The sequence below is a fragment of the Dipteris shenzhenensis genome, unplaced genomic scaffold, assembly GCF_047967505.1.
Source record: "Dipteris shenzhenensis isolate YYH24624 ecotype China unplaced genomic scaffold, Dip_SZ_1.0 scaf0543, whole genome shotgun sequence".
Lineage (NCBI taxonomy): Eukaryota > Viridiplantae > Streptophyta > Polypodiopsida > Gleicheniales > Dipteridaceae > Dipteris > Dipteris shenzhenensis.
The window spans coordinates 1-64,413 of record NW_028239849.1 but is presented as its reverse complement, the minus strand read 5'-3'; the positions used below and the strand labels follow the sequence as shown (position 1 = coordinate 64,413).

The window sequence follows — 64,413 nt, the reverse complement described above, 5'->3', positions numbered from 1 at the left end:
TTGTTGGTCGGATGGTTTCCCATCCTTAAGCGAAGTCGCCGCGTCACGGCCAGAACCCTCGACTCCGTACCCTGTAGCCTTGGATGGCTGCCGGTCCCCGCAGCCATCCACGAGAGCCAGGGAGGCCAGGCATTCTGCTGCCACGAATCCTACCGCTTCACTGGCGTGAAAGCTTTGGCTCTTCGGATCGATCGCCCCATCGTCCAGGCGAAAATCAATGCAATGCATTGATTATTATTATACGATAATATTTTCATCATTGATGCTGATTCTGAAATCCGGGAAAGCCCTTCCCTTCCCTTCCCTTCCCGTGAAGTGAAGTGCTAGTCCTTAAGCATTCACTCAAGTGGGAAGCTAAAGGTGCCTAGTTCAACAGAACAGAACAGACGGGTCGAAACAAAAACTACCGGAACTGCAAGTGCCTTCTTGGTGGCTCTCTAGCCTTTCCACTCTTCATTCTTTTCGGTTCCTCCGGTCGGGCAAGCTTGTTGTCTCTTCGAACAGGTAGCTTCGGGAGCCGTAGACCTTGAATTGTGAGAGATGGCGGAAATGTGGGTCTTCCCGGCTGTAGCCTGCTGCTCGACTCACCAAATAATTCAGCTTCCATCTTCTCTCTCCATTCACTTCGGTCCTGGGCCTCCTTCTTCCGCCTTTCCATTTTGTATCGCTCAACACTATCCTTCATCATCTGGACTTTGGCTCTATTCCTGATAGCTTCGATTTTCCACGCATCAGAATCAGCAGATGAAGCGGGTTCAACGGTTCCCGGAGCCGACAACGCAGTATCTTCTGGAAGGTCCCCCCCGATCTCTTCAACACTTGCTGAGCCTGCACTTGTTGGTTTGCTTTCCCGAGAACATCGTTGAGCACTCTCTGCCGGTTCTTGTGAAGCCAATCAGAATCATCCGAATCAGGTGTGGAAGGAGCTTGCCCATCGTCCTTCGTTTGAAGCCCATCGTCCGAATCATTTGAAGGTGCGCTGGGGAACCGAGCCGGAAGCGTTTTATCCGGTTCCCAGTTCACGTTATAACCTCGAAGCCAATCGTCCGAATCATCCGTCCCATTGTCCTTCATGTGCACCGAGGCTGGTTCCCTTCCCGGGGCATTTGATCCGGTTCATGCCGGTTCATGATGGTTCTGGCCGATCCAGCTCTTTTCTGTTCGCGTCATAGTACGAGCCGCTGGTTCCCGCGAGCGTTTGATCTGTAGACCTCTCGTTATCGGGTTCCCTTTTCTCCTTCTTCCTCTTCGAAGACGGGTTCCCAGGCGTAGGCTGGGGGTTCGCCACTGGTTTGGATGGTGCTTCGCTTGAATGCGTCTGAGCAGTAGACCGGAGCTTCACTTCACTGTCGACTATCTTCTTGGGCACCGTATCCACCCACAACCCATTCCCGTCGAATATGGCATCCCGCTTCCTTAAACTGCCATAAATATCGAGAACAGACCTCGTGTTAGCAAAGCCAACACGAGTACCTTGCTAAAGCATTTTTGCCCTCGAAATTCGAAGCATTTCTCATCTATGTTTTATATAGGGCCTAGGAACACTTTCTGTCTTTTATTCATTTCCATTGCCGCTGGACCCTTTTTTCCTCTTTCCTGGCATTTCCGTCATGCGTGGCCTTCAGCCACAGAACCCTGCTGCTTCTATTTCTGCTACAGGGGTTGCCTAGGGGCCTCCGCGGGCAAACCTAGAGGCCCCCTCGAAAACCACCCAAACCCCCTACTTGCGGAAACGGAACAGATATCCACGTGGCAGCGGCAGAGGTCGGAAACCCGGGAACGGCCAAGATCTATGTCCGGAATGTAGAATTTATCCCGTGGTCAAAGGGAAGAGTGGAGATTACCTTTGTGGGGATTGTATCCCGTTCAAATTCACAGAATTTGGTCAGGCTGCCCACCTTTCCGTGCATGATTCTGAAGCCTTTTCCGCTTCTCCAGAATTTCTTCGTGACATCGACTACCTCCACGCGACGTTTCCTGTGGAAGCGGAGGAGTTGGTTTCTGCAGCAGGGGAGTTGGTTGAGGCCATACCTGATTGGAATAAAGAGCCCCCCATCGAATAGTCAACTTTCTCTAGTGGACTGCGCTGCCTTTCTTTCTAGGAATTTCTTGCTTGAAAGTTGGTCGTAAAAGAGTTTGCTTCTACACGAAAAACCTCGAGAACAACGAAATCAAGTCAAGTCTACGGAAGCCTAATCCGTTTGTTCTTCGGAAACAATTGGATACAAAGTCAGTACTAACCCACAAGGCTCTATTTTGGATTCAAAATCAGGGTTCAGCCATGAGATTTGACTTTGAGTTACGCCTCCGGTTTGTGTTTTTCGCTCGAAGCATAATATCACTTGTCGTACCGGAATGGATCCCTGAAAAGTTATTTAATTTGCTGTTAGCGTCAGAAGTTGTAAACCCCCTGAAGTTTATAAAGGAAGAGGTACAAAATATTGAAACGAAATTCTACGTAGAAAGCAGGGAAAGAAAAAGCAAATCATGTCATATATTCCAGGAACCAGATTAGTTTCCAATAAATAAGTCAGACTTGCCTCAACCCGAATCTTTGGAATTGGACCTAAAAAAGCCATTTGGGTTTGTGATTAGTCGGGTCTCGGTGATAACATTAAGGTTAATAATTCGACTTGGTATTAGATTGACCGGATTAGCACAATAGTACGTTGAAAGAAATTCCTAGTTGATTCGGAATTGAAGAGAGAAATTTAGCGGTATATCAAATGATTAATCAGTATTAGCCGTTATCGCGGATTCCGCCATAAAGCAGGATTGCCATTACGCGGTTAACGAACTCACACTAATGCTAAAACTTGTCGCAAATTGGGAAAAGTTTCAATCGGGAATAATAATTCGCAACGACGCTTTTTCATTCGCAAGAATGAGAGAAAGCGAGGCGCCGGAAGAGAAACGAAACCGAAGAGATAAGGATGAAGAATACAATTATGCAAAAGCAGCCTTCTAAGCACTAGCAACAGTAACCGCGCCGCCAACGAAAATGGGAGAAACACCACTAAAAGCCAAGGAAGCACCACGGTATTGCCCATACTTAACCAACTTTTAGTAATACCTCCACTACCGTAACGAATTGTAAGGGAGATGAAAAAACAGGGTCCTCCTCAGGTTGTTTAAAAGGGTTTAAGGGTTCTCGTCGCTCGAACAAGTATGCGGCTCAAGCAACTGCAGAACATGTCGCGTAAGCTGCCACTTAACCCGAAATTAAGTCGGTTGAAGTGAGAATAAAAGGAATTGGTCTTGTAAGAAAGGGATTTCCGCCGAAAGGTTCAAAAGAGGGAGGTCCTATTACTACCAAAACTCGCGATGTAACCCCAATGCCACATAATGGATGCCGACCCCCCAAAAGACGTCGTGTTTGAATACCATCGTGGAGTTATTCATTTTCAATTACTAGACAACACGTAGCGAAATTCCAGAATCTTGATTGTCTTCACTCATCAACGTCGGAAAGTTTGGATTGGTCCTACAGCCCAGCAGGTCATGGAGGGCTTAGCTCGAACGAAGCGGAGGAATAAACATCGCCGAATGGAGCAGCATCCAATTCCTCATCCATACAACAGATACCCATCCTTGCCAATCGAATTGAATAACAGAGTCCCATGAGGCGGGGCGAGAAGTAGTTGCACTGCGGGGACGATGGGCTCACTCTGTAATTTGATCCTATAATTCAGAGCTACGTGGATGCTTTTCCTCCGCGTAGCCCCTCACCTTTCCGTTGTATATATATATTTCTATCTATTTCTGTATATACATCGATCACTACAGATATACATTCGGCTTCAGCGCTTTATTCACCCAGTTCATTCCGTAAAAACTTTTCAGTACGAACCAACACTGGGGGAAGGTCCGACCCCTTCCCCCCCATGCAACCTTGTAGAGAATAAAACTTCCCTTCATAGTAAGGGGCACGAATTAGTGGCCACTTCAGGCTCTGACTTTACATGCTTAATATGTGGTTTCTCACTTCCATCCAAAACCGCAAGCTCGAAAAACAATAGCAGACTTGTGACATCTTCTCTGCCTGCTAATGTACCAGATAAAGGCCCTAATGTACCAGATAAAGGTCCTAATGAAGATATGCAAGGATCTGGATCGTCAGAACCGGAGAGAAGGCCAGATGTGCAAAGATCTAAGGCTAACGAACCAGAGAGAAGGCCAGATGTGCAAAGATCTAAGGCTAACGAGAATTTACCAGAGAGAAGGCCAGAAGGGGAGAGAAGGCAAGAAGAGGAGAGAGGGCCTAACGTACCACCCTCAAACACTTTATCAAAATCAAAAGGAGTTTCCATTAACTTTGAGAGAAGGCCTTTTCCTTGTTTGAAAGGTAAGTAGATCTCCGGTGAAGGTGCAAATTAAAAACGATAAAAGAGTAAGGAGACCATGCTTGGTTGGATTAGTGTTGACTGATGTTTCTGCCAAGAAGAGCGAAATTCATCACCGACTGAGAAGCGAAAACAACTGACTATGTTGTCTTGCAAACGTAGGCGGGAATGCTCTTGAAAAGCGTTCAGCGCTTTTAACTGTAGCTTTATCTGTTGGCATAACACAGCCTGCACTGTTTGTTCGCACAGGGGTGCACAGCGCTCCAACATGTCATCGTATTAAAAGCTACCTCCTCCCGGGGCCTAAACCTAAAGGCTCAGGAGGCAGAAGCCTACATTACCCCCTTATCCAGGGGTTGTTTTGCAGATAACGGGACTCGAACCCGAACTGCTTGGAAGGCAGATGCCAATATTCGCCTAAGATGGATGGCCGGAAACCCCCGGTCGACCAACCAACTTCTATCAGAAAAATGTCGAATGAGCTGCCGTGTGGAAACGCTTGGCTTTGATTTCGAATGAAAAAGTAACTTCTTTGTGAGCCTCCCAAGCATGAGCATCAGCCTCCTATCTGCAGACAGCAAGATGCTCGAGAAGCTCCAAATGCACCCCCGGGGAACCCCAACAGCTGCTGCATCGGATTGAGGAGCTCGATCAGAAGAAGCTGCTGAATCATATCCTGCACATTACTCTTCCTCCTGGCACTAACTCTACACCTGTCTGGAGTCCGAGCCATGCTCAGATTCTGATTGATACTTCTGCCAGAGCGTTTCCGTGCAGTTCGTTCTAAACGCGAATTCCAAATAAAGGGTGTCGAGGTCAGCGTTGAGTGGGATTTTAGAAAAGTGGATCACACTCATAAGCGAAGGGTTTATAAAAAGGCTACCACCTAACGTTTACCTAGTAGTAGTACAAGCTAACATTCTAACATTTCCCTAGTCGCAGTACAAGCTAACATTTCCCTAGTCGCAGTACATGCTAACATTTCCCTAGTAGCAGTACGTACGCTGGGCCTTTTGAGCGAAGTCAGAGGCAAGCTACTCTGGGCCGCAAGCCTAAAGGTAAGTGCCAGTAGCAATGCCAGCAGTGCCAGCTATAGGTAAGGCGGCCGGAAGGAGGCCTCGGAATGCTTTTTCTCGGTGGTTGCCGGGACGTTACCTTCGGTCCCTTTCGCTTATGAGTGCGATCCTTGCCTTGGGGATCTCACTCAACGCTATTATATTTGACCTTCGGTCTGCCATTGATACCATACTGCAACACTGCATATTGGTATTCGCATTGATACCATGCCGCAACTGGGGGTATTGCTACTCGCACTGGGAAGCCAGCCGGGGTGAGGGAAGGGAAGGAATAGGAATACTACTCTCAACTTCCAGGGGAATACACTCCACGTAATAAATACACGGTCAAGGAAGGCCGGTAGTATTCCCGGGACGGTAGTATTTTGCTGGGAGTATAGGGAGTATGTATTCCTTCCAGCCGTATTCCCGCCAGCGTTCCGGGTAGTATTCCCGGAACGGTAGTGTTTCCCAGGCGGAGTATTCCTTCCGTTCCGGACTTCATTGTATTGTCGGGAGAAAGCGAGAGGGAGAGTACCCGGGTTCCCTCCCTTCCTTGCATTCACCTTCCCAACAGGGCTACTGGACACCGCTTCGTGCTTCTCGCTCGCTCGAAGCACTTCGCTCACTTTAGCCAACAAATAATTGCAGGGTTTCATTTCCGGGAAGGCCGAAGGCTCCCCCACAGCCGGGGCGAAGCCGGGAAAACGCTTCGCGTTCTCGCCCTTAACTCCCACGCATATGGAAAAGAGGGAGAGAAGGAAAAAACCGAACAAGCTTTTGGAGTCGGTGAATGGAAATTCCCTTATAAAGAAATATGAAGGGCGAGATAAGTATTTTCTAGAGGACCTCGGTTTTATCCAGGAAATCTTCCACAAATGCCCCAACCTGGCGGAAGCGGATCATGATAAGCATGAGCTGCTTCTCGAGACATTACTTTATTTGCAACAAGGGACTCTCTATGATTTAGGAACACTAGCTGAAATTGAGAGGGAGCAGAAGAGTAAGGCATATGCCTGTTACTATAACATTTTGGAAGATGTTCGATTTAAGGCATGGGGACACATAGAGAGTGTTACGGGGAACACCACTTCTTCCCCAGGGAAGAAGACAGTAACACCTTTTATATTATACTAAAGCGCATTATTGACTCTCTAAACGAGGTCCGCGAGCCGCTGTGAATGAGGCTATACATCCGAGGGGGGAGGAACGTAGCCAACTCTTTGCAATAATCTCATCTTTGGACCGGAAACGAGCTGGAGGTGGTATACCACGGAGAGAGAGAGTACCTGAAGGAGAAGTGATTCCAGTAATTGGCATATATTTCCGCCCGTGGGAGACATATTTTGACTTCTATTGGGGGAATATCCGACAACCCTTTCCATCGAATGAATCACCGAACCGGATCCGGGAAATAGCAAAGCTTTGGGATGAGCATGTGTAATGAGGTGAAACGACGAGGGTTGATAAGCACCAATACCTAGGGCCAGCATCATGTATCCCAACTGAGACACAGTAGAATAAGCTAGACCTTTATTGAGATCCTTCTGGGCAAGAGCTATCGTCGCTCCCAGTAGAGCCGTTATTCCGCCTATCCAGGAGATAACATTCATGCTTAGAGGTAAGGTTTCAGAGAATTCAAGCATTCGAGCTACGGAAGAAGTTCCTTTTCCCAAAAGTACCCTTCGGGTTTCCTTGGGGTGGTATTTCACCCTTTAGATGATTTCGCCGATTCCTGGATCGGCGGTGAACTCGGCAATGAGGAACTCCTTTCCTTAAATTCTCCTTCGTAGTAGAGACATTCAGTGCAGTATGTCACTGGTTTATCTAATTCCAATAGGGAACTCCCTCTTTCGCCAGCTGAGGTGTAACCTATGGCATAGGGTACGTGCATTTCGTTTATTAGAATTGTCTCCATATCTGACACTAAAAATTTCGTTGTTCTCTTATCGGGCTTGCTAGTAGTTATATAATTCCTCGCCAGAACCCGCTAGCTTCTGAAGACACTTCCTTTTTCTAGAGAAAGCTAGGACCGGCGTAGCATTTGCGGTGGCTTACGGCAAAAGCCAAGCACTTCCGGGAGGAATCACCCCCAGCCTTTGTTCGTCCAAGCCAATCTGTCCATATTATTCCGGGATAGATGGGAGGAGATCTACGCAACCCGTGCCGGCACCTCCCGGCCTAAAAAAGCATCCTTCGCGTTCTCACCGAGATGGCAGACCTCATGGTCCGTCCTGGGCGCCCACTTTCTCCGCTTCGCGAAGTGTTCCTGCGGGCGGTTCTTCTCCTTACGTTGCAACTACGACCACTGAACAGACTTGGTTGACACACGTGGTCTATGCGCTGCTAATGTCGCAGCTTCTCAAGCATTTGACAAACCCACACCATCCATTTCGAATGGGATTTATCCCGTCACCACACGAGCCATCCAACCTGTAGGATTTCCTTTTCCCTTTCCCGTTCTCACTTCCGTAGGTTTACGGGTAATAGGAATATCCGCGAAAATTCTTACCCATATTCAACCATTTCTCTAGAAATGTCTGCTTGTAGCACGACGCGCTGCTTCAATGGTTTGATATAAAACACGACCCGCTGAACAACTTTTGGTGCCATATCTTCCGAAACTAAGTCATGTACCGTCCGTTCTGCAACCTTTACATCTGCCCTTTCGATATTTCCGAAACTTTGTACGTTTTGGATATAGCATCCGAATTGAGTCCCCTTTTTTTCTTCGAAATATGTTTGGAATATGGAATCCACACTTTGACACCCGGGATTCCATAACGAGTGGATGTTTCTGCTCTCGCATAATCAATGTAATCAGAAAATACATGTAAGGATGTTGAACCATATTTCACATATTCAGTTTAAGCTATTTCTGCACCATTCGATCAACCCGGACGACAAATACAGATTCCTTTCACGTATTCGCAATTTTCAATCTGTTAGAATATGGATGTACGAATTTGTACAAATGATTTTCTTCTTCCCAGTCCCCAAGGTATTTCCTAAGCTATTGAAGAAGCACTTTAATGGGAAAAATCAGCTCTTACTGGCTTAATCGGGATATTAGTGCTTGTTTCACTAGACGAAAAAGATTGCATTTCAGGCCACCAAGGTTTAATCTTTCTCCGGCAACAATGACTGCGTACTTTCCTGGTTCCCCTAAATCAGGCATTCGCTATGTACAAGCGTCAGCAGGCATCTCCTCTTGAGGGGGAGTAACCACTGCACAGATCCTTCTTTTTGGGTTTTGTACATTCGCATTAGGCATCCTTGTTATAGTAGTACCGACAGCACAGATTTCTAGCTTTCTCACGTAAGGCATTCCCTATATACAGACACAGTTTCTTTTCCGTGAATCTACCCCGGGCATTCCTCATTCTATCAGAACGTCAGGCGACATCCCTACCATAGGAAAAGGAAAACAGGGGGGAAGAGAGAAACAAAAGATTGTCATCAGTTATGTTAACCGTAGTAGGGTCAGAATGAATTTGGTTCTTCATATGAGGGAAGTACTACACGACCAGAGGCGTAATAGGTGCGGTTGTCAAAGGGCGGCGGGAGTTTTCGGAGGCCTTCTCGCTGTTTTTTCCTAGTAATCTCCTCTCTCCCTTCATTTTTTGTATCGCCCCGCGGCCTGTGAGATAGAGTCAAGAGTCCACCTGCGCCTAGTGAGGGGAGGGCGGGCGGAGCCCCGCTCTATTGGCTTGACGAGGGCGAAGCACAAGAAAGGCCTTCGGCGGCGCGGCGGATTTTGTGCAAACGGCCCGTATTTCCTGTGTTCCATCCCCCTCCTGTAACTGGTGCAGGCTACACAAGTGCTCTCCGAACCGGGCTGGATAGTCACCCATCACACGGCTCTCTAACTTGACGAATGAAAGGCCGGGTTCCCGGAAATTGCCCTCCCCCCCGCCCCCCCAGGGCCAGCCCCTCTCTGTAGGGGGGAGGCCAGGGGGCCCTGTGGGACGATTTCTTCCAAGCCCCCCCTTGGCACAAGAGTTTGGACCCGAGAAGGGGTTACGGGCGGAGCGGGTTAGTAGGTCCCAGAGGGGGGCTTGACTCCCCCCACCACTCACTCGGCGAAGGAGGGAGTGGACAATTTCTCCTGGTCCCGGGGCTGGAGGCCCCGGCCGGGGAATTGCCCGATAGGGCTCAGCGGGGCGGGGGAAGCGCTTCAGCGCTCCTTCGGAGCGCGCTTTCCCGCCGGGCTTTCCCGCTCGCTGTAGGCGGGGCGCATAGCGCTTCTCCTTACAGGGAAAACGCTAGTTTTCAACGGCGCTGGCGGGGAAGCGCTATGCTTGGCGGGGCCCTCTCCCTTCGATCTCGCCCCCCTCCCGGGGGGCTTTGCCACCCCAGTACTTTGAAGGCTATCGCCCCATTCCGGCTGAAGCGCTCCCCCGGAGCGCGTTTCGCGCTTACCTCGCAATTTATCCCGTCCCGGGAAAGCATAAGCTGAGTTACAATTTCTCCCCGCCGGCCGCCCCCGGCTCTCGGGGCGTGACAAGTGCATAGGCTCCTTCCCTTCTACTTGGCATTCGCCAAGTGCTTTCCTATTGCTAGGTCCTTGGGGGTAAGCAAGTGGTACGGGCCCTCTGACTTCTTCCCAGGGCTTTCCCCCTATAGGATCTCACCGTTGTTTCCTACATGGCTTGTCCAATTGTTGATCGAACGCCCCGTGTTAGGATGTCATTTAGTGTTTTGTCCCCAGTAATATGGGTAATCTGCTCCATCCTTTCCTTTCCCTTTTGTGCAATGATACGGTCGAGGGAAGGCCATTTAGCCTGATTAATCAGAACCCTCAGTAGGCATAGAGCAAGGCAGCGTGCGTTCGCGCTCCCCATTCGCAGAGCTTAAGTGCTAATGGTTAGCTGCCGCCGGGTAGCCAGCCCTGAAAGGAACTTCGATTCGCCAAGCTTCGCCCTCGTCTTAATACCGGAAGCAGGCTTGCTCTATGCTGTTGGGTTATCCCCTGAGGCCTGTAGACTTTTTGGTTTGAAATACGGGCCTTCGGCCCTTGTTCGTTTCGCCAACAACAAAGTTCTTCGGACTTTAACCTTCTTGCTGCACATGCTTCGGTCCCCGCGTTCGTTACCGAGCAAGAGTAAGTGCAACGCCTTTGTACAGTACATAATTGAGCTTGTACAATGTTTTTATGCAGGAACTAGACCGGTCGCCCTCTTGATTAGCGTCATCAACAGTGTCATCAACCAGGAAGTGGTGGTGGGCGTCATTAAACCGGAAAAGAGAATACATGAATGAGTGTCCTTTTGGGGAAATGATGAATAATACACCTACCGAGACGAAGGTCAACTTTGTGATTTCTTTCTCTAGTTCTATTCCTTTTTCCTCTAGTTCTCTCCCTCTCCCCCCTAGTTCTATTCCTTCTCCCTCCGGACAAAATCCCGGAAAAAATTGAACAGAAAAGATATCTAAAATCTACATCCCGATGCAACGATTTTCCGTAATAATAGATAGGGTCAAGAGTTACTCTGTCTGGCTGTGGTAAAAGCCGTGTGAAAGGCGGGCTTCCATTCACCAGCGCAGACTCAATCAAGTGCTCTCCGAACCGTGCGAGGTGGTTGCCCATCACACGGCTCTCCGACCCAAGTTGCCTATATCGCGGTGGATTCCGGGTGAAGGGGACAAAATAGAAGCGCTTGATCCTCCGCAAGCCCCCCACGCTGTGCACTTGCTTCTCTCCGCCGACCAAGCAGCGATGCTGCTCGATCCTGACGGTTTCGACATTCTACCGGAGAGAAAGGAATGCCTTTCCTTCTCCCCTCCACTTTCCTCGCATAACGGGAGGTTCTGGCCCGGCCCGTTCTCATTTCCTCCAATTGCCCTTTGTGTTACCCTTCCCGCTTATCGGTCGGACTTCCCGTCGTGTGCCTCCCGATTACAGCTTTGTAAAAAGTTCCCTTGATTCTGCGAATTAAGCCTGCGGTCCTAATTCTGCGGATCAAGTGCTTCGCAAAGCGAACGGAAGAAAGGAAAGGACAGTTACGCAGCTATCATTAATTGTTCCACGTATGTGCAGTCCGCTTAACAAGAGAAAGCAAGCCCACGAACGCGGAACGAGGCCTCTAGAGAAAAAGTCCCCGCTTGTTCTCTTCCCCGAGCGCCTTGCCCTTGTCCCCGTCTTCAGGCACCTTTGAGGAGGAAGGTTGCTTCTTATCCTGCCAGTGTTTCGGCCTCGGAGAAGAGAATACGTATTTTTGTTCCCCTCTTTCTTGTTGTTTTTCTATCTTGTTTCGCAAGCCCTCTTCCCCTATTGTTGCCCCCTAGCCCGAGTCATCAAAGCCTTCTCCAGATTGAACCGGAGTTTAGATATAGAGCTCTAGGACCAAGCGTAGCCAAGAAAACCGCCAAACGCTTTCCCGTAAGTCGAGCGGCGATGCTGCTTGCTCCACGGCGCGGGTGGGCCGAGGGGAAAGCCGTGGCTTTCGCTTTTAGGCATAGCGATTCAAGGCCGCAGGCGGTTTCACTGTGCTGTGCGTCCCGTCATCCGGGAAACAGAAAGAGTTTTGAGGCCGGCCCGGCCCTCCGGTAGGGCAGGGTTGTCCAAAGCTGAGCGCAGCTCTGAAAAGGGGGCACTCAACGCTGCCTCACGAGGTTGCCTCGGCAACTCGACCGTATGGTTGAGGTTCCTAAGGAACGAGAGTATTTGTGTGGTGGTCCAAAGGACGGGAAGTGCCGTAGGCACTTACCCCGTCCCCCTGAAGAGGAGACTTTGGGGGTGGAGGGAAAATGCGATAGCATTTTTGTACTCGGTTAGCTCCCGTCAACCGGGAAGAAAAATGCGCATAGCTTTTCCGCACGCGGCTCAGAATGGGCCAACCAAGGCGCGGTTCCGATAGGAACCCAGGAAATGACAAGGTAAGCGCGGCAAGCGCTCCTTTACCTCATTCCGGGATAACCTTCGGAGCGCGCAAAAGAAAAGCGCCTCCTCGCCTCCGGCCCTTCCCCCGTCTCCCCCCCGGGGAGCCAGCTCCCCCCTCGCGGGGGGAGCCTTAGAGGGGACGGGGCGATTTCGCGTGGTAAGGGTCCCCGGAAGGCGAGGGTTGTCATTCTTTCCTTTCGAAAACGCGAAGCTTTTTCTCCAAAATGCCCACGGCGCCAAAAAATCACTCTGTGCGCTCTCCCAATCAAACGTGGGTCGAAGGCTCGGAAAGAAGAAAACGCGGAGCGTTTTCAGTCAAAGCCTTCGGCCTTGGCTCACTGAATCTCGTAGAGTTTGAAGTGATTCCATCCAGGTGCCTGCTAGTGACCGCGACAGCTTCAACTGGGCGGCTTGGGCTATCCACAGATCGAAGTCTTTCACGAGGTTTTCCCTTGTTTCAATGATGACTTAATCTCTGACCGAAGGGCACAGGGTCGATCGGCATATGTCGAAGCGGTTCGTAGCTGTTCAGTCTCATCCGAGAGTTGACCCGATATCTCTGTACTGCTTGAGTGTGCAACGTCCCTATTGGGTGGGTACGTCGATCTAGGCTCCTTCCCTTCTACTGCATAGCTGCGCCTTCCTACCGCGAGGTCCGCGATAGGTAGGCAGGTACTACGAGCCTTCTGCCCCACGCGTCCGCCCGCGGGTTAGATGCGTGGTTCACCGGTTCCACCGAATACTCTCATTTGTTGAAGCACAGTGCGCTTTAGGCCTAAGCCGCAGGGCTTCCTTCCTGAAGGGCTCAGGCCCCCCTTGTCCAGATACATGCGCTAGCGATCAGCGCATGTACAGAGAAGGCGTGGTGTTGCCTTCCCTCCTGAAAAGCTAGGCTTGGTATCCTTCCCGCACCTCGCGTTCATGATATCTACATTCAACTGTGCTTTGGAGACACGGTCGAAGCCCAAGGATTGGTTAGGCTCAGTGTGCTCCTTTCATGACATGCTCTGGTCTCCCCCCCTTCGTTCCCCGGGGTGCTTTTTGTCGCTGTGGTCTTCCAGCGTTAGAATAAGTTGTGTCCGTCTCGTTGCGGACATCTGCAATGTCCCGACCGACATGCGGCAGGCAATTCATTCGGTGACTCCGCGGTCGCCCTCACTAAACCGACTTGAATCTGAATGGTAGTTCGGATTAAGTCTGACTGGAATCGGATTTACTTTTTGTGCCGTATTATATTACCGTACCTTTTCCCTTCGTTTGATCTTGGTTGTTCTCGAGGTTTTTCATGTAGAAGCAGACTCTCCAAATTTATGACCAACCTTTTCTTTCGTAATCTTTAAACGGATAGAGGATTATCCGTTATGAATCTATGCATAGCAACCATCAGATTTAGGCGAAGTAGAAAATCTACGTGACCAGATTCTCCACTTGATCCTTATCCTTTTCGTCCTTCTTGACGAGCAAGCATCAACGGAAGGGCCTTTCCATACAGATCATGCCGTGAACTAATTTCTGCGTTTTCTCACTACTGTTTTAAATCCACTTTTGGTGGGCTTTCCCCAAGGTGACACCGAAGGTCTACCTCCTTTCGTGCATCCTTCGCCTCCTCCATAAGAATAATCAACCAAATTCATAGCAACACCTCAAACAATGGGGCGTCTGCCTAACCACCGGCTTTGCCCTGCTTTGTCAGGCTTACGTGTACCATGGTTGGGATTAGACACTGTACCGATAGTGGCTCAGCATCAGGAATCTATAGGTTTGTGAACACCTAGAAGTGACCGCACAATACGTTATGTATTCTCTTTCTCAATTGTTTTAGCTTTGATTCCTGCAGCTCAAGTCGACCCTGCGCCTTGACCTGGCTTCCATTCGGTATTATGTACCCATGCGCCCCTAGCTATATGGGCTGATGGTATGCAATTTCCTACCGTTTAAAAATACGAATCAGGTACGTATTTCTTATCACTATAAGGGTCAGCGTGGTCTCCCCCAGGGCGTAGCCAAGAACCACTCTGACGGCTCCCCCATGGGAGCTTCTCTTCCAACCACTTTCGGCCCTCATTCGCTGTGTTGAACGAGGTTGAAGGTTTAGACCAATCATAATTCATCACCATCCTGCCTGCTTCTAATTAATAACTAGCTAATGTATGAGTGTTAGCCTAAGCCGCACCATTACTGCTGGGGCTTGGCTTCCGAACCGTGCATGGGCTGTAGGCCTCATACGGCTCTTCCTAAGAACTCGAATCCTCACTGGCTCTGCAATCCCTGATCGGAGAGCCTGAACATTCGGTCAAGGCCTCGGGTCAGGAATGATACGCCAGAATTCTCATTCTGCTCATATCTTCAGCCATTCGTGGCCAAGGTCCTGAGTCTTCGGGTCAGCCTATTTTTTTTGAGGAATCCTGCTGCACCCATGGGCATATGGCCTGGCAGGCCTTCCGTTTCCGGAGCTTCATGGGCGTTGCCCCGTTCCTCAATCAGATGTTTGGATGTGAGCTATATTCCGCGAGAAGCCCCACGAGCGTATGGCCTTGCCAATTGACCCCTCTTCTCGTACGACTGGGAATGCTGCTCAGTGACAACCTCTCAATCGTCACCGCCTTGGCCTCTCTCGCTACCATGATAACAGGCCCCCAGTGTGGTCAGCACCGATCGTGTTTGGGCCACGAAGCTTACACTCATTCACATTGGTTCATCCTGCTACGGCCTGGGCCTTTTGCTCCTGCAACTTCGAAGGTGGCCATTCTTTCATCAAGGCCCGGGAGTCAGCTGTACATCTCAGCCATTGGCGGGATTGGATACCCGCATCTGATCGAAGTTCTCGTTGCCTATGAGAGCAACGTGGGTCGCTTCGCGAAAGACATTGCTTAAGACCAACGGGTCACACGGAAGGTGTACGATCTACTTTGCACGCCTCATTTCTCGGCCTTTCATCTGCCTCCGGCCGTCTTTCAAAGCTATGCTTGGGTTCGAGAATTCTCCTTTCGTTTTGCCGAAAACTCTCCAGCGCTTTACGTTTGATTCCCCGCGCCCAGAGAGCGCTATGCGTTCTCCACCTCCGCGGCGCCCTCGCTTTAGAAAGCGCTTTGCACTTTCCGGGGCGTAGCACTCCTTCAATCCATCATACTGAAGCAATCCGAGAAGAACAATTTGGGTCATATTCGATCCTTTCCGCAATGCCCAGAGACGAAGTGCTTCATTTCCAATCAATTCTTCACTACAATCACTTCGATCCACCTCCCCGGTGAAAAACCGTAATACGCCCCGATGAATTCCTCCCAGCGGACCTCCTGTTACTATTGGTCAATCTCTTCAGTGCTTTTTCTCTCCAGTAACTCCTCGTGGATTCTTTGGTTTTTTCCTTCTATTCGAAGCATCCATGACACCGGAAGAAAGGTAGTACCATGGGTACACCCCAATGTCGACGTCATCAATCACATATACGATGATTGATCGCTTCGCGCTGCCGGCATAGGGTATACCATATAGCTGATGTTATCCATGAGTGGGCTGGTTAAGCGGTGGGCCTTCGGCTTGTGTGGTTAAGTGGGCCTCCGGCCTGTGGTTGGTTTTTCCTCCTTCCTTCCAATTAACTACATAGGTGCCATGATCTCACACGGAAGCTAAGCACACTGCATCATGTTCGTGTATGTGGCCACTACTCTGCACGATCCAAGGTGTTGCCTGTTCGAAGCTGGCGCATAAACTAAACAAAAGCAAATTTCAACAGGATTCTGCACAGCCAAACAGATAGTGCGATCCTGCCCCTCCGCATGCGCAGCAATACAGCATGGTGGAAAGGGTAGCTATCACCCTCTCCCTTTCCGGTCGAGTGTCCCCCGGGTGGGGGACGGGGTAAGCGCTATGCGCTTCTCTGTCCTCTTAGGGGTAGCGCATAGCGCTTCCCCGGCAAGGCAAGCCCTTGATTTGATTGTACTACGTCCTGCGGCCCTGGATTTGTTCGTGCAAACACGGATTTCGTACTTCCATGAATAAGGACCTGATTTCCAATTTGACTGGGGTTTAACAACTAACTCCGAACCGGTTTGGTAATAAAGGAGAATCTTCAATTGAACTCCAAGGGGATGGTGGAATTTCAACCAAAGTAACTTTTCGCGCAATTTATGTGTTTCCGTTTCTATGACCGGCAATTATTTATGTATTCCCGTTTCAGATTGTTCTCTAGACTTCTTATCAATGTGAAGTAATCATAACACTGTATATAAGATTCGTTTCCTAGGCAATCCAATCCGGCATGTGTTATGCGGATGCCTCGTCGGTGGTTTTTCGAGGGATTTAATCATAATGCATATTTTGGCGGTCATTCCGAAGATCTGGGTGGTTTTCTTTAGAAGTTGATTATGCCATTACTACTACATGGCATAATGGCACCTGATGGTGGGCCGCGGGCGCTTCGTTCGTTCCACCCTGCCTCGTCATTAGCTATGCTGGGAGTGAAGCATAGAAGAGAACATGACGAATCAGGATTGTTTTTTGCTGTAGAACTCGAACCTGCCGGGGAAGCTTGCTCCTTCGCAGGCTTCGTCTCTCTCCCAGGCGGAGCTGCAGGGTGCGAAGCAAGAAAGCTATAGCGCTTTTCCATGCGCCGAAGGCGCCCGCTAACGCTTGTAGGGGGCGCTTTAGGCTGGCTTCATCTGTGGCGCGCTCGACGACGTGAAGAGTTGAGGTGGGTCGCAGCACACCGCTGGGAATTCCCTATTTCGATGGCTTCCGTGGCTATTTCGACGGTGGGATAAACCAAACCCTCTTCCGCAGAAAGCAATTCTAATAGCCGCCCTAGTAGCAAGCCATCAAACTCGCATAGTACGAGATTTTACCAGCGTGCACTCTGCCTTCGAATGGAGGAAGATCGCCAAAGTCTTTATAGACATCCGCCGCTACATCTCCCCTAAATGACTCGTTGGTGCTTCTGATTTCACGGAGAATAGCCCTCCTTGTCTCGTCGTCAACGCCAGCGGCTGGGCCTCCACCGGATATATTCCTGGGCTAAGTCGGGCTTAAGACTTTACTTTCGAGAAAGGTATAAACCTCATCCTCAGGAGGAACCCCCTTTGAACATTGACGAGAAAAAAGGTTGAAGTCGACCCAATCCTCCCGCCAAATGGATCGGGCGTCATTGGGGTCGACCTGCCCCAACTTTTTTCTCGCAGAAACCTTTTATGTTCCCAGACCTTCCAGAATGGGAGGCCGTAATGGCTTTCCAGCCAGTTCTCTATCCAGTATTAGTTGAAAGAACGTTTTCATTTTACCCTTCGGATTTAGTTCTTAGAGGTACTTGCGTTGGCAAAGCCAACACGAGGTCTGTTCTTGATATTCATGGCAGTTTGTTGAGGGAGAAAAGGCTTCGTCGGCACCAAAGGGTAAGGCCGGGGGGAACTTGGCAATTGATCCCGGTCTCGGGGGTACGGGGTAAGCGCGTAGCGCTGGGAAAGTGCAGTGCCGGCAGATTTGTTTTCGCCCCCCGGTCAGAACCACACGTGCAAGTTTCCCCACCCGAAGCGGTAGAGGCGATTTGAGAGGTAGAGGCCAACTCAACCGTTGAAGCGAAACTTCCTTCCTGCTGCGGGCTGCCAGCCAGATACTGTTGTTCATCGGCTTGCTATCTTGGAGGGATTCACGTGGACCGCCTCCAAGAAGCAAAGCCTAGCTAATCCTTCTCGGGAACAACGGGAAGCAAAAGCTTGCCGGTGAGTGCGAGGGAAAAGCAAAAGCTTGCCGGTGACCGGGAGAAGCTTGAGATCTTTATTACCTGAATATCCCCCCAACAGATTCTCCCCAGGAAGTGTAAACAAAGCTTAATTCTATTTACTAATTATCCGGATAGCAGGCCGCCTATGCTGTATCGTTAATGAGAACCGGCAACAAACAATTGAATGAACGGGGAATCGACTACTTGGAATGAACCAGTTGATTGCTAACCGAATTTGTTCTCTGACATCATGCGATGCGATCTTCTCTCTATTTAGAAAGATTCTTCCCATTATCCTTTCAGTCCTGAAAGACCCCGTTTGTTCCCAGTGCCCGTACGTATTTCTTGAGGCGGATTCAGCAGAACCTTTGAGCCTCGCAACCGAGTCCATTCGAAAAGGTTTGATTTGGAGTCGATAGGGGGGTTTCTCGTATTGACGAATCGGAAGAAATGAGCGAAGAGCAAACAGGGACTCCGAACCTTCATTCGTGTGAACCATGAATCCTTCTGCAGAGGGAAAAGCAGAGGTGAGTGCAAGGGAAAAAAGCAAGCGGGAAAAGCAGAGGGAAAAGCAGTTCAGTTCTTGGTAGGCGATATCGAAGGGAGAGGGAAAGGGTTGGAAGGGTTCCGGCAAGGGAGATGGTTCCTGCGCTTCCCGGCTGACTTCTTTCATTCGCCCTGTTTCCTGCAAAGCCTAGCTAATCCTTCTTTATTCTATAATACTCAATTCCGGGGGAATCCAGAGCTATATCGTTTTGGAATTATTATTTGGAATCGGGAATACCCACTGGAAGCATTCAAAGGATTAGCAATTCTTTGGGGTGCCACAACAGAGTCAATGACGGAATGCGAAGGGGAAAGGGGGGGATTCGAACCCCCGGTAAACAAGAGTCTACATAGCATTTCCAATGCTACACCTTTCCTGCAACTTTGTGCTATTCACACATCTTAACAATCTAAGAAACCGGATAGCAACTCAATCTTCGATGATAGACGGGAAAAAGTGATTTCTGGAAGTGAGTGCAAGCTTCATCAGTTATTAAGAAATGGGATTGGTTCCCGGAATTGAGGTAGGGAAAGTGACTCCATCCCCGGGATAGATTCTTAGTTGTTCCGAATCGATTTCCCGATTTCCAATTGGGTGATACAGATCCCATCAGAAGCAATCACTCCATTAGTAATTATTCATGGATGCTGCGAGCCTGTATACCTCCCATTCACACACGACTCTCATTCGGCGTGGAGTTAGTTACTCCACCCTCCCATTCGATTGAGGGGGAGGGACATAGATACCAGACGGATGCACCTCCTCCCCCTGTATTGCAAAAGAGATCTGTTCTTTCGGCATCCTGATTCATTTAATAATAAGTGGAACGAAGAGGAATTCCAATTACGCCTAGATCCCAGAGAAATGACAATTCTACTTAAATACCAAGAGAGGTATGGAGCTAATTTTGCGTTTTCACTTCGTTTTCGTTCCGGGAAATGTCCTGCCTGAAAGGAGGGAGAAATTGCATTGAGTGCAGGAGCAGAAGCATGGGGTTCCCTTCTAAGGTGGAATTTCTAAGGTTACGTGCTCGGCACTGAAGAGGATTTGAACCGGTAGCTCCGATAACGCTATCAGTGCGCCCTTGCTTCCGGGGGCATATCTTGGCACGGTAGCTATCAGTGCCAACCCTCAATACCACACTCTTCAGCACACTGCTGAATTGTAAGGTGGTGAAGCAAGGCAAACGAAGGCCAAGAAGAGAGGGAGCCTAAAGGCTGACCCACTTCAAACTTGATCTTCGGGGGAACACCTAGCTCCAACTAATCTAATATTGATTGAATATCCGAAACGCGAAGACTTCCCGTGAGAAAACTTATTCCTATAGTAGGATAAATCTATGAATCCCATATCAATCCTGGGTGCTTTGGGTATCCTCAAATTCTTCTCCGATAAGGTAGCCATTGCAGCCATGTCTAAAGCGATTAAGGTGGTACGTACGGTCCTCTCGGATTCCACTCATCTCAATCCTGCTGATAGACAGCGCCTGCTCCTCGATATCAGCACCAAGCTATGCGAGCATTTGGACAACAAGGCAATCAATAGAAGTAGTGCGCTACACAAGGTCGGGAAATTCGCTCACGACATATACCAGTATTTTGTGCCTGGTCCCTTACGAACCGCCCCGTTTGTTCCTACCTATATCATCACATATCCTTTTAAGTGGTTTATCGATAGGAATAAGATGGAGGCCGTTAGGGAGAGAACCCGTCAGTTAGCTATCAAAGGCTTGTGGAGCTTCTGCGTGCCTCTCTTCCCTGGATACCTGGCTGCCTGTTTACTGGTTGATGAGGTCGAGTACGTCAGGTTGGTCAATGGGCAAGACCCGCACGATCCCGGTATTCTACAGCGAACTCTCAAACGAATCGTTATAGGGCCCGGCTCTTTCCCCGAGAGGAAGTGTGCCGTTATTGCTATCATACGCTCCGGATTACTCCAGAGAGCCGATAACAGTGCGGCTGGGACGCATCATCATCTCGAAAGACTCAGACACGCTGTGGGTTCCACCCCACATCCGACCCTCTCACGAGGGAAGGACCCTAAACGATAAGGGCTCCGCCAATATATGGTTTTTCCCCCCGGAAGCACTGATAGCTAAATTGGAGCTGGGGTTCGAATCCCCGGAAGCAAGGGCGCACTGATAGCTATCGGGCCAAGACCCCGAAGCACTGATAGCTATGGGTTCGAATCCCCTTCATTCAGTGCCAAGCACGTAACCATTGGAATTATAGAGATGGAACGATATAGCATAGCTCTGGATTCCACCAGCCTCCAGGGAAGGGAACCCCAAGGAATTAGAGATGGATTTGCGTATTATAGAGATCCCTCTCGTATCCGTTCTCATTCGCCCTCTTCAAAGCATTCTTTTGGAGCGGGCGAGGATGATTTCGGGAACCCGCCTTCAGATCGGTTTCTGCCTTCAGATCGGTTTCTGCTAACTTCAGATCGGTTTCTGCCTTCAGATCGGTTTCTGGTTCCCTGCTTTTCCCTGCGTATTGCGGTAGCGATACCCGAGCATGAGAGATTGGCTGGTTGGATCTTCGATCAGGAAGCATATCTCTCAGTCCTCGTCATGGCTTGGCTCGGGTTTAATTTAGCGCAAAAAGCCAAGCCAACAAGCTAAAGGGAAAGGATTCAGATCCACTGAATCCAGAGCACATATCTATCCTGCTGAGCCCTTGAGATCACAAGACTGACTTAACCAACGCTTCACCTCTACCTATCTGGCGAGCCATAGCCACTCATACAGAGCGGGAGCGTTTTCATGCTCGCACTCCCCCGGCAATAAAGTTGAATCATTTTTCATGCTCGGCACACTATAAAGAAAGTTGAGATGGAGAAATGGCACACTATTGCTTTGCTTTAAAAGGCTATGGCTAAAAAGCCAAGCACGGGTTCCCGAAGCTAGGCCCTGGCCCTTCCATCTGTTGGGTGCCGCTTCTCGCAAGCCTGTTCTCGGGGGTTATCATCTTCTTCGAACAGCCATGCTTCCATCTCCTATCCTCTTGTTAGGTGCTGCCATTGCTTGCTGGGTGTTTCCATTGCTTGCCAGGCGTTTTCATCGCTTGCTAGGTGCCTTGGCTGTGAGCTGCTTGCTAGGTAGGGAAGGCCCGGGAACTAGACCACCCAATTCTATTTACTAATTATCCGGATAGCAGGCCACCTTGGCGAGTAGCAGCGTGTAGGATGACTTAAGTAGTCCCGGGAACCCACCCGTGTAAAGTAAAGGGCTCCAGCGTGGAAGCGAGGCAGACGTGGGCTTTAAGTATTCTTAATTGGATACCTGCAAGCGGTTAGCGTGCGAGCCCTAAACCAGGTGGTATCGTGTTGATACTTTTATTGACTCTTAGTGGGCAAACCCTTAACAAAATAGGAGTTTGAAAAGCAAGGTGACCCTGTAGGCAATTGGGAACGCTAATTAGAGTAGTTTTTCCGCGAGGGCACTAAAGCAGAGCACCACCTGCTCCTTCTACTTCCTGTAAATAGCCCGATCGGGAGTACCGGTCTACTTTAAGAACTATAAGAGGTTCAAGTCCTCTTCGGTGCAACATAGTTTGACTGACTCAGAAGAAATCAACGATTGGACACGCAGATTACCTTTAAGTAGTCTTATTGCCATTAAACATCTCCTAGGCCTTCTTCAGGGACTTCTGAACTGAAGGGCCTTCTGAACTGAAGGTACTTCTTCTCTTTCTCTTTTAAGGCGACTTTCGCAAGCTAGCCTTATGTGCCTACATCTTCTATTTTAAGGCTACTCTCGTAAGCAAGCATAGAAGCGGAAGGAGCAAGCCAGCAAGTTTCAGCAGATGCCGGGTTCCCCCTTGCTAGCTCTTCCCTGTTGGAGGAGGATGGGTCGGCTTCGCGGGAGAGGGCTTGGGCGGAGGCCTTCCATCCTCGCCCTTTCCATCCGTCGGTGGCCCCCTGCCCTTTCTATCCGTCGGTGGCCTTCCATCCTTGCCTTCTCTTCCCGGAATCTTCTGGCATTCGAGCAACCCTTCAAATACTCTCTTTCTGGCTCTAAGTTTGAATCTTTCGAAGGCAGAAGCAGAGTCCCGTGGTCCAAATCAGAGGAAGGCGGAAACTTCGTCCCCAGAGAAGAATCAGAAGGCAGAGGCCCATCGTCCGAATCAGGAAGCAGAGGCTGAGGCCCTAAAGAAGAATCAGAAGAAGGCACCGCGTGGGCAGGCTTCTAAGGCCAGCTAAAGAGCCTCCGACCTCTCGGACGGGAAAGGAAGGGTTATAGAACCTGTCGGGCACGGGCACTAAAGAAGGAAGGATTATAGGAGTGGATTGCCTGGCATGGGCACTAAAGTTAGTTTCGAACTTTTAGCTCACTAATGCAGGTAGTAAATTTGGGTTATAGAACGAATCTACCTGTTCTCTTTTCGTGGTCCAATACCGGTTTTTGGACTAGGCCTTTCCCGTCACCGTTACCAGGGGTTCTCAAGTTCCCCTGTCGTCAATTAGGGCTATATAAAATTACCTGCAGTCAGTCAATTCGGGTTATAGAAATATCCCTGTTTAGTTTAGTTTAAGGGTTAGTTTTAGCTCGAGCTAAAAGAAAATCCATTGAATTTAGTGCCCTTTGTTTGAAAGTGCCCTAAAGTCAAGTGCCCTAAAATCAAGTGCCCTAGGGGAGTGTTCTATAACCCAAATCTCCCCACCTAGCGGGAACAGGGAGAGAGTTCAATGGAAGAATCCCGGGAACATGAGTGCGAGGCGCAGGAAAGGGTAGAATCCAAACTTTAATGGGACAATCGAGTTCTATAACCCAAATTGTAGGCGGGTTTGCGAGTGCCTTATCTCAATGAAGTGGTAGTAAAGGCCTATTTTACTAAGGTAAGGATAGGATCACACTAACCAAATGTTACACACGAAGGTTCGAACCTGCTAAGTGGCAGATTGGGCTGAACTCTGACAGTGCGTCGGAGAAAGCGGAAACAAGAAGTATTCCTCTCGCTCCACTGAACTCATCATATCATAGATCCTATACTTAAGCCCGAATCGAAATTCGGTTTTCGGCGAAGGCCTAGCTGTCGTCTTCGGAACTGCAATAGACTTAACGGCAATATCTTCGATCGGCTGGTTTTCAACCAGACTCACCAGGCGTTTAGAGAGCTGAGATAACCATATCTTGAGCCATGGCCCAAGTACGTACTTCTCAGCGAACTCGGGATGTAAAGGGGGTGACAGGTCAGGAATCTCAAATTCCTTCTCCATCTCCCGATACAACCGATCTCTAATCAAACCCTCTAACCAAAAGTAGTGATAGTGGTTGACTGGTTTCAAAAGAAACTGGGATAACCACCACAGCCAAGGTAGAGGATAAGGGCCATAGAGACTGGTTAGTACGAGCCAGTGCCTCAGCCAACGCTTAGACAACTGAACCTGGGCCGACGAACACCAGATGTTATTGCCCAACCCAAGGTCGACCTTACACGGTACCCTGCTCCGTATAAGTTTCAGAGAACCGAGGTTCTCTATACTCCCTCACCCGTTCCGCTAGGGACTTCAACATCACGATAGACGCACGCGACGCTGAAACCTCCTTCACAGACAAGGTGTCAAAACCGAAGAATCTCTTGACGCAGGACGAGTTCATAGACTCAAGAGACTTCCCATCATTGATTTTCAACACCAAGCTGTTGACAGAGATCTCGGTACATCATCACGTAGCGAGGACAGCCGATGACTAAGTCATCACCGTACATCGCGTAATTCGAAAACCAGAAAGGCCTATTTGAAAGTGGGAGTAAAGGCCTAAAGCCTCATCTATATACTAAATTTCTTCCCAGGCAGAAGTGACACTTTTGATTAAAGCGGAGGATCAAATACGGTGGAAGGGAAAAGAGGTTCACAGGGGGAGAAACCCCCACCGTTGAGCTAAAACTTCCCAACCTTAGTGCCCTGATTTCTATAACCCCAATCTTCCCACCCAGCGGGTTTCTTTCCATTTCTAGGCCTGCTTTCTCTCTCTCCGCTAGAGAAACGTGCCCGCTCTCAACTTTAGTGCCTTAGTGCCCGTGCCCGGCAATCAGAGTTCTATAACCCTTCTTTGCTTTCCTTTCCGTTGGCCGGCTTTGAAGGATAACCGGCCTTCTAACGCAATAACCTCTGCTGTAGTCAAACTATGTTGCACCTTTGAGTCCTCGAACCTCTTACAGTATACCTGCACTACCTTTTTCAGTAAAATTCAATCTGCTTTTAGTACCCGTTACCTGTTCTCAATTCAATCTGCTTTTAGTGCCCGGCAATTTCTACAACCCTTCAAGAACTGACTACCTAGCGAAAACCCTTCAAGAACCGACCACCCAGCGAAAACCCTTCAAGAACTGACCACCCAGCGCCCTGAAAGAACTGGCTTAAAAGGCCCTAACTAAAAGGAAAAAGCTCTTTCGCCCAAACCGGTCGGGAAGAGCTCTGAGCCGTTACCAGTATAGCCCTTCCCTTTGCCCAAACCAGTCGGGAAGAGCTGAGCCTAAGCCGGTTACGCGGGAAAAAGAACTGACTTAAAAGGCCCAAGCTCTTCAAAAGCCTAGGAAAAGCCCTTCCCTCTTAGGACCAGTCGGGAATCGCTCTTCCTGAGCAAAGTCGTTGCCAATGTAGCTCTTCCCGGGCTTCGCCTGGACCAGTCAGCAAGCAAACTGGTTTCTACAAATTTTACTAGTCCTATGACAGTCCTAAAGTTAGTAGTAACCTCTGAATGTTGCTCCGAAGAGGAGTTGAACCTCTTACCGCTCTTAGAGTAGGCCGGTACTCCCTCAAGGGCTATTGGCTGGAAGTGAAAGGGGCAGGTGGAGCTCGGCTCCATATTAAGAATAAGAAGTGGTTAAAGATTTCTAGTACCTTAAATGAAATGCCATAGGGAACTTTTAGTAAACCCAAGAAGGAAGGAAAGTATTTAGTAAAAAAAAGGTTACACCTATGCACCCGGTGTGGGCTTGGAGCATTAATACTAAATTCAACATTGCTCAAGTCAATCCCACCATTAGAGGCTGAGCTTTCAGCCTCTATTTCATTTCCACCTTGATCATTGGAGGTACCGACGGGAGGAGGAACACTGTGGTCAAAGAGAATATTGTCGTGAAACCTAATAGGTTGGACCCTTGATCTGTCCGGTGACAGGCATTCAGTATTACTACTCTCTGGGGAAGGAGGGTTTATCGGCAACTCAGTATTTCCACCGTTCTTTGGGGACTCCATCGGCAACTCAGTATTTCCACTGTTTTCCGGTGGCTTAGGAGCATTTCCACTGTTCTCTGGTGGCTTAGGAGCATTTCCACTGTTCTCTGGTGGCTTAGGAAATTGACACCACTTGAACCTGAACTCGTGAAGAGCCTATTTTTCATCAAATCGATTAAAGAACTAACAATATCGCCCCCAACAGGGCAACCGTATTTCTCCGCCGAAAACAAACAGGTATTGGGCCCTACCCTTTATTTTCTTTTATAAAGTTTCGAACTTTTAGCTTACTGATGGGGGGTTTATCCTCCTGTTCCCCTTCCTCTACGGTTTGGTTCCCTTTCCCTTTTGGTTTGGGAAACCCTCTTTTTTTTTTCTTCGAAAAGCAATCCCTCTGGATAGAATTACGGGAAAAGCCTAGTCCAAAAACCGGGATTGGGCCCTGTAAACCCTTTACGAAATGTTTATTGCCAGGTAACAATCCCAGGGAAGGGAAAAGCTGCTTTCTGAGGGGCGAGGACAGGAAAATTGGGTTGTAGAACTCGATTGCCGGGCACTTTTAGGGACTTGATTGCCGGGCACTAAATTGATTGATTTTAGCGAAAGAAAAGAAAGCAGTCCTAGGAATGGAAAGAAGGGTTATAGAACATTCCCAGCCTTTTAGGGCACTAAAAAGGTAGGCCCAAACCAGTCGGGAAGAGCTCTTTCTGAGCTTCTAGTTGCCAATGTAGCTCTTCCCGGGCATGCGGTTTCTTCAGAGGCCTGCGAGCTGAGATCAACTTTGCAAACTTCAGTGCCCTTATTAAAAGGCTGGGAACGTCCTATAACCCAAATCTGACTCTGGAAGAGAAGCCGAAACCCTTCAGTGCCCTAAAACCGGCTTTGCTTTGCCTTGCTTTGCTTTGGGTTTAGTGCCCTAAACGGCAAAGGCAATCGAATTCTACAACCCAATTTGACTTTCCGCTAAAGAGTAGTTCTATAAAAGAAAAGAAAATAAAGGGCCCAATACCTGTTAAATAAGGGTTTTACAGGGCCCAATAACTTAACTGTGAAAGGCTTTTTCCCTTGTCAAGTAAGTGGGCTAGGGGAAAATACGGTTGCCCGCGGATTTCTAGAAACCAAATTGATTCGACTAGACCTGCCTTCCCGCGCCGAAGGCAGAGAATGTTCCATAACCCGTATGTACTACCCGGCAATCAAATTTCTTCTTTCCTAGGCCTTACGTGGCGCAGTAACCTCAGCGTATAAATGATACGCACCTTTGAGTCCTCGAACCTCTGGAACTAGAGTAGGCCTGTACTGCCCTTTGGAAAGGGCTATTGGCTGGTGGCTCCTTTTCTTTCTATTTCCAGCAAATAAAAGTTCTCAACTTTAGTGCCCAGGCAGGGAACGGGGAGAACAGTTCTATTCGTAAGCCCGGGCAATAAGCAGAATGTAGAGGGCAGCACACCTAAGTTGAATAAGCAGAGTGTAGAGGGCAGCACACCTAGTTGCAGGGGCAGTAGGCCTAGTTACGGGGGCAATACGCCTAGTACAGAGTTACGGGGGCAATACGCCTAGTACAGAGGACAGTAGACAGAGTTACGGGGGCAACGAACCTAGTTACGGGGGCTAAGGAGAAGTCATTCGAGGTGGGTTGGCATTTCAGCTCAATCTTTTTGCTTGCTTGCCCGGGAATGTTCTATAACCCAATTTACTAGGCCGATAGCTCTGGTTTAGCGAGCCCACAAAAACATCAGTTTGTTGCGCCTTTGAGGGCTCGAACCTCTGGGGCTATAGTAGGCCTGTACTGCCTTTTGGGAAGGGCTATTGGCTGGTGGCTCCTTTTCTTCTTACTCCCAGCAGGAGCCAATCCTTTGCCCTTTGGAGCTATAGTAGACCTGTACTACCCAGAACATCAGTTTGTTGCTAGAAGAGGAATCGAACCCCTTCTCAGTCCCTGTCTCCCCTTCTCAGTCCCTTACCGCGAGCAAGCGTTATGTGCGGGGAACCTATATTGAGCACCGAAGAGGGCTCGAACCCCAACCAGTATACCTGCTGGAAGTGGAAGGAGCAGGTGGAGCTCGGCACCATATTGAGCAGTAGTGGCTTTTTCTAGACCGTAAGCCGAATAAGGTAATACAGGAAGAAGTTCCTAGATTCATGAATATGTGAATGAACGTATAAGTTGTCATACTTGCATAGCCATTATCGGGGTCTGCAGCGAGTATCCCAATCATGATATAGCCGATTTGGCTTGTGGAGGAATATGCCAGCATACGTTTCATACTTGTTTGAGTAACGGCGATTAAATTTCCCAATATCATGCTAGAAATGGCTAGTATTCCCGAAGCTATATGCCATTCATCAGACGGATATGAAAAAGTAATACCGAAAAGTCGAGTGGACGAGGCTGGAGCTGCTACTTTCGACGCAACGGAAAAGAAAGCAACGACTGGTGTGGGAGAGTCAGAGTCGGAAAGGATGTCATTGGCCTCACCGCTCATCCAAAACCATGCATGAAATTTTTCTTTCACATGGCTCCTAGTCCATAGGATATTCTTGATTGGCGTATACCCTAGAACTTTCCTCGTGTGTGTTCCGGAACCTACCCCCCAGTGTTGGGGTCTAAATACTAATTCTCAACTTCTCGGGGAATCCTTCATCTTCAAACCGAGTCTCCGTCAATCTTTTAATCTCCCCATTTTTTTCTATTCTCTCATTCTGAATAGAGGGAAATTTCGTATAGAGTGAGGCAGAGTATATCAGAAACGGGAGAACAGGAATAGGATTTTCTTCGTCCCCGACAGGCACGGCTTCATTATCTTGGGGCGATTCCTTCGCTGACAAATGCTTGTATCGTATGTTGCACCTATAATTCCTGAAGGATTGGAACTAATGGAATCTACATCTCGGAGGGGGGGCTAATAAACCCTTGCTGTTACCCTTCCCTTACATCAGTCATTTTTATTCGTGACACCTGCCCATAATGGTTAAACTTTTGGAGGAATGAGCAGGAAGCAACAGAAGCATAAAACCAATAAATTAGAAACTCTGTTGAATTGCATCTTTCTCCGCACTCTGTTTTATCTTGCTTATACGAAACGATTTATTGTTGGAAATTCGTGAAACTTGTGATAAGAGTCAGTTAATGATAAAGATGTTCGGGGAGTTCTTACCCCCCCACGTGACTGTGGGATATCCATCGTATAATAATTGCTTAATATTCGTAAGGGGATTCGGGAAAAGTCGATCCTCTTTCGGGCGAGTCACACTCCTTCATATACATCAGGAGTCCACTGATGAAACGGAACCAGGGAAGGTTTGAAACCCATTCCTACCACAATACACGTGATGGAAATGTATATTCCAATAGAATTATACATCTGGGTAGACACAAGTCCGTCAACTATCTCATCGAGTTGAAATTTTCCACCAGATAATCCGTATGGTGGGGAAAACCCATAAGCTAGAATGGCTGAATTGGCCCCGCCCATTAAAAGGAACTTCATGGTCGCCTCATTAGATCTTATATCCCTTTTCGTGTATCCGGATAATAGATAAGAAGATAAGCTCAGACACTCCAAAGCTACAAAAATAGTTATTGAATCATCTGCACGGCATGAAAACATTCCCCCTAGACCCGCGGTTGATATAAATAACGAAAACTCTGTCAAGGCTATTTTTGCGCATCGTACGTAATCAACTGATAATGGAACAGATAGTAATGGACAGATCAGGAGGAGTAGTCTGAATATATTGCTGAAAGTGTTGATCTGGATACTTCCATAAAAAATTGAAACAGTTTTGGTTTGCCATTGACACAACGAGAGTACTATGCTAATGACTAAGGATGTTAGGGAAATTCGATGAAGCAGAGGTGTATCTCTCCCCTTAGATACTAAATCGGCAATAGCTATTGTTACTAAGCCGGAAATTCTACTAAACTCTGGAAGAATCGAGAAATTATCGCGGAGGAAGAGGGGATCAATACTTTTCGTAGTTCGAAGCAGGTTGATACTTAGAAATGGAGTAACTATTACGGTACTTTATATTGAAACTTCGCTAAAAAAGTCAATAATTTGTTCAAAATTTCCCGTGTCTTGACTGAAAAAACAAACTTTTACATTTAGAGATTCATATTTGACCGATGGATGAGTAGTCCCTCTATAATAAAGTAGAGGGAGAGGGAGACATATATCTAGAGATACCTCGACATTTATAAAACATATCTCGTTAGATATTTCTATTTCTCCCATGTCTCTACTCACTTAGTCTCCACCTATCTAGATGTCCCTGCCATGTCTCGATATGAGTCATGCAAGGATACTACATTGAGGGTTTCAACCCACAAATAGAATAGAAAATTGTGGATTGAAAGGAAAAACTGAGACTACCGTAGATGGGCGAAAGCCTTATTAGCTTCAGCCATCTTATGAGTCTCCTCCTTCTTACGCACAGCACTGCCGTGATTTCTAGCGGCATCCATTGATTCGTCACTCAGTCTTGAAGCCATACTTCGACCTGAACGTTTTCGGCACGCAACCAATAACCATCGGATAGCCGAAGCTTTTCCTTCTGAAGGTAATATTTCAACGGGAACTCGATACGTCGATCCACCTACACGTTTAGATTCTGTTACTATATCGGGGGTTACTCTACGTATAGCTTGTCGCAAAACAGACGGTGGATTCCTATTCGTCTTTTCCTTAATCCGCTTCATAGCCAGGTAAAAAATAGGATAAGCTAGAGATTTATTACCATCCCTGAGAATGCGATCAACCAACATATTCACCAATCTATTATGATAAATTGGATCCGATTCTATATTTCCCTTTCTGTTCGCTACATTGCTCCAATCGAGTATGAGTTTGCAGATGCGTCAGATTTCAATCCTATCTCAACAGTATCCTACAGAATTATTTTGGCTTTTTTACTCCATATTGTGGGGGGGGGGTGGGGGGGTTCCTTAAGCCCCCCCTCTTGAGGTTTCAAAAATCAATCTCTTGGTTCTATCTATTTGGGGTAAAAAAATAGTCTCACTAGGTTCTCATAGGGAGGCTTGGGCCTACCTATCCAGATAATGGCCCCTCTAACAAATAACTACTCAGCTGTCTTCCATGTCGGAGGAGGATAATTCGCCTGCCTCCTCCCGTTCCAGGGCCTCTTCCCGTTCAAGGTCGGAGTAGGAGAATTCGCCCGCCCCCTCCCGTTCCGGGGCCTCTTCCACTTCCATGTCGGAGAATTCGACCGCCTCTTCCCCTTCCGAGTCGTCAATCGGGCGATCGATTGGGAAATCCCCTTCGATTAATGCCAGGAAAAGGCTTTGACAGGGCCTCCACATTAAAAATGCATAATACTGAAGGGTTCGGGCGTGTGCCTGTTTCTCCTCAAACGAAAGTTTGTCGAAGCTCTCCTCATCTAGTGGAATTTTTGGTGATGGGCTAGCTTCCCGGGATTTCGGCTCAACAATCGTTTCTTCTGGTTCTTCCGGCTCCACCTCCTCCCTGAAGAAGGCTTTGGCTGTATCCCCAAGGATACGGAGGTCCGCCCTTACTAGTCTTCCCAGTCGGAAGACCCCTGCCCTTGTCCTCGGCGGAGCTCCGTGTGGATAAAATCAAGCTGGGCGACGGGATTCATTGTTTGACCGAACTCATAAACGTTGGCTCCCGTCGGAACCCCCCGCTTGCATTGGTCTGAAAGATCGGCATAATCTACCAAATCCTGTCGCAGGTAGGCCAATGGGTTTTCTGAATGAAGATTCTCCAAAACCTCTATGGCAGGGAAGGTCATTTTGGGGAGAATCTTTCCTTTCCCTGTGAGTTCCCTATAAAATAGGGACTCGGGTAGGCTTGACTCTGACCCGGTACTACCCGTGCTGGCGCCAGAGAGGCCGGGCCTGTCGTATTCATGGTCATAATCCTGCTCGTGATAGTTCATTTCCCTATATAGTTTTTTTACATTTTAGGAAATTCAGTATCATTCTACGATGATCAAATTTCCAACAGGGGTCCGGGCTGTCGAACCACGTCTCCCGGAAATTCTCAGTACATATGGCGGAAAACGCTTTTCACATATCGAGGTCGGAATGGGATCGGGTGTTTCACGTCTTACTAGAGTGCCCGGACTGTGGTAGAAAATCTTTCAATTCCGTAGTTTCGATCATTATTATACGATAACTTTTGAGCATTTCGGGAAGCGGGTAGGAGGACGCGCTATTCGTTTGCATCCATTGGTTTGTGGTGGGTTTGATGCAGATTTTGACGGAGATCAGATGGCCGTCCATGTACCTTCATCTTTAGAAGCTCAGACTGAAGCTCGTTTTGTTTTCGCATGCAAATCTATGGAAGGAATCGCACTCCGTTGGACGATACATCCTTCGGCACTACTCCAATCAACACTGGCAGCTCGCCTCGCGAATAGTCGAGATTCAGCCAGCTAAACCTTTGCTTCGCCTGGGTTCGGTTTTGGAGCAAGCCTTGAAGATTGCTTGATTTCAAGTCCATGGCTGGTATTAGGGTGGTTGGTTGGCCCACCTTTGAGACAAGACGTGACATGTCCTTTCCCCCAACGGTCACGCACTAATGCCGGGAGTAAATCACATTACGCCCCATGTTTATCTTGTTCGTGAAGGGCTCTCTTGCCGGCATGTTTGGCGGGAATGTGGTCTAAAGTTTAGTTTTTTTTCTTCGCCGAAAAGCTCTCGATACACTGGTGCGTGCATATGGCCGGAAAACCTTTGGTTCAAGATGAATTCGGCCAGGGTGAGAACCGGCGTGTTGGCATTAACGATCATGCTCTCATCTTTCGAATCAGTCGTTACGGGGTCAATGAGCTAGCTCATAGCTACGAGAGAGGTTCCCGCCGGAACGAGGTTCTGGGGTACGAAATAAAGCGACGAGGATCAACGAGTGGGAACGAGAGCATTTTGGTGGTGGTCCTCTGGACCCCTTCGGAAGTTCCAAAGGATACTCTTAGGTGGGGTTCCTGCCGGGCCTTTTGGTGGTGGTCCTCCGGACTGTTTAAGTGTTGGTCCCGGGGGGTACTTGGGTCTCCCATCCAACGCATTTTTGCTTGCGCTAGCGGTTCCTACCGAACCTGACCTGCTTTCATCTTGGAACTCGACCTGCTTCATTCATCGCCGAGGGCTGGGGCACTCGACCGCAAAGGGGGAGAAGCTTTCACGACTTCCCACGGTATGGCCATTACTCTTAAAAACAGCTTGCTGGTTTCACCGTTATGAGCCAGTTATTGAAAAAGCGTTCGCACGCTTATGGGGCAAAAGGCCGAAGGAGGACTCCTTTTCCTGCCTGCCTGTAGGTTTTTGTGGTCCTCCGGACTCCACAAAGTCGTAGCTCTTTGATTTACCCCTAGCCACAAGTCATCCCCGTATTTTGCCACATACGTGGGTTCGGTCCTCCAAGGCCTCTGTGGAGAGCTCAATTCAACCTGCTCATGGCTAGATCAATCGGTTTCGGGTCAAATAGAAACAACGCCGAAGATTCAACCTCGTTGCGCCTACACCTAATGGCTTAAGCCGCTGTTTCCATTTACTCGCTGACCCATTATGCAAAAGGTACGCCGTTAGAGTGTGCCGAGCGAGAGCCGACAACGCAAAGCTTCGCTCAAGGGTTCTATCGAACATTAGTGGCTTCGCCTCCGAAAGCTATAGCGCTTTCTCAGCCTCGCGTATGCGTTCTATCGAACATTAGTGGCTTCGCCTCCGAAAGCTATAGCGCTTTCGGAGCCTCGTTCCTTCGACTGATGGTTCGCATCGGATTTCAGGTTTTCTATTGCACTCCCGGCATATGGCGGGGTCTTTTCACCTTTCCCTCACGGTACTTGTAGTACGCTATCGGTCATTGAGGAATACTTAGGCCGCGAGGGTGGTCCCCCTTAATCACGTAAAAGCGATCATGATTCAAACACGGTATCCGCGTTTTGCAACGGTAATCAAACCTGCCAGGAAAGATCTACGGGGCTATCACCTTCTTTGGCCAGATCTTCCAACCTTTTCAGAATTCCTTGAGGGGGGGTTTCCACCCCCCCCCCTTGCAAGTTCCCCCCCGCACGGGGCCGGGGAAAGCGGGGGTCCCCCTCTCGGGGCCCTTTCCCCTTTTTTTGCCTAATCCGCTTCCGCTCGCCGCTACTAACGGAGTCTCAGTTGATTTCCTTTCCTTTAGCTACAATGATGTTTCGGTTCGCTAAGTTTTTCAAGTCCGAGGCGGAGCCGCAGCACACGGCATGCCCGGCAAGCTTGGATACGGTTTCCCGATTGGAGATCCATGGATCACAGACGGTATCTCCCCATGGCCTTTCGCCTTTGAAAGCGTCCTTCCTTCTCAATGCCCAGGCATCCATCCAATGCATTCTTTTCGATACAGTAGGAATTGAACCTACCGAACACCGTACAAAATCTTAGGCAATGAGTGTCCGGTTTGTGATCGCGCAACACTCAACCTGTGACTGCGTCTCCATTGGTGAACTGAAAACGCCTCAAGCCTTGGGGACTCAACCAGTGAACCTCAGAATTCATTCTTGCCCAGGCCAAGACATTCCAATGACCTTTCGGTCGTCGAAGCGCAACTGCAAACTCCCGATCAATTTTCATGGATGATTGGTGACATTGAAGAAAAAAGCCGAGGTTCCATCCACTACCAGATGAATGAGAATTCTGCGTGGGCACTCGGGTGTTTCACCTCATTTGATTTTCGATCCCTTGACACCAAAAATACCGCCGCGTTCGGATGGAAACGCGTGGTAGCGTTTTCGCCACGGAGGTAGGAAACGCCTTAGTTGAGAGAGATGAAGAACGGTAGGCGTTTTTCCCGAGGCGGACAAAGAAGTCTGAGAAAGCGCTGGGAACCCCTTTCATTAAAGTGCCATTCTCTTGTAGAAATTTCGTTGTGCCGGCACTTACCTCGCCTAGGGGCCTCTTCAGTCCCCGGGCAAACGGGTTCTCAGAGGGGATCTGGCAGAAATGGATAATTTCATATATGATGGGTGGGCTGGTGGTAAAGTCTTTAACTGGATTGACTGTTCCAGGTTCCGTAGCTTCACCTCTTCCCAAAAAGAAATTGAAATCTGCTAAGAGGAAAAACCTGAATGGAATGGAATGGAATGGAATGGAATGGAATGGAATGGAATGGAATGGAATGGAATGGAATGGAATGGAAGTACCAAACTTATACTCCGAAACGATATGAGCTAGGAGTTCGAGATTCCTCTTGAAAACAGAATCCCAGCGGTTCCCCCGGCGTGGGGGGAGTGTGTAATCCTAGCGGAGCTAAGATCACAGCGCGTGATGTTGCGTGGAAGCTTGTTGCCCACTACCCCATGCCCGGGATTCCGATCCCGGCCCCCCGTCGGTTTTTTCGAATCTCTGGCCACAACCAAGAAATAGGACATCAAGGCAATCCACCAATCAATCCCCTTGCCCGGCTTCGGTCTACAGCTCGGCCTGGCTGAACGTCTTGGTTGGCGTTGATTGGTCTTCTGTTTTGGGCTTCGACCGAAGGTTCTCATCCTCCTTCGAACTCTATTTCGCTATGAGGATAGCAGCGCAAAGTAGTCGGGATTCAAGCGTTGGGATGATGTGTTTTTGGCGAATAACGGGATTCGAACCCTATACTCGCCCTTGGGGCTCCCCGCAAGCAAGCCCCAAGGGCCCGCCCAACAAACCAATTCAGACACGCCCATACTCGCTATCGGATTCGAACCGATAACCCTTGAAATGGAACAGATTCGAAGTCTGTCGTGTTTACCAATTTCACCAAGCAAGTATGCTCACTATCGGACTCGAACCGATAACCCTTGAAATGGAACAGATTTTGAGTCTGTCGTGTTTACCATTTTCACCAAGTGAGCAAACGGGGGAAGCAAAGCTCCGGGGGCGGAGATCAGAATCTCTTGCTGCTCCGCCCGACCCACCCGGGCCCCCGTCCGCCACTTTCTTCTCTAGACACCCCGGCTCCGCTAGACGGAGCTTGCTCTGGCTTGGCCGGACCTGCGGTTCTTTACCGAGGGCGGGAGGGATTGAGGCGACCATGCCGACCTGGAGCAGCAGCCCCCTGTAGCTGGCTTGAGGTCGCCCACGCTTTCTCGTGTTTATCAACCCTTTCGTTTTGCCTCCTCTTTACCGATTCATACCAGTCCATCTACGATCCGAGTAACCTTTTTGCCGAGTGTGCTTGGCGCAAAGCCCTTTTTCCTGAACGAGATATAAAAACTCGGATTCTTATTATTATTATTGGATTACTACTATTCTACTATTACTGTCATTCCCAATTGATATTATCATCAGATTCCCATTATCCTTATCACTATCGGATTATTAGAATTATTGCCCTATTCCTGGCAAGGCGGAGAACCCGGGAAGAAACCCAATCCTTTGGTCCCTACCTTTGGCCTTCATCCTTTACTAGTATTGGAGCGAAAAGTATTGACCCATACTTTAGGTAGGTCACGGAGTGAGACCTCGATTTGTTGAGAGGGCCACTTCTCCCGGGGAACCGGAGGGAGGAGGAGTTCTGTTTCGTTGAAACGATGCCCTACAGGCACTAACCTGAAGGGCTGGCAAGTGCCCCGGAGGTGCACCAAGTACCTACCCCGGAGACCTACGGAGAGGTAAGTAGCCCGATTGCCAAACCGACCTACGGGTAGCCCCGGGGGGCTGTCAAGGTAACCCGCCCGAAGGGAAGGGCAACAAGTAACCCAAGGGGAGTGTGGGGGTAGCCCCGCCTCGCAGGCGGGGTGGTAAGGTAGCCCGGTGGCCCCGGGATGAAGCGCTATCCCGGGCCGGCTCCCAGGACCCCCGCTCGCCCCTATGCTATGGGGGGCCTCTCTGTGCCGGGGAGTCCCCTTGTGGTTGGCTTTGCAGGTCGGCCTGCCGGCTCCCCTCTCGGGGTATTGAAAATTACTCGACCGAAGGGAAGAGGCCCGGAGTAGGCGGGTCCAGCTGGTTTTGGAAGCCGGTTGGCTAGAAGCATATTCCTGGGCTTCGACTCGATTTCTATCGATTCCCTTCGATTTCCGTCTTGGTGATGTTCCCCATAGAAGCATGTTTGATAAGCGCTTGTTTCGATTCCCGTGATTCGGGGCGATCAGCAGAGGCCGGGTCTTTCTCTTGTTATGGAGTCGGAGCATTGTGGGATAGAATTTCTATATGGAAGGCCTTCAGTGATCAGTTTAGTTCGACCTCGCGTTGGCATCGACCACTGCTCATCAATTGCATCGACACTACGAACCACGAATTGCATCATCAAGTAATAGTTGTGGTAGTTAGCCTAAACTTCTCAAACTCACTCCTTGGCCTAATAGGCTGAATTGATGGGAAGGCCTAACTGTTCAAATTATTGGTGATTCAGGAAGTCCTTGTTTGTGCTGTTTGTGGATGAGGTCCATATTGATCGTTTAAGTGCAGGTTTTCCGTTTTAGTCGGATACCTCCATGTTAGTGAGCCATGGTTTTGCTAGAGCGAATAGGCGTCTACGGCTATAACCGTCATCCAGCCTTTCCTAACGTCATCTGAGCAAGGGAAATCTTGATTTCCCAATTTACCGGGGGGTGGTTTAGAGATTAAGATCCTAGCCATGAGGATAGAATAGCTGAGGGCTACGAGGTGGATCGTTAGATGAACCGATAGGGAACATCTAGGAGGGTGTGGATCTGACGATCGAGAGAGTGGGACAGAAGCCGGGTAGGATATAAGCTATCTTTTTCACCCTGTTAGCCAGGGGTTAGCAGTATTTAATGGAAAATTGGGTAAAAAGAAAGAAAGTTCCTAGCTGTTCGACCCCATAGGTTGGAAGCTGTATGCTTCCGGCTCGAAGCTAGAAAAGGAGGATCATGGAAAAGCTGTATGTCGGAAGTTGGATCCTGGCTGAGCTGTTCAGAAAGACCGATTCGTAGGGAATGTGCTGATCGAAGGCTTTATCCAGAGATCGAATGGTAGGCATAGAGCATTTCGTCGCCCGAGAGGCAACTACGTGGTCGAGATATACATTGCTGCTGGGATTGAATTCCAGAAGGTTCCTTGGAGAAGCCGAAGCCTTGCTCTCGGGGGTATCCTTTCTGGCCGGTGCACATCGCTCGCTCGCAGCGCAGGCCAAGGATCTTTGCTTCTAGCCAACCTTGGGCCAAGGATCGGATCTTCCCGTTGCGTGGCTGCCCCGATCGCATAGCTTGCTTTCGACAACAAATAGGAATTCCCGTCGTAATGAGTAGGCTGGTTTATGAAATCCGAGATCCGAGGCACACTCCGCCCTAGAGCTATACACGCGCACAGGCCAACACTTTTTTCTATTCTATTCTATTCTATTCTATTCTATTCTATTCTATTCTATTCTATTCTAAAGGTCATTCAAACCAGAACAGAAACCAAATGCGGGCAATTTACAACGCAAGAAAGACAACTCGACTTTGGGGCACTCCGACAACCACCGGCACCATCGGGGAATCGAACGAAGAGAGTTCGTCCGCTAGGTGTGGTCGAACTGAGGCATGAGGGATATCAAGTAGTTACAACATTAGAGACCAGACATTCGCGTTCGCGGGATGACAGCGATCAAACTTCCTCGCTTCACTCAGTAATAGGAATCATAGGATCCTCCTCCGCAATTTCTTTCACTTGGTCAATCAAATAAGGGCTGGCCGGGGCTGGCTGGTTAGATATTGGATGTTCGAGCTTCCCTCCCCGCTCCCCTCTCATTCTTCGGTTGCTTCGCTTCTCTTTCCTAATTTGCTTCGGCATTGGGAGAGGCAGGATTCGAACCTACGTAGAAAACCTTCAACAGATTTGCAGTCTGTCGCTTTTAACCACTCGGCCACTCTCCCAGTAAGCTTCGACCTTCTGAGCCGAGATCGCGAGACATTGATAAATCGGTCAATCCACACGTCCTAACCCGTTCCAATGGACTAATCAAACAAGTAGAAGTTCGAGGAATCAAACAAGTAGAGGCATTCCCCAACGGTATATGATCCAATGTGCACTTTCTGCATCCTACAGGACTCGAACCTGTGACCTTCAACTTAGAAGGTTGTTGCTCTATCCAACTGAGCTGAGAATGCTGTACATTACTAACCACTTCGCGAAGAAAGAATGGGAAAGATGGGTACCTTTTAATTAATTAACTTTTTAGTCTCCATTCCTTATATACTACAACCGGACCGCCGCGAACACTGATAAACGCGCGTTCTGAACAAGCAGCCACTGGGGGTGACATAGACATATGTATACTTCCATATCTGTATGTCAGTTATTTCGGCCGTCGGCTGGGCGGCATTGAAGAGATCGGGAGTCAAGTCTGAATAGCGGTAACGAATTTTCGTTACCAATCTCGCAGTAAAAAAGCAAACGAAGATTATCGTATAATAATCCATGAATATTCGAAAAAGCGTAGCCATTCATATTACACCTTTTACTTAATAACCACCTGCGAATTGATGACCTCCTTGTGGGGTTGGTAGCGATCGAACAATCAAAGGCTAAGTACCAGCTGTATTTGCACTTTCTCTGTTCGGTGCTTTTGTCGTTAGCACTCTTTTGTTCATTAATCAAGCGTGTTCGTTCCGTCCGGGCATCCTAGTAAGACGCGGAACACCCGATCCCATTCCGACCCCGATATGTGAAAGGCGTTTTCTGCCATATGTACTGAGAATTATCGGGAGACGTGGTTGACAGCCCGGACCCTCATGCACACTCGTGCTGTTTGTCACTAAACATTCGAAAAAACGAATCACAAACACCCTTTAATTTAATTCCCGAGAGGGGAATGAATTTATGCCGACAATGATGAGGGAGGGTTTTGATGGGGCCCGACCCTTTTTCCCATGAAAAAAAGCGAGATAGATTAAAATTGGTAAATCGATCGGCTGAAAGCCGAACGTTTGCGGTTCGAACCCGTCTTGCCTGCCTCGGTTTTGCACCTTCCGTACAATTGAATGGTCATTTGGTGGCGCTAGCCATTCTCCAATTTTGGGCTTAATGCTGGTATGTGGCATTTATTGACCGATTATTCGTTAGAGATGGGCCTTTTTGAAACTTTTTTTAAGCACCAGAAGCCTGCTGCGAGCACAACCAAGATTCGCAGCGGAATTTTTATGTGTGTTCCTGCTAGTGAGAGAATTTTCAGCTGCGGCGAAGTGTCCGCTAGCAGCATGGTGGGCGGACCGGGGCCGTTTGGCTTTTGCCAGCAGTGAAAGCATGAATCGCCTACATTAGTAGCGGGGTCGTCGGGGTAGCGTATGATCTACGCTATCCCCTTCGGCCCCCCCGGGGCTCGTCGTAAGTTATTGCTTAGATGGCAAAATCCCCCAAAACCCTTGATCCTGGCTCAGAATGAACGCTAGCGATATGCTTAACACATGCAAGTCGAACGTTGTTTTCGTCCTTACGGGGCCACCAACCGCAAAGCCGGTTCCCCCCCTTGGTGGTTGGCTTTGCCTTCTTCTTAGGCAAAAAAAAGTGGTTTGGATTCGGTGAAGCGAAGCGTTTTCTGCTTGGTGGGGCCCCCCCTGAATAAGATAATCTCCCAATCAGATAATCGATTTGGAAAGGGTCCGATTGGGGAGGGGGTACAGGGCTCCCCAAGTACCCCTCACTGTGGGTGGATCGAACGAAAGGATTTGCAGATAACGGTGCTAGGGCTACAACTGGTCCATAGATTGTTAAAGCTTCCGTGAAGGCTAAACTTGACAATGAAGTGCCTCGAATTTTACCCTCTGCCTCTGGTTGTCTCGCAATACCTTCTACTGCTTGACCCGCGGCAGTGCCTTGACCAACACCGGGACCAATAGAAGCGAGGCCTACAGCTAATCCGGCAGCAATAACAGAAGCAGCAGGAATCAAGGGGTTCGTATTAATCTCCTCTTTTTTATTTAATTCAACCAATTCCGACTTAGCAAAAATCAATGCCTACTGGAATAATTCTGTGAAAATTCACTCAGAGCCGCTGATGGGTTGAAATGTTCCTTCCGATTCACTTGTTTCTATTCGAAGCATTGAAATAGCAATACCGGTGGGCGAGAAATAAAGCCATTCCCCCGACGAGAATCCACCAATCTCACTCGTTACCCGTAATGCAGCAATTGGATGAAAATATAGTACTTCATGATGAGGAATTCCAGCCACGGCCCGGATGAGATTCAACTCCTTGTTGTAACACGATAGGAGATACTAGTAAGTATCGGTATCATTGGTTCCCGAGGTGACAAAGATTCCCACGAATTGTGGAACATCTTGTGATTCGTCCCCCCCTGCAGACTGGAGGGAATGCTCGAGTCGAATGGTGGGAATCACTATTGTCATTTCCATCCCCATCCCTTTGAATGGAAATGGGAGTAGTAGGATTTCCCCCCCCCCTCTAATAGGAGGGGGGTATCATATTATTATACCACAGAAACAGTTTTTGCTACTCCAAGAGGTGGCCCGAGTACCTGTCGAATACCACGATCCTAATCCGATGATTCGTCGGAATCGAAACTCGGTTAATGATGACCCTCCATGGATTCCCCTATATAAGCTGCAGCTGGAGTCGCAAGAATCAAAGCTTGAATGGCACTTGTGAATGATCCTGGAAGCATCATAGGTACGGGAACAATTAGGGGTACTAGAGAGACGAGGACAGCTACTACCAACTCATCAGCTAATATATTTCCGAAGAGTCGGAAACTCGGTGGTGAAGGTTTAGTGAAATCTTCTGGAATATTAATAGGTAGCAGTACTGGAGTGGGTTGGATGTATTTACCGAAGTAACTAAGACCTCTCTTGTTTAGACCCGCGTGGAAATATGCCACTGATGTAGGCAAAGCTAATGCAACAGTTGTATTGATATCATTCGTAGGTGCAGCCAACTCTCCATGAGGTGATTGGATAACTCGCCGAGGAAACAGAGCACCTGACCGGTTAGAAACAGAAATGGATGGAAACATAGTTCCAATGAATGCAACCCAGGGACGATACCCTTCTTCCCCCATCTGAGTTCTAGTCGGATCCCTAATAGATTCAAGAATATATTCAATGAAATTTTGACTGCCAGTCGGGATGGTTTGCAAATCCCGAGTAGCTGCGGTAGATAAACCCAATGATATAGCAATTACTACCCGGGAAGTTACAAGAACTTGTGCATGAACTTGGAAATTTCCTACTTGCCAATAGAGATGTTGACCCACTTCCACGCCCGATACTTGATATAGATTATCAATCCCATGAATGGACAATTGTTCGGAATTCGTATTACCTCCTTATCAGGAATCAACGTGGGGAAGAATGATTTGCACAGAACAATCAAGTGGATTCCTAATCACTACATAATCCCAGGGTTGTCCCCATAATAGAATCACAGCATATTGCTGTCTCTGGGGTAAGTCTCTGTTTCATTCTACCACGAATAGTTGGGATAGTTACTGATTTCACTATCTATTAAGTTCAATATCTTTGAGTTCGAACGACCCTCAGAAATAGCCAGTGTTGATTTATCCAGTACCCGTCGAATGGAGGACCGCGCATCATCATTACTTGGAATCGGAATATCTGTGAGATCTGGATCGCAATCTGTATCGACGACACAGATTGTAGGAATACCTGAAGTGATACGTTCTCTAATAGCAGTGGATTATTCGTGTTGATCAGTAATTATCGCAATATCGGGTAAATTTGACATATATTGAATTCCACCTAGATACTTCTTCAATCGAAGTAATTGTTTTTTCGGAATCGATGCCTCTTTTTTCGGGAGTCGATCGAACCCCCCCGTATCTTCTTCATTCTGCAAATATTGAAATCTCTGGAGACGTGTTTCTGTAGTGGACCAATTCGTTAACATGCCACCGAGCCACTTTTCATTCACGTAGTGACATCGAGATTTCGTCGCAGCCGATGCAATTAGATCAGCTACTTGGTATTTTGTACCTACTATTGAGAATTCTTTTCCCTCCGTCGCTGCATTGGATACCGAATCACAGGCTTCGGATAGGAGACGAGCAGTCTGAGTTAGATCGGGAATGTGAACACCTTTCCGTTCCGTAAATATATAAGGTGACATCTTGGGATTCCACTTTTGGGTTTGATGACCGAAATGGACCCCCGCCTCCATCATCCCTTCTGGATCGATATTCCAATTTTTCTGTTGCATTTTACCCCCCCCCAAAAAAAAAACTACGAAAAGCCGCAGATTGATTTGATTTTTATGGAAGTTACGTAATTATTACGATTCACTGGTCGGGATTATTGAGTGAGACATACCCGAGATGCTACGTCGCAAAATGATTCTGAATCTCATTCACCAATATTGACTCCGGGGAGGGGTTGTCTCAATCCTTCGTGAATCATTAATCTATGGTGGGAACTCGGCTCCCTCCCGTAATAAGTATGAGGGGGAATATCCCTTGCCTCTCGACTGAAAATGTTAAAATCACTAATAGCTAAATAAAATTCCGTATTTCTCTCTACATCTAGTTGACGAATAACCTCCTGACTGCCGGTCCCAATGGGAACGAGATCACCAAGGATGACATTTTCTTTCAGTCCCTTCAACCAATCGATTCGACCCCGAATAGCGGCTCTAGCCAGTACCCGAGTAGTTTCTTGAAAACTCGCCTCTGATATAAAACTAGTAGTGTTAAGAGATGCTTTTGTCATTCCCAATACAACAGGTTCGTAGAAATTCGATTCTTTTAAGACGCGATTCATTCGTTACGCTTATGATGATTCAATAAGCTCTCCGGGTAAGAAAACATTAGTTATTCCATCTTCCAACGTTACTACTTTCGATGTCAGTTGTCAAATGATGATTTCTATATGCCTATCGGATATTTACACCCCCTGGGATCCATGAACCTTTTGAATTTGATCAATCGGAACCAGTTGACAATCTTCCATACCTATTCCGGCACTCGTGAAATGACTCCAAGGATTACCAACTAATCTTGTAATAGTTCTCCTCCATCTATCAGAAATATCTTCGATTCTTGCTAAGGTAAAAGCGGTGGAACGAGATTCCAACAACTGCTCAACCTTTGGAAAACCCTGAATAATATCCCCAGACCTCGATCTATCGTGTAGTAATGTTATTAATGTATCCCCCTTCCCAATGATATCTCCGTAATTCTTATGAATAGTCGCCCCCTCAGTTGCTAGGAGAGGCTTGGCTGTTCTGATTGGTGAGTATTCTCGGTGAATAGCTATGATTTGGCCGGATTGGAGGCAGATATCACCCCCGTAAATGCATGCGTTTTCACTGACCAGAAGTCCGAGATTAATAGGCAGAATTCTTGCTCCGGGGAAATATGATGGGGGGAAGATCAATCTGGGGAAGGATCCTCCCACCAATAAATCTGGGGAGTATTCAAATATCGATTCATTTTCATCTATTGAATACCAATACCTACGTCCCGATGCATCTGTTGACTCATCGACAAAGGGATCCTCGGCAAAAGAGACTTTGTTGCTTGATACGGAGTAGGAAAACAACAAAGAGTAGGGGCTATTTTGTGAATCACCTAAAAGGCCCAACTTTTTGTTTCCCCTTCCACCAGTAGTAGGATAAAATTCTCCAAAATCTGTCAATACTCCTTTTGGTCCTGCGGTACCTCTCCAAATAGATCCAGCATCAGAATCCGAGTGGGGATCTTTTGAATCTATGTTGTTACGAAAGACAGTCATACCCCCCGATCCAGAATTATCGGAATATGCACCCCCCCTTCCATATACCCCTCCGTCTGGGTCGGGGGGCAGGGGGTTACGAAAAAGATTGGATGGTGATAGGATTAAGAAGGATGCACCTTGTTCGGGTACTACATGAATAGTACCTCGATATCCGACAAATTTTTTCTTTTTATTTTCATCGCGTGAATTCAAATTGATGGGGGATAGCTTCCCACCGAGCGCCAGTTGTGGAGGAGCTTCCCCAGCTCTTGTCTCAGGGGACAAAAACGGATTGGAAAGTCCCATTGGGTTAACCTGGAGGAAGGTGTATACGTGAACCGTAATGTTGAGCCCAAAGCCTTAATCAAGGCGAGATGGCACTGCTTCAAATAAAGACAGCAGGACACAGGGGATTCACGATACATCTTCACAATTTTCCGAGCAATAACAAACGCCGTAATACCTAATTCCTTTGTATGCCGACCAAGGACGGTTGCCAAAGGGAAATTCAACCATGAGGACAACCGCCGTGGATTTTCCAAAATCCACCGCCAGGAGACGCGCCTAAGACGCTCAACTAGACTAAATATACAAGCATATTTCATGTTCATTTAGAAATAGTTTTGTAAGAGAATCTTGGGTTAATCTCCACTCGCCTAATCTCTCCACTCCCCGTGGGTGAGAGGGAGAGGGGTGGGCGCCTTGAGTAGGTATCAGGGAACCGGTAACCTCCGGGCCTGATTGTCGTTATCTAGAGAATACTACCCCGGGGCAGCGGTGCGACGTTGGGCGAAAACACTAGTGCATATGAGCTCAGGTGCCTCTAACTGGGGGGCTCATCCCCCAGCAAGCTTCCCACCTCTCACGAGGGGGGAAGCCCCCGGGAAGTTTATTAGAAATTGGCTTGTATGGGATTGAAGGGCAGGATGCTGTCACTGACAAATATAACGCAAATTCTAGTTCAGGAAGTATAAAATTCCCGGTAGCGAATTTGATTGCTAGGCGGATTCGATTGTGCAGGTAGCGGATTCAATTGTACCCAGATGCGAAGCGGCTGGGGATTGTGTAGGTAGAGAGTGGCGTTTTTCTCCCACAAAAAGCGCTTCTCCGGAGATAAAGCGCTGAGTTGCTAGGGTTCCCGTTAGGGAACCAACAAGTACCCCCGGCGGAAATGTTTGAAAAACGCCAAATCTGCAAAAAAAAGAAAATCTTTCATGCTGTAACTGAAACAAACCGAACGAATGGGGGTAATCTATGCATGGTCATTCCGGGTCCGCGCGTGTTGGAGGTAGTGGTTATAGAATTAATAGAACCTGAAATAAGGGAAACACCTGATGAATGAGGACTAGAAATGGCTGAATCAACAGCTCCTCCAGAATGACTGGTTATACCACTTAGAGAGGGATGGCATATATGTTAAATAACCTCAGCAGCGTTGTGCTTGCTTAACGTTATACGCCATGTATCTCTGTATGGATCGGACTGTACCTTTATCTATCATCTTGTCATGAAGCCTTTCCTTTGGAGAATCCTTCGGGTCTGCTCAAGCTTTTCCCGATTATTCCTATAGTAGATGGCCCTCGACCGGAGCTTCAGCTCCAGTGATTTCATACCTTTGAATCGGCGAAGAGCCAACTTATGCCAAGCACTGCCCTACTGTGGACAGTCCTTAATCGATAGAGGCGCGGCCTTTCAATGAGCTGAGTAGGAATATGTAGCCTCCGTCCTATAGCCTCTAATAAAGGCCCATCCAATTCTTTTTGAGTCAAGCCAACCGCGATAGAGATCCGTTGTTGTTTTCCGTCCCTCTCATATAAGATCTCTCTGCCTCTATAAAGCCAGTAGGCCAATCGAAGTCAACAGCCATACTTGTTGTCCAAACAGGATTGACATAAGTCTCTGGAAGAGTAGCACTCCTCGAATTCCCACGGATGTAGTACTTGTGCTCCGTTGGGAGCTTTGGATCCTCCAATATCTGATGGGCTTGACGAACTCTTTCGTAGTAGAAATGCTTACTGGTTAGGCATGGGTATTGATCAAATATAGGGAAAATTTTCTCTGCTAGCATCTTTCGATCCGATACACTCCCATGGTCTTATGCGCATTAACGGACCGAGTTAGGCAGGTAGTATGGGCCCTCTGACTTCTTTCCAGGGCTTTCCTCCCTCCTCACACCTCCCTTACCGCCCTTCCCTTTCTGTATCGGCCTGCGGCGCACCCAGATTTTGATAAAAAGAGAGATAATTCCCAGAGCAATCCCAATAGGAAGAAGGGAGTCATGGTGCCGGAGAACAGCTGTGGCAACTCCGAGGAGAAGAGGTAACCTCGCTACGAGTTGTTCGCTAACCGAAGAGGCACCCTCGCCGCGGGTCCCGGAGGACTCAGCCGGTTGCGCGGAAGGCGCCGCGTCCTCGGAGGTTGCGCTAGCCTGGTGGGGCTCTTGCTGCCCGGCGAGCACCTCCAACACGTATGGTGCCCCGGCGCTCCTACAACTAGCTGCAAAATCCCTCAGTCCCTTGAGATCCGCCTTCTCTTGGGCCTCCTCTTGGGCGATTACCGCGAGAGCCGTGTCAATGGCGGTTTCGGTAACGAGTGGATATGAGAAATGTGCCCCTGACGGAAGTAATGATAATAACCGTCCGTGCGAGTACGCCAAATTGGCCAAATACTCGGCTATTCTTCCCGCGTGGTAACAACTAACGGAGGTTGGGGTGGTTACTTTTGTCCCCTCAATTCTATTTTGCACGAACGCTTCCAGGGTTGCTCCCCGCAAGCGTAGCGGTCGCGCATTGTTGACGTGCTCGTCGAGACACGCGAGTCCAATTAGATGAGTGACCGCAGGGTACAGCACATGGCGGTAAAAGTCCATTCTTTGTGCCCGAATTTGGTTCACCCAATGAATTATTTCGGAATGCCCTGCCGAATTCACAGTTATTGCGCCGAGGAGAAGATTCGCCCAATTTTCTCCTTTCTTAAGGGCATTTATTACTTCGCAGAACGCCTCTCCCCCCGGCAGAGCCCCTTCTGCACACTGCTTAACCACTTCATTGAAGTTATTCCAATCATTCCAGAGATTGTAACGAGCGTCCGGGACATTTCCAAACCGTTCAATCACAGGGGCCTGCTCGTTCACCATTTCCCTAATAAAGGAAAGCTAGGCTTTTGGCCGGTTAGCTCTCTATGCTTGAGCATTGCTAGATGCGTTACGCCGCTAAGGGGGGAAAGATTGCGGGGGCTCCAGGGTGAATCCAATTGAGAAGAATTCATTAGTGTGGGCTTTGAGAACGAGCGCTGAAATAAAGGACTTTGTAACCCCAGTAGACCAACATAAAAGGTTATCCCTATTCTTTCTCTTCTTGCGAAGAAGCGGCTACCGCACGCTCCAGAGATACGGCCGGTAAGGGAACGAACCCGGCCAGCATATAAACCTAGATTTATTGTACGAATGGAGGCTGAAGTGCGAGTACGGCCTGAATGATCAGACAGCACTATCGATATCGACGAAGCCAAATAGTGAGAACAATTCCGTATAGTAATACAGGGAATACAAAGGGTTTGTGCCGTGTTTCTGAGGTTTTTCATAGTTCAAAGTGAACGGGTTTCTTTTCCTGGCGGAAGGGTAAGCCTTTGGTGGACCCTCTCACGAGGATCCTGTCCGGAACGGAGATTACGGCAGTTAATCCCCTTAACCTTGCCACGGGCCCCGGGAGTAGTCCTAGGACTATCATCAAGGAGAAAAGGGATTCGAACCCGTGTTTTCAAATTCACAATCTGACACTCTGACCCATTAAGTTATACTCGCCCCTATCTACGAATCGGAAGACACTATTAATGGATACTCGCTATCGGATTCGAGCCGATAATCCGTTCGTTGTTCGGAACAGATTTTAAGTCTGCCGTGTTTACCATTTTCACCAAGCGAGCTTGTTTTTGCGGAGTGCGGAGCAAAGATAAGATCTTTATGCTTCCTTGCCACTATCCACGAAAAAAATTCCCTAGAAACCTCGGTCGGCTCCGCTATACGAAGCTTACTCCAGGTTGGCCTGACTCGCGACCTAGCCCGAGGTTTCGGGCAAGCGGGCAGGATTGAGGCGACCATGCCGACGCTCCGCGCCCTCCGCTAGCTCAATGGTGGGGCGTTGTTCCCGAATTCTGCTGTTGTTCCCAACGAGGAAAGGGCAAAAAGAAGGGAAAAAAGAAAGGGAAAGACGGGGAACAAAATTCACGACAAAGTTCTAGAGTCACCCTAATATTCCTCTTACTTCCCCCAAACTTGTCTCCGTTGCCAAAACGGAATCCAGGACACTGGGAAGTGCCTGAACTTTTATACCTAACATTTTATGACGAATATCCCTCAAGGCTATCTTTCGTAGTGACCTTCTTACCAGAACACCGCACTGCCATGACACCACAGCAATTCCAGCTGCTTTCACCCATTATGTTTACAAAACAACGTCCAGCGACAGATGTAGTGCTGCTTTCTACACCCCAGAAAAGTCCAAAATAACCATTTTTAGCTCCTTCTCCACCTAAAAAAGAAAATCTTTGTAATTTTATTCTGCAGTTGTTTTCCCACATGAGTCCTACCTATGACTATGGAGAAGCCTATGGTTAATCCAATAAAGATTAGTGAAATGCGTACCTTCACATCCAAGGGATGAATTAGGCAGAGACCCCTCACGATCTGGCCGGAAACGAGTGCAAAAATCGAAGCAAGTAGGGAATTTCTTTCCTTATCGTTCTTTCCTTTCGGCGCCTCGCTTTCATCTCCCTTTCTCTGGTGGCTTTCATTGTAATGCCCATCGTTATGATGGATATTAGCTTGTGTGCCGAGGTGTCGTCTGCGGCGTCCTATAGAGTTTTCACTTCCAGCCGGTCAAACCCGTTGCTCCGGGCGGCTATCGATAGCACGAATCGTAAAACGAATTTGACGATTCCTTCCGTCTTTGTTACCATTTATACGATTCCACTTCATCTATCAATTGAACCTTTAGCCCTTTTGACCTACCAACAAGTCGAGCAGGTGGCGTGGCGTAGCGTGGTTGAGTTGATCTCTCTGGCTATACTGGCGAACCGGATTGTCATTGGCAGAAATGCCAGCTAAGCGTCGATCGAACTGGAGCGAGCTAAGTGCCAACCAACGGAGCTCTGTCGGTCGAGAGGTGCGAATACCACAAGGATCTGCCTAATAGCTCTAGTCGCTCAACTTTTTTTTGGAGAAGGCGTTTTCGACAAATCAATGAAAACGCCCCGCGTTTTACCCCTCCGGAAAAGGGGAAGCGCAGGAAGGCCCCGCCGGGATAAAGCGCCACTCAGCGCTTTCCCTAAACGCAGTGAGGTACCCCCGGCGAATTCTAATGAGGTGGGGTGGGGTACGGGACCTTTCGGCTTCCTCTGTCCCATGGATAGAATTTTGACTGTGAAGCAGCCGAAGGCAAGGGCGAGCAAAGTGAAGCGATGCGAGCGCACGGCAAGTATGACTTTTCTTTCTACATGATGCCCGATTTATCAAAAGACCGATTTTGATCAGTGGAAAGACAGGGATGATTGATTTGGGAGTGCTAAAATCTCGATTCCGAAACAAAACTGTGTTAGCGTTATTGATAGCTTTATAGCCTAATAAGCTCTCATTATTATACGATAACTTGCATACTAAGCGCCGGGACAGCGTACATGTTAGCGAACTAATAAGCTAACTACTAGGCTAGCGAACCAATAAGCGTTAGGCGAATCTACTGGGCGGGGTAAAAGGCTACCGGCAAGCCGAAAAGGTTGACTTAATGGCCTTTCAGTAGTGCCAGTCCAATACGGCCGGAGGCCCTGGAAATTGCCAACTCCCCCGTAGCGTAGGATAAAGTGTTCCGCCTGGATCTCTAACCACTAGTGTTGTGGTAACGATCCTATGAGATGGGACTCTGCGAAGCGCAGCCGTGGGCATGGTCCCGGCACCGGGGGTAGGAGGGGTTGACTTTGACCGCTTCGACCCTGGAGGTTCAGCAATGGGCTGTCCTAGAGCAGAGTAACTAGCACTCACGCACGCATGTAGCATGGGTAAGCGCAGTACGCGGTTTTGCTATGTGCGGGTAAATAGGTGTCTGGTAAAACAGGGAGACAAATCGTCCCTGCCGGTGGGCGGGGATGGTGATACGAGACAAAGAGTCTCGCACGAAAGGAGACTGCGCAGCTGCCCTTAGGCTGCGTGGGACTGGCGTTTAACGCGAATTGGACGTGTTTAGACGTCGGGGTTCAAGGAATGAAGTAAATTCTACCCGGTTCGTCAGGGAGGAGAGAGAGTCTTCATTTTCTTTCTCGGTAGCGTAGCAAGTCCCGGCAGTAGGCGGTCCACGACAACCGAGCGAAGCGAGGCAGGCAAGCTACGCAAATCAAATCGGGGGAAGAATGATTTGATTTGCGTAGCGATAGGACAGTTCCGCCAAAAGCATAGAGTATCATCTGTTCCCCCAGCCGGAGCGTTTCCCGTCCCTGCAAGGATGAAGTAGCGGGATTGCAAGGTTTCACAAGCTACGCAAATCAGAATTACCGGGGGGATCTGATTTGCGTAGCGATAGGACAGTTCCAGTGCCGAGTCCAAGTACTTTTCCGGATAAAAACTGATTCTTGTTGGAGTCGATAGCCGATTATGCCTTCTACATTGGCCGGCGAATCAATTTGACAGAATAATGTGTAAAAGGATATATTACATTCGGTGCCCCTTTCGCTTACTCGTGTGATCCACCCGGATCCCACTCGACGCACCGGGGCCTTCGACGCTTCCGAAAACCGGTCTTACGAGGCCTCTACCTTGGGCTTCATCAGTCGTTCACTCGACATCATTCCCGGAAGCAGTCGCGCATTCATTCTGTGCCCGCTTCTTTACCTGTTTGTTCCATCCCTGGATTGACGATAGGCTCTGCGCGTGCTATAACTATTCCTAAAAGCAAGCGATGCACTTTGCATTGATTCCCTTTCGTAATGATTCCGAGATGCTTTACTACGATGGTTGCATCAATCCTTTCCCCGCTGTAAACATTTCTAGCTCGGAAGGTCTGCAAAACCGGAGAAGCCCTCCCATGCCAATCGAGTTGGTCGGCTCGTTCCCGGGGAAAAATGGCTACACAGGGCCGTACCGGCGAACCATGGCCTTTTGCCAAAGCCAAGGCGAACGCGCGAAACCCGTGCCGAAAGGCGATAATCTTCGTTTGCTTCTTTACGTAAGCATGGATCGATAATCTTCGTTTGCTTTTTTACTGCTTTCCTACCGAACTGCAGGACGGGAACGAACTGTAGGACGGAAGGAAGGACGGGGCGGATAGGACTTACCCCATCCTATCGAACTGTCCTATCGAAAGGTTTTTCGGAGAGCACGGTACAATGAGAGTTGTAGGCCGTGTTCGGAGGGGAGTCATTGTCTATCGCCGGCCTCCGTGGTAGAATCATTCAGGTAGGCCTGAGAGACGGTAGCTTACCCTGTGGCGGATGCCAGCGGTTCGAGTCCGCTTAAGTATGGAAGAATCTTGATCCCCTCAACTAGCAGAAATGTGGAACCGCCAAAGGGAAGGGAGAAACTCCCCGCCTTCGGGCTTTATTGTTTTGTGCTTTTTTTATTGGCACACGGACGCTGAGGTACCCCTTCGGGTTCTGCTGAGGTACCCCTTCGGGTTCTGCTGAAACTACACGGCTGGAGGTTGAGCGGGAAATATTGATGTTACCTCCGGTGCATTGAGCGTTGAGTAAGCGAAACGCTCAATGCACCTCCTAGGATACTTTCCGCAGATTGAAGAATTTTTACGGGCTTTATTCAATTTGATTCCGGATTCCAAAGTAAAAATCAACTGAATTAAACCAGCATATTCCTGGAAATTCCAGTGGAACCGGGGCTTCCCTTCGGGATCTACCCGTCTTTGGGTTACAGTAGAACCCGGGGAAAAAGGGAAGCAGGGTACTTATCCAGGGCAAAAGTGAAGACAAGGTTCTTGTTGGTCGGATGGTTTCCCATCCTTAAGCGAAGTCGCCGCGTCACGGCCAGAACCCTCGACTCCGTACCCTGTAGCCTTGGATGGCTGCCGGTCCCCGCAGCCATCCACGAGAGCCAGGGAGGCCAGGCATTCTGCTGCCACGAATCCTACCGCTTCACTGGCGTGAAAGCTTTGGCTCTTCGGATCGATCGCCCCATCGTCCAGGCGAAAATCAATGCAATGCATTGATTATTATTATACGATAATATTTTCATCATTGATGCTGATTCTGAAATCCGGGAAAGCCCTTCCCTTCCCTTCCCTTCCCTTCCCACGGATCGGAATGTGTCCGATCAATATATTTCGCCACACGAAGTGATTAGTAGTAGAACGGAGGGTTACTCAGACGTTTTCGTTTAAGCCGTATGAGGTTGAATACCCACGTACAGTTTGTATGGGGGGGGGTCGTAGAAGCCCGCCTATCTTGATAAAGTATACGATTGGTTCGAAGAGTGTCTTGAGATTTAGGCGATTGCTGATGACATTACCAGTAAATATGTTCCTCCTCATGTGAACATTTTTCATCGGAATCACATCGACTCGTTTTTTGGTTCAGGTAGCTACTGGTTCCGCCACGACCTCTCACTATCGCCCGACCGTTACAGAAGCTTTTTCCTCAGTTCAATATATAATGACCGAAGTGAATTCTGGATGGCTAATTCGATCTGTTCATTGATGGTCAGCAAGTACGACGGTTTCAATGATGATTCCACACGTATTTCGTGTCTATCTCACAGGAGGGTTCAAAAAACCTCGTGAATTAACTTGGGTTACTGGTGTAATTCTAGCCGTACCAACTGTATCTTCTGGTGTAACCGGATATTCCTTGCCTCGGGACCAAATCGGTTACTGGGCAGTTAAGATTGTAACCGGCGTACCGGAAGCCATTCCTCTAATAGGATCTCCGTTGGTGGAGCTACTACGAGGAAGTGTTAGTGTAGGTCAATCTACATTGACTCGTTTCTATAGTTCACACACTTTCGTCTCACCGCCTCTCACAGCTGTTTCTATGCTAATGCACTTCCCGATGATCCGTAAACAAGGCATTTCGGGTCCCTTGTAATGAAAATCTATAATCCAGCGGATGGGTGGTATTGATTGATCTATCCGCGGGAGGACCCCAATCTACAAGATGAGGGGTTATTTTTTCCTTGCCACTAGTCTTTCTCACCAAGAGAAATAGAAGACTCCTTAGTGGACCGAATTCCTATCTCGAATTGTCGAGGGAAATGAATTGAAGTGTCTGGAGGCGGAAGATCGGATTATGGGAGTGTGTGACTTGTATCGAAACATAGGCTATGCAGATCTTCTACCGAATGCTGCCACACTAAGGTATGTGTCTCCGCTCCAACTCTCCCCAACCTCATAATTGGGGTTTAAAACTTGGATATGAAAACACTTCCTATGAGGTGTTTTGGGGAATGCTTCCTATGGTCGAACTCATCCTTAAGGCTCCGTCTAATCCCATGCATACCCGAGTCACAGGCAGTTTCACCCCTTCAAACATATGGTTTTCAAAATGCATCCACTTCCTCTGCATTTGGTACGATGCGGAGAAACAACCGTCGGAGTAAGAGAACGATCCGGGGGAAGAGGAAGCCGAAGTTGTAACAAGTTAAGATCCCGCACAGGTACTGTTTCTCAAGAGTCTCGTATCTGTGGGTAGATACGACGCGTGTGTGGGATACGAGATCATCCAAGAAGCTTCTTGAGGAGAAATTTCTTAAGCTCACTCGGATAATAAGCTATTCCGTAGAATAACTCTCCGTTTTTCAAGGGTTCTCGCTTCGGGAAGTATCAGAGATTATTATGAAGTTACGACTCCTCCGGTTCCCCAATGGAATTTGTAAACGGAAATATTCGAGGATTCGCTTGAGCCGGCTGATAAGAAATCTCCACGTCCGATTCTACCGGGGGAGTGAGAAGTCTATCCCAATAACAAAAAAACCTGACCCGAGTGATCCTGTTTTAAGAGCAAAACTAGCCAAGGGTATGGGACACAACTACTACGGAGAACCTGCTTGGCCCAACGATCTCTTATATATATTTCCCGTAGTAATCTTAGGAACCATTGCATGTACCGTAGGTTTGGCAGTTCTAGAACCATCGATGATCGGTGAACCAGCGAATCCCTTTGCAACTCCCCTAGAGATACTACCCGAGTGGTATTTCTTTCCCGTGTTTCAAATACTCCGTACAGTTCCTAATAAATCATTGGGTGTCCCTTTGATGGCGTCGGTACCGGCAGGTTCGTTGACCGTGCCTTTTCTCGAGAATGTGAATAAATTTCAGAATCCATTTCGACGTTCAGTAGCTACAACGGTTTCTCCGATTGGTACTGCAGTAGCTATTCGGTTAGGCATCGGAGCAGCTTTACCCATCGATGGATCTTCAACTTCGGGACTATTTTAGGATCGATCTGGCACCAAAAAAAGCCGATCCTCCATGTGGTAAATAGTCGATCTGGGGTGGGATCGTTTCGATCCAAGACCCCCCCAGATCCAGTCAGATAACTAACTGTCTCCTCCTCCCGTGGCGTGATAAACAAACAAAGTTAACTCGTCTACCCCGATTCTTACCGATACCGATCCTCCACTGGTTTCGGTTTACCCCCTAAGGGGTAGAATGAGGAATGGGTTGGGAACTAGGTAAAATATATTTGAGTATTTACCCATCTTTTTTCCAATCAACATACGATTTGTTCTTGGGTAATTCTATATCGAAACGTTCCCATAAAGTTTTCAATACTTAATCTACAGATTTTCTTCCAAAGTTCTTGATTTTCTCTAAATCTTCCTGACTGTAATTCAGTGGGTCCCAGATCGTACGTATACCAACTCGTTTAAGACAGTTATAAGTCTTAACAGGCAATTCTAGTTGATCAATGAATGTATGTTTAAGCACAAACTCTCGCGTCGATTCATCCATATCGTTTGGAGGATAAGAAAAGTCCGTCGGATTGGAAGAATCCTCGCCACCTCCAGTAGAAGAAGTATTATTCTCCCCCATATGTGGAAAAGGAATGAATAAATTTGTTGAATTTCTATATTCCGATCTGCATAGCCGAGAATGTTTACGGTTCGAATCCGTATAGCCCTAATCTTTAGTGATGGGTCGGTCCCGTCCATCGCAGCGGAACTGATTGAAATTTCCTTTACGGGTTTACGCTAGAAGGGAGGGGGGGATTCATTAAGCCCCCACCTCGAGGGAAAACCCTATTCAAGCGAGCAAGGTAAAACCCTAACCTATTTGTTCTCTGCTTCCAAACCTCGAAATACAAATGATGTCGAATAAAGGCGCTTGCGGAGGTCCTCTCGGGAAGGGGTAAAGCAGCCCGTTACCTGTCATGTTGATATTATATATCTAAGTCGATCATCTCCATCGGGCCCGGAACGGGGACCCCCCCGCCCCTATCCGCGCCCTCCGCATCAGACTCGGGAACGATTTCGCCGCCCGCAATCCCGGCCAGTTCCCCGTATAACCGCTGCGTGTGATCGATATCTTGGGCAATCGGTTCCAAGAGTTGGAGCATCTGGGCTCCGCTCTCGGGCAGGGGGCCCTCGCCCCTATCCGCGCCCTCCCTCCTGGCACTGCCGCCACTTCATCTTTCCCTTTCTGTATCGGCCTGCGGCCCCGCCACAGTCTAAGTAAAAGAGAGATAATTCCCAGGGCAATCCCAACAGGAAGAAGGGAGTCATGGTGCCGGAGAACAGCCGCGGCAACTCCGAGGAGAAGAGGTAGACCCGGTGGTTCGCTAACCGAAGAGGCGCTTCCTCCTCCTGTTCCCCCCCCAGCTGGGGCTTCCTCTGCATCCACGGCCTGCTCTGTATGCGGGGCTTCCTCGATTCCGGGTTCATCTATGCCTGCGGCGGGGGCACCCGCTAAGGGATAAAGTGACTGCGCGGCCGCGGGGAGCAATGTTAACAAACGCCCGTGGTAGTATGCTAGCAGGCTCGCATACTCGGCTATCCGTCCTGAGTAATAAGACCGGAGGAAGGAAGGGCTTGAGCTTCCAACCTCCTCAAGCAGGGCCTGCGCAAGCTCTTCCGGCTTTGCCGCCCCGGGGCGGCCGGAAAGCACATCATTCGCCGTATCCACACCCCCTGCGCATTCAGAGAAGCTACGGATTAGGGGGAAAAGTACGCCGGGGGCAAACGTTGGGGCCATACCCCCGATTTGTTCCAGAAGGTGCTGGATCTCCCGCGTTTCCTCCGGCCCCAAGGGGTACCCCCCGGTTATAGCTTCGGCGATATGATTCCGCACGTGCGCTCCCAGGCTTACTGCAAACTCGTAGAAGTCCCCTCCCGCCGGAAAACGCCCTCCCGAACACTCCCTTGCAATATGATTTGCATCAACCCAATCGAGGGCTAGGGCAGCCCGGGCATCTTCTAAGGGTACATGTGCAAACTTTTCCATCACAGGAGCATGTTGTTGCCCCATTTCCTTAAGAAACGAAAGCCGCGGCTTTTCGCCGGTTAGCTCCCTATGCTTGAGCATTGCCAGATGCGTTACACCGCGCCGGGGGGAAAGATTGTGGGGGCTCCAGGGTGAAGAGGTGGGCAATAAGTTAGCCGTTCGGCCCTTCTGGGCGGAAGATCCAGAGGAATAGAACCTGTAAAGTGAATGACGAAAAAAATGACTACATAATGGTGTTGTGCGGTGGCAATAAAGCGATAGACCCCTTAAAGGTGCATCCGATTTCCTACCTTTGAAACTAACTTCAAAACTTTCCCTTCCCCGAATCATTTCCCTGGCGGGTTCCCGAGCTTTTTTGGCGGGTTTCCGAGCTTTTTTCGAATGAATGACTGTTTTCGTGATCAATTAACGAAATGGATTTGTAAACCATACGAAATCATTATTCACTGGAATGGGATAAGTAATTAATTTATGTAATCTCTCCGAGAGAGTAGAATCCACCAGGAGTACAATAGGTATTCATGATCGATTAGCTTCAAGTATAGCTATGAAATCTTTACGTGCATTCGGTACAACTAAACCATCCGGAATTTAGCGTGTCATCAGTCCTTCAAAATATTTTTGCATCTTTGAAAAACGTGGGCTGGAATGCTACGTGGATGAATATTAGAAGCGTTCTTCATATTTCATATGTTCCCAATTGGTTGAAAAACCACCAATCCGTTTGGAATTGATATAGCTCTAGTTGGTTCTTTTCGCCATTCTTTTCATTATGTTACTATACAAGGGATCCGTATTCACCAGCAATGAATGGCCTTCCCTACAAGTAGTAGATCCAATCACGTTACAAGCAATCTTCAAGAATAAAGGTGTTTTTTCCAAATCAATAATAGCCCTTCCATGTCTGAATCCGTGTGAATATCTTTGATGATATGGAGTAGGAGGTTTCCGATAGCCCAGATGTGCGCTTGTACTCGGTAATCTTTGAAAAATGACTCTCTTTTCCCTTCTGGAATGATATTTTTTCCTCTTTCTCCCAGCAAATAAAATCAATTCGCGCGTAAATCGTACTTATATTCCGTTGCTCTTCCCCGTCCGTTCTTGATATTTATGGCAGTTTAAAGGCTGGCAAAAGAAAAGGGCTAACCGCATTTCTGGACTTGTGCCGAGGGAGAAGGTTCCTGCTGGCCGGTTTCTTTCCTCATCAGGAGATAGGTTACACCTATATGCTTTGCTTCAGTTTCCTGTTCGGTAGAAGTTTCCTGCTTTAGGTGAGTGCAGGGGAGAAGCAAGGGAAAAGCAGAGCGCTTCCATGAAGGGAAAAGCAGATGGAAAAGCTTTAGGTTCCGGGAAAAGCTTTAGGTTCCGGGAAAAGCTTTAGGTTCCGGGAGAAGCTTTAGGTTCCGCTTCTGGCAAAGGTTTAGAAAAATGGGTTCAAGAAGGTTAGGTTCTTCAACGGCGCCACTCGAGATGGAGGCTTAATTACTCCTCCATCGGGAACCCAGGGGAACCGCTTTGCCTAGCTGATCCTTCTAATACTCAATTCCGGCAACATGAATCCTCCATCGGCAGGGGAACCGCTTCCTGTTTCTTCCTGCCTGCAAAGCCTAGCTTCATCATCTTATTCGTGATCGCTTCCCCGGAATGCTGCCAGCAATAATCGAAAGAGGATTGGGATCGAGGGGAAGAAAAAGAAGCGGAAAGCTGTTGTTCATTCCCATGGAACAGATTCGAAGTCTGTCGGGGAAGAGCCACTTTCCCAACCCAAAAAAAAGTGTTGTTGCCCTCAAGTTTTCCTGCTAGCCCTTGCCGTTGCTAAAAGTGCCATAACATTTTTATTGACCCAATTTCCCCTCTCTCCTCTCATGAAGGCTAGCGTTTTCGCGCGCGGGAACCCGACAACAAGAACGCGGGGTCTACAGGTCAAACGCCTCCAACGAGTGCTACTTTCCCTGCTCGTACGCTGGCCTTCTTGCCTTCAAATGATTGGGTTCCCCGATTGGTTATGACGCGAACCCGCTAGATCAGCCAAAACCATCTGCTCATCCCACTGAAAGCCACTCCACAAGAACGAGAGTGCTCAACGATGGGCAAGCTCCTTCCACTGAATCCGCTGATGCGTGGCTAATCGAGGCTACGAGGCACAGAGCCAAAATCCGGGGTCCCTTCTGGGCTGGGAAACCTGGATAAGTTCATAAGTTCTAGGCCCCTAGAAAAAAACTCTGTTCTGCCCGCCCATCGTCCGAATCATTCGTCCGGAACCGAGCTGCCAAGGCTGGAAGCGAGCATTTGATCCGGTTCACGCGTGAAGGAGAGGTGTAACCACACAGACATTCCGTGGGATGGTAAGGTGGAACCCCCCCATTCCCCTAATAAAATGAATGAATTCTGCAATACGGGGAAGAACGGTACGAAACGATTCCAATGGTTCCCCGGGGTAGGTAGGGATTCAGGTAGGTATGACATAATTTTTTGGAACGGAAATCGAATTATTGGGGGGAAAAAATAGTACTACCAGTTGGATGCAATACATGTGTATTATTTCATTCAATACTGAATCACCCACGGAAATGGCACCTGAATCAATTACCATTTTAACCAATCGAATTGATCGATACGAGTCGATCTTCTATTCCGCTGGATAACCGAAGCAATGGATAACCCAATAGCAGCTTCGGCAGCTGCGACGGCTATTACGAATATGGAAAAGATTTCTCCCTTCATTTGTTGATCGTCAAGAAAATTGGGGAATGCTACGAGATTTCTATTGACGGCATTCGGAATCAGCTCGAGACACATCAGTGCCCTAACCATGTTTCGACTCGTGATTGATCCGGAAGAGCCACCCGAAAAGCAAGCGATTTTCCCGCCATTTCCCGAGCCATTTCTTTTCCGAATTCCAAATCCTGCCATTTTCCCACCTTATAGAATGCATGCATGCCATTTTTCCACCCGAAAAGCAAGCAAGCTCCGATTCGATCCAAAATTCATCGTCGAATATTCCGTATCAGTCACCGACGTTATCGTATAATAATAAGAAATGATTGTTGCTTTCGCTTCCATTACGGGTAGAATTCTTTCATTCTCTCGAAGATCAACGTAAAGTAAGATTAATCGTCTCGCTTGGCATGAATCATTAGGGTTTTCTGGTTCTGCGTTCTCGGTTCCTCGAAGAGATTCCAGGAGATTTCGACCGGAAGGAAGATAAAGGTCTGCCGAAATCACAGCGGGAAGGCCTCAGGCTGCCCGACTCACCACCCTTTCTAGTTAGTTCGAATCCGACTTCCGTTCATTATGACTGCAAGGCTTGTTGTGACGACTTCCAATTCCAACCGTGGGTTTTCGAGCATACGCTGAAAGTGGTGGTGCCTCCCCGAAAATCCCGCTCAAATCCCCGCATCCCGCCGGCAACACAACGGCCCGTAAGTGATCGCCTAGATCTACCCTCGAGGAGGACGAGGGTTCATCAGCGGAGCGGTTCCCCGATGGACTACTGATCGCATCCTCTTCGGGAGGCCCTGCCCCGTGTCTCCTCCTCCATGAAGGGATACATCCATATTGGTTCTGGATTAGCTCAGTCGGTAGAGCAGTGGACTGTTAATCCATGGGCCGCAAGTTCGAGTCTTGCATCCGGAGTTGGGAGCCAAAGGCAAAAGAAACCGAAAAATTTCATAGAAATACTTTCTTTTGTTCACTGAATACGGTCCACCGGGATAACGTGAAGGGAAGCCTGCTAAGCGCCTGAAAGCTCACTATAAGCAATGCCTCAGGCTTATGGAATTCGAACAAGAACTTCAAAATGAAACCTTGAGACGAGTCGTCGGGCATATACAGAAGTTCATAACATGGAGTGTGGTTTGGGCGATGCAAAGCAAGTATGGCTTTGTATCATGGAGCAGTTTCTATCGAACCTCCGAACCCCAAATCACATCATCATTGAATAGGGTTCGGCTCAGAGAGAGTTGAACTGGATCAATGAAAGAATAAATACTCGAAGAAAGGTCTTCACGCCCTTCCCTTCCCTTCCCTTCCCTTCCCTTCCCTTCCCTTCCCTTCCCTTCCCTTCCCGCGTGGAGGAGGAACCGTCCAGTATCCCCTCCGTCTTCAAGTATTTCCTTGAATCTGCAAAAACTATCCGGAAACTCAGAAAATATCTCGTTTCCGCGTTTTTAACCAAAAAACCGAGTTTGATCCTGGCTCAGAATGAACGCTAGCGATATGCTTAACACATGCAAGTCGAACGTTGTTTTCGTCCCTTCATGGAACAGTTGAAAACAAAGTGGCGAACGGGTGCGTAACGCGTGGGAATCTGCCAAACAGTTTGGGCCAAATCCCGAATAAACGAAAGCGAAAAAGCTTCGATAAAGCGTTAAAGCGCTGTTTGATGAGCCTGCGTAGTATTAGGTAGTTGGTTGGGTAAAGGCTGACCAAGCCGCAGATGCTTAGCTGATCTTTTCGGACGATCAGCCACACTGGGACTGAGACACGGCCCAGACTCCGTGGGGAGGCAGCAGTGGGGAATATTGGACAATGGGCGAAAGCCTGATCCAGCAATATCGCGTGAGTGAGTGAAAAACGTCGCGTTAGCGAGGAAGGGCAATGCCGCTTGTAAAGCTCTTTCGTCGGGTGCGCGATTGTGACAAGACTCGAGGAAGAAGCCCCGGCTAACTCCGTGCCAGCAGCCGCGGTAAGACGGGGGGGGCAAGTGTTATTCGGAATGACTGGGCGTAAAGGGCACGTAGGCAGTGAATCAGGTTGAGAGTCAAAGGCGCCAGCTCAACTGGCGGAATGCTTTCAAAACCAATTCACTCGAGTGAGATAGAGGGGAGTGGAATTTCGTGTGTAGGGATAAAATCCGGAGATATACGAAGGAACGCCGAAATAGCGAAGGCAGCTTTCTGGGTCTCTACTGACGCTGGGGTGCGAAAGCTTGGGGAGCAAACAGGATTAGATACCCTGGTAGTCCATGCCGTAAACGATGAGTGTTCGTCCTTGGTCTGCGGATCGGGGGCTCAGCTAACGCGTTAAACACTCCGCCTGGGGAGTACGGTCGCAAGACTGAAACTCAAAGGAATTGACGGGGGCCTGCACAAGCGGTGGAGCATGTGGTTTAATTCGATACAACGCGCAAAACCTTACCAGCCCTTGACATATGAACACTTGACGTATGAACACTTGACATATGAACAAGTGTGCTTGTCCTTAACGGGATGAAACGAAAATTCATACAGGTGCTGCATGGCTGTCGTCAGCTCGTGTCGTGAGACGTTTTTGGTTAACTCCTATAACGAGCGAAACCCTCGTTTTGTGTTGCTAAGACATGCTGCTCTCAAAGGATCAATGTCATCATTCACCCCCTAAAGCAGGAACATAGAACATGGGCTTCCGGCGAACGGTTCCGACGAGCGAGCCACCCGGTAATGGATGGTAAGTGAGCCGGTACCTGGGCCCATGAATCTGTGTTCAGTCTTAGGCCGGGATTGATGACACTCCCTCTGTGCCGATGTTGCACTCACAAAAGACTGCCCGTAGTTCTACTATGGAGGAAGGTGGGGATGACGTCAAGTCCGCATGGCCCTTATGGGCTGGGCTACACACGTGCTACAATGGCAATTACAATAGGAAGCAAGGCCGTAAGGCGGAGCGAATCCAGAAAGATTGCCTCAGTTCGGATTGTTCTCTGCAACTCGAGAACATAAAGTTGGAATCGCTAGTAATCGCGGATCAGCATGCCGCGGTGAATATGTACCCGGGCCCCGTACACACCGCCCGTCACACCCTGGGAATTGGTTTCGCCCGAAGCATCGACCAGGGATCACCCATTACTAAAGTGTTCCACGCCTAGTTGAGTGTGGCCCACTTTGGTATTGGTGGTCTTCTTGGCGCATACCACGGTTGGGTCAGTGACTGGGGTGAAGTCGTAACATGGTAGTCGTAGGGGAACCTGTGGCTGGAGGGAATCCTAAAGGAAGGCGCCAGCGTCCCTCCATTAACTGTACTAACGTCGGTAAAGTCAATTCGTTGGGTAAATGGCCGGGCGCTATGCGCGAGGAGAAAGCGCTATGCGCGGGGAAAGTTAGGCAGATTCGGGCTAACAAGAAATGCACTTTCCCAGGACGGCAGATTACTTTGGCCGGGCAGAAGTGGGCACTTTCCTTTAGGGAGCCACGTGCAAATCCACTGAGAATGGAAATTTCGTATATAGAATCCGCAATTGGACCATGGAGTGCAAATCCACTGAGAATTGTCCAAGGAATGGAAATTCAATCTTGCTTTCTTTGGCGTACCCACCGCGGAAAGGCATCGATTCCGGGAAGGAATTTCGGAATTGCGTATTCTAGTGGATGCGGCAAAGGCTCGCCGCACCCACCAAGAAGTTGGGCTCGCACTATCGTATCTGTTGGGGGAGCGTTGGCTCGCACTCCCCGGCAAGTTGAACGGTTGAATCATGTTGGCACACCATCGACTTTCCCTCGGCACCATTCCACGGGTTCGATTCCGGGATAGCCTTAAACTGCCATGAATATCCCCAGCTTTAATAACCAACACCACAAGACATGCCTGGAAACGGAAGAATGATTACAGAGCAAATGGCGACGAGTATCAAGGGAAAATTGAGGATTCTACAGGACGACTTCGCCGAACACATGGGCACGCTAAGAAACTTCCCCGGCCGCCCGGGGCCAGGCGATCTCAGTGAGCTCTCGGAAACCCTTTTTGTTATCCGTGACGCCACCCTGCCGGATATGCAATCGGTAGCGAGGCCTTTGGTGCAATTCGGACCGCCGTTCGATGAGTTGATGGAAGCTATAGACTGGGCTCTCGCCCCCCTGTGGCAAACCCCGCTTCCAAATTCACGCCGAGGCCTTCAGCCTATCCTGCCCCTATTGACACGAGTTGGGATCAAGTGGGAACTCACCGTAACCGAGATCACCGAAAAGGTAAACCTGGGGTTGGACGTGCGAATATGGGATTATTTCGAGCCAAATGTGTTTCTTTTTTATTTTCCTCCTATTTATGAATTTGCCCCTATTTATCTCTATTTAGTCATCAGTTTGCTACTTTCCTTGATCCTAATCGGTGTTTCTTTCGCATTTACTTCAAAAGGTTCGGCTTATCCGGATAAATTGTCAGCTCACGAATGCGGTTCCGACCCACTTGATGATGCCAGAAGTCGTTTCGATATATGATTTTATTCGGTCTCCCCTCCATTTATTATCCTCGATTCGGAAGTGACCCCTTTATTTCTCCGGGCAGTATCTCCGAACAAGATTGGTTGGTTCGGATTTTGGTCTATGATGGTGTTTGCATGGATTTTGACCATTGGATTTTCTCATGAATGGAAAAAGGGCGCTCCGGATTGGGAGTAACCGACGTTGGAAAGTCAAGCTCCAACGAGGCAGATGCATGATAAACGCTTGGCAGCTTGTTAGGGCCGTACGCAGAAGGAAAAACCCAGATTGCGAAATACGCCAAATACTACTACTACTAATACAGTATGGGTTTCGGCAAGGATGGATTGGCTACTACTACCAATGACGCGATGAGATCCCAGTGGAGAGCGCTGAACCTTCTAGACGAAAGGAAGGTAAAACAAGGTCGGTAGGGCTCTTCGCTGCTGATGGAAAAGAAAGGAT

General features: G+C 48.6%; 3 protein-coding genes, 2 non-coding genes and 2 pseudogenes across 5 annotated transcripts; 2 read left to right on the top strand and 5 right to left on the bottom strand.

Annotated features, from left to right (window-relative positions):
• The first annotated feature begins 1,610 nt into the window (after nucleotides 1–1,610).
• On the top strand, nucleotides 1,611–3,202 carry LOC147878123 (uncharacterized; annotated as a pseudogene).
• Nucleotides 3,203–12,470: 9,268 nt separating this feature from the next.
• LOC147878122 (Nucleic acid-binding, OB-fold-like protein) lies at nucleotides 12,471–15,787 on the bottom strand. The gene is given in 4 exon segments (XM_087372412.1): nucleotides 12,471–14,769; nucleotides 14,771–14,852; nucleotides 15,183–15,648; nucleotides 15,767–15,787. Coding segments are annotated over 4 exon segments (711 nt in total). The 3' UTR covers nucleotides 12,471–14,627.
• A 13,184-nt stretch (nucleotides 15,788–28,971) lies between these two features.
• Nucleotides 28,972–31,642, bottom strand: LOC147878121 (uncharacterized). The gene is made up of 4 exons (XM_087372411.1): nucleotides 31,260–31,642; nucleotides 30,845–31,026; nucleotides 30,097–30,547; nucleotides 28,972–29,722 (listed from the first exon to the last, which is right to left on the bottom strand). The coding sequence occupies exons 1-4, from the start codon at nucleotides 31,640–31,642 to the stop codon at nucleotides 28,972–28,974; spliced, it is 1,767 nt and encodes a 588-aa protein (XP_087228537.1).
• Nucleotides 31,643–35,485: 3,843 nt separating this feature from the next.
• Nucleotides 35,486–35,569, bottom strand: TRNAL-CAA (transfer RNA leucine (anticodon CAA)). Its single transcript has one exon. It is a non-coding gene; the product is annotated as a tRNA-Leu (tRNA).
• Nucleotides 35,570–38,453: 2,884 nt separating this feature from the next.
• Nucleotides 38,454–38,536, bottom strand: TRNAC-GCA (transfer RNA cysteine (anticodon GCA)). The gene has a single exon. It is a non-coding gene; the product is annotated as a tRNA-Cys (tRNA).
• An 18,645-nt stretch (nucleotides 38,537–57,181) lies between these two features.
• Nucleotides 57,182–62,599, bottom strand: RPS2 (ribosomal protein S2). The gene is given in 5 exon segments (XM_087372410.1): nucleotides 57,182–57,330; nucleotides 57,432–57,453; nucleotides 57,536–57,846; nucleotides 62,375–62,456; nucleotides 62,555–62,599. Coding segments are annotated over 5 exon segments (609 nt in total).
• Nucleotides 60,957–62,737, top strand: LOC147878117 (18S ribosomal RNA; annotated as a pseudogene).
• The last annotated feature ends 1,676 nt before the right edge of the window (nucleotides 62,738–64,413 follow it).

Coding starts and splice junctions, on each gene's coding strand:
- LOC147878121 (XM_087372411.1), bottom strand. CDS start 31,642: ATGAACTATCACGAGCAGGATTATGACCATGAATACGACAGGCCCGGC. Junction 30,548..30,844: donor CCTGGAACGGGAGGAGGCAG/GCGAATTATCCT, acceptor GGAGCAATGTAG/CGAACAGAAAGGGAAATATA. Junction 29,723..30,096: donor GCTTTCGCCCATCTACGGTA/GTCTCAGTTTTT, acceptor TCCATTTCTAAG/TATCAACCTGCTTCGAACTA.